The sequence below is a fragment of the Camarhynchus parvulus genome, chromosome 3 (genome assembly GCF_901933205.1).
Source record: "Camarhynchus parvulus chromosome 3, STF_HiC, whole genome shotgun sequence".
NCBI lineage: Eukaryota > Metazoa > Chordata > Aves > Passeriformes > Thraupidae > Camarhynchus > Camarhynchus parvulus.
The window spans coordinates 53,936,640-53,995,072 of record NC_044573.1 but is presented as its reverse complement, the minus strand read 5'-3'; the positions used below and the strand labels follow the sequence as shown (position 1 = coordinate 53,995,072).

Genomic DNA, 58,433 nt, shown 5'->3' with positions numbered 1-58,433 from the left:
ACCATGACAGTGTATTCAAAGTATTGTGGAGTACTGTACTATGGCAGGATATCTGGAAATGTACAGGGTACTCATTAGGGAAGTCAGCCTAGATACAGTTTTTGACTGGATAGATACATGTAACTTCAACATGAAAAGATGAGCCAAGTTTTTGCATAATAGCAGAATTCTAGGTTAGCCAGAAGGATATCAGCTGTGATTTATTCCTACATCTGTGGGACTTTTTTTTACCCCTAAACTGTAGAGTGCCCTCTATATTCACTATACACAAAAAGAGATTAAGCATAATGGCCCCCATTCATTTCTTAAGCACAGAAAACACAACACTGAAAATGAGCAGAACTTCCATTTTAAAAGTCTTGTTTGGACAACACCTTTAGAACAGTTCAGCCTTTTTGAGGCTGGACTATACTAGACCACAGAACCCACAGCATGGCAGTTTCAGCCCTTTTCTTGGAGGCAGGACCAAACTGTGTCAGGGTTCAGCTGCACAGCAGCAGCTCATGTCTAGTACAGACTGCCATCTCGGGGAGTGGAGGAGAGTGGCAGAAGACAGACATGTCTGCTTTGATCAGAAAGGTCCAAACCAGCCTCTCCAGTCATTAGTGAGTCACAATCAAACACAATTAATTGAGAAGAGAATGAAACACCCTGTCTCTCTTTGTGGGGCTGTAACACAACTTCATCAGCTCCTTGCAGCAGAATGGTGACATCTTCACAGACAGAATTACAGTGTGTTTTTAATATCCTGTTATCACATGTGATGCCTGCCCCAGTCCTGAGTGCAAACCAGCATTTAACTCCCCTCCTTCCCCACCAATCATTAAATACAAATCCTTCTTTTCAGCAAGACCAAAGGAGTAGAGGCTCCTTTTGGCAATGTATCATCTACAAAAATAGCTAGTCTTATAATTAGAAGGTAATATAAAATCTTATTTTCTTTTCATTTGATTAAGCTGTGCCCAATACTTCAATACAGGAAGGTACAAACTCTATCTGTTTAAATGTAAAAATATATACAACTATATTTAACATTTAAATAACTTTAAACACAACTGTTTGCATACTAACAATCTTATGTACATTCCTTCTTAAACAATACCTCTTTAATATCCTCCTCTTTTGTTAAACAAGTTTTATTTTCCTCCCAAAATACCCAAGGCTACTTTAAAATTCTGGAGGGGTAAAAATTAGAGCTATATAGAAAATAGCAAGATGTCTTACAATTGTAGTGTATGATAGCACATATTTTTCATAAAAACAACACATCATTCAAAAACTGAACCACTGTAAAAGGTTCTCGTAAGTCCAACAGGACTGTCTTTAAAGGTTACTTTGGTTAACAGCAAGTCATTCTTAAACAATTAAGGAAAAAATATATATTCTTTCACCACCTCTACAGATGCATTTCCTTGGCTTGTTGTAGCAATCCATATACCTTTACAGATGAGCACTGCAGTTGTTCAGTGCTCCTTATTTGTACTGTGATTTCAAATAAAATAGATTATATATATATGGTTGGATTGATTTATAATTAAATTAGTCCAACTTCCTAAAATCTCTGAATAAGAGAACTCTCTTCCTAAGACTTCATAGGAACTCTGGGTATCAGAGAAAGAGTGGTAACATCACTAATTCTTCCTCACAAGGTTGATCTCATGCAGTACTTGAAACAACATCTCCAAGTTGCATGAAACTGCTGTTTCCCTGTTTATTTTCCCAGTCAGGAGAGTGACAACTTCTGTGAGCTCTTCATACTCTGACACCCTGCCAGTTGCATCAGCCTCTGAGCATTCAGACAACTAAAGTGCCACTGCACTTCACAGTAATGCAATGCTTTCCTCTGAGTCATTATGCATTTCCCAGGTCACTTGTGGCCTCTACCTCACTGAAATTTTACTCATTTCCACGGGAATAAACACCTTCAGGTTTTGGCCAGGAAGAGGAACTTGGTCTTTCTTCCCTCCTTGCACTATGAAACCCTCTGGTCCATCAAAAATGACAAACAAAAAGGCTAAAGTGTGAGATTCTCCAGGAAAAGAATACTGCATTAGTCACTGTGTGTCAGTTAAGCTGCAGAGCAGAGAAGTGTGACCGACGAGCAAAGGCACTTGGTGACAGCACTGGGGACAAGTCAGTGAGTCAACAGTTTCAGTCTGGTGAACCAATTGACCAGCAGCGAGGGCTCTGCAGAGGAGGATTTTGTGGATGATGTGACCGATGATTTTTTAGCACCTTCCTCTTGGAAAGGAATGGTTGCACTGTTGTGGAGGTCTGTATTCATGAAGCACCTGCTACCTCGAATATAATCCGTTCCCCTCACTAAGTGCTTGTCAGACACTGGCCTGGAGAGCGGGTGCTGCGTGCAGGGGCTTTCCTCAATGATGGGGGGTATCCTTTCATTGCTGAAGTACCTGCAGAGGACATCTTCACCTGTACAAACAGGAGGGGGAAAACCAATTATTGCTGACTTCAAAACCCTCCATTAACATTTTCTATTTTTATAAAAGTATTCTGGTTGCACTTCAAACACCTAGATCTGGGGTTTTGCTCATGAAACACCTGGACATAAGCAGCTATCAATAGAGTCACAGCTTTTTGCATCTTTAATGTTTTTTAAGTGACACAATAATGAAATAAATCCATACACAGAGGAGATACCATTTGACTGTTATATTCCAGATTCACACACACCTAAAATGATGATACAGACTACCTTCATGCAAATCATAAGTGATATGTAACAAATCTTCTTCTAACGTGTTGCTCAAAATGCTGAAGAGACCAGAGTTGAATCCATAAACTTCTCAGTATAATTCGAGAGTAACTTAAAAACTACTAATATTACTTTGGACTAGAGAAATTAATTTTGCAGGTGAAGATGTAAGCACATCCCTCCCTGGTTTTGACCAGTGATTCATGATGCTTTCTCTGTTTTAACTCTTCCCCAGACACCTGACCAAGGCAGCTGCTGCTAAAGAAATCCACTGGACTAGGCAGGCTTTGGTTCTGATTCAACATAGCTTAAATCCAAGCCTGCAGCACTTAGGTACATTTCAAGCATTAAAAAAGGCAACACAAAACCAAAGGCAAAACCAAACAAAAAACCAAACACACAAAAACCAGCCCTGCCACCTGGTGATCGCTCTGTTAGTATCCCTCCAGGTGGATCCTTCTTGTAATCAACTTCTACTTTTACATGAAAATAATAGAATCCAGCTTTGATTTCACCTTGAATTAGACATTTTCATAACTGATTCCAAGAATAAACTAGTCATCCTTATTTCCCACTCTAACAGGACTCAAATAGTTTTTCAAATGCAAAAGGTGGGAAGAGGACAGTGTGGGAAGTAAAAAAGTCATCCAACTGAACATAAAATGTTATGAGCTTCTGTCTCTCTCCCATTCAGTGATGCCTGCAGAATATGTTCCTTTCTAACAGCAGTAGCAGTAAAAAGCAGCTCCTAAAAGGCCCTACATTTTCCATTTTGTGAACAAGCTTGCTTCTTCAACAGCCTCCACAGTGAGCTAAACAAAAAGACTTAGCAAAAAGTAGTTTCATGATCAATATTAAATACAGTAGAAAGCGAAGGGGCTGTGTGCAAGAGCAGAATGTGCTATAAAATCACAAGTACAGACCTGCCCTAGTCATTCTAGCTAACTTTTAATGCTCATTACAACTCCGAGGCAGAAGATTTGAGTCCTGTCACTGAATAGCCTCAGAAATTTCACAGTTATCATCCAGCATTTCTGCCAAACCCAACAATGGTCACCTTGCACCAGTTCAGCAATACGCAAACCACAATCCTCCATTTCTAATTTAAACACTTTCATGTAGTTCACCCCAAGGAAATTTTGAAGGGGAAGAGAATGAGGGATAAATCCTAAAACCTTGCCTTTTCTCCCTGATCCTCGTGGCCTAGAGAAAGGTTCTGCAGCTCCTATCCAGCTTCCATCAGCAGGCATTGACAAAGGACGAGGTTTTCCTAGAGACAACAAGAAAGAAGGTTACAAGGAGTTACATAAAGCTGAGGAAAACCATTTTTAAATTTTTGCTTTTCCCAGTTAAACAAATGGAGAAATAAGCAATAAGGAGTTCAAATTGCAGAAAAAAATAATATCTGAAGATAATTGCACTGGTGACATATAAGAAATCAGTGTGCTGAGATTAAACAGCCGCCCTCTTGCTCATTTAGAGCAGGAGTGGACATAATGTTATAACCAAATCACATGTGGAAATGGTGTTCTGTAGCAGCAGACCCCAGCTGAATTACATTCATTACAGAAATAACAGCATTTAAGAGAAATTATTTCAGATATGGAATTTCAGATTGACAATTTCTACAAATGGCCTTAATATCAATCAAGTCCAACAAGCAGTTTTCTAAGACAAATTATTTCAGACTGATCAAAGCCCTTACCACAACAGCGATAACAAGAGAGGAATGAACTCACCGTAGGACTGTGTTTTTTCTCTCATCTTGGCTGGTAGGACATTTACTTCCATGGGATACCCAGGCAGCTGATCTGAATCAGCAATAGTGAACCTCCGCCTCCGGCTCTCCTGATCCAGAAAAGAATTGGGAGACTCGGCGCCCTTGGACCCGGGCAGGGGCTGACTGCGTTTGCTGCCTCCTCCATACATAAAGCTCCCCTTTTCATCTCTGAAAGGACATGTCACTGCAGTTAGTGCCTTGAAAGAGTTTAAAGCTACAGACATGACTAGGTTTGAAAGATGCTGTTAGCAGCAAGTCATGCTCGTGACAACTGGCATTGTGCTGCAAACAAGCTGGAAGAAACCCCCAAGAAAGTCAGGTGATAGAGGACTTCATTATATTTAACAAAGAGAAAAGAAAGCTACCCTCCTCATGCTAGATCACTCTTAATGAACCAGTAATTTAACACACTGAGAAATTTGGAGGTTCCATTCCTCCAAAATCCAAAATATTTTGATAAATGAGACCTTTCTGTCCTGAGGACATCAAAGCCCCTGATTTGCTGCCTGCTCAAATACATAGCTGTGACTCGGGAGCGCTACATAAATTTATCCATCTCTGTATGTGTAATGGTAACAGCTATTACCTTCATCTGAGGGTCTCTGCCTTTCAGTCATTATAGGACTCAAATATCCGTCACTGAATATTTACCACCTTCTCTCTCCCTCCTTGAGAGTTTCAGTAACAGATTCATAGTGTGTGTATGTGTGTGCATATATATACACATATATGATTTTGATTAAATTCTGCAAGTACTTTTGGAAGAGAAGCTACCCTTCAAGTTCAGATTTGCCTGGAGGTTTTTTCCCTTTCTACATGTTACAATCTTATTGGTTGAAGCAACCATTAGCCAAGTCAGGCATAAAAACACATAGCTGACTGCCTAAGCACACATAGACCCTAGTGTTCATAGCAGTCCTTGGACAGCACATCCCACTTGTCCAGCTCTCCAGCAAGAACAATGCTACAGCTCAGTGAATAGGAAGGAGCTATTTATGGAGATGCAGAGAATAAAAATTGCACTCAAGTGTTACACCAGAAATGTATGTATGTGGAGAGCTCTCCTACACCACCACCATGTGGAGACTGCGCCATGGGGAGGGAAACCAAACCTCCAGGCAAATCTCTGACTCCCAGTGTGGAGCAGAGGAGATCCGTGCCAGGAAGGGAAGAGAACAGGATGATGAGAGGGGGAGAAAAGCAACCATCAGACAAATGCACCACAATTTCAAGAGAAAAGTAAAACATGCAGAGGTCAAAATAAATGACCAAACAGAAGGCAAAAGAATTGTCCTTTCTCCTCTTCCTGCCTGCTACAGCTTCTCACATTTGCTTTCTTTAAAAGTCAAAGTCAAGATGCCTTTCCCTTTACACCCATCATCCAGGATGAATTTTAAATCTCATATTGTGATTTCTGTCCTTTTCAACAGGGATTCAGTTCTAAAGGCATTTGAAGCTCGATATAATTTTGTGTTTCTTTAGGAAAGATAAACAAATTGAGCACATTGACATAATTCACCAGTGTGCTTGAGATATTTAATGATTTGAAGAAACAACTCAGGCATTCATCTGCTAAATCTATATGCTTGTTATTGTGTCAAAAGATTTAAAGATTTGAGGGTTTTTTAATAAGAAGTGAGCATGTGTAACCATAAGAGCAAGGCAAGAGCAGGTCAAGGTGGGTCCAACTTCAGTAAAGACACCCTACCTAAGCAAGTCCTCCCCCCAGCCAGTCCTGCCTCAAAAGCTGCAGTAATACCACCTCTGTCTCTGTATCAGCCCTGACATGGCAGGAGGCAAGTGCCCTCCCACAAGGCCTGCAGCAAAAGGTCACAGTTTCTGTGCTGGGCTACCTACACGTAACCTAAAATGCCAGGGAAGGCCAGGAAGCATGCCTGCCTTTCACATCTTGCCTGGAAACGCTTTTTTCCATCACATTCCTAGATCACCTGGCAGGGTTCTGGCATGAGTCAACATGGACTTGAGAAGGAACAACAGTCAGCCTTACCATACACACCACTCTCCCTCCCACTGTGTATACAGGTCTGCATTTTTATAGCTTACACTACAGGATAAAAAAATAAGAGTTGATGTATTGACTCTCCCTTCCCTTCAGTGGGAACATATTTGTTTTAAACAACTTGCAAGTTTAAAAATTTAATGTGATAGGCATCATTTAACGTGACATTCTTTTCTATCCTAACTCCCACAACAGTTACTCAACTTGCTAAAAAAGAAAAAATCCAACAGTGAAAAATGTTAGGGACAAAAATTACTTCTTGCTGTGTGCAGTTGGATTTAAACAGTGTCAGAAACATAACTCCACAACAAAACCAGAGATGACATTGGTGTCATGTTCTGGGAACAACTCTGCTCTCTGTGGCACACAATCTTCCAGTAATAAAATCTGTTACAATCCTGGTAGTATACACATTTAAGCATAAGTTCAAGCAATCCAACTCATTTAGGCAGCTAGAAGAAAGTTTGAGATCTGCAGCTTCCTCAAACTAATCTGCACAGAGCTCTAACAGAAGGCCAGCTCAGAAACAAGTGCAGTGAAGGAGGTTTCTGTGAGTGGTGCAGGGTTGTTTGCATACCGAGGAGAATATGGAACAGCTGGTGGAGGGGGTATGTACAGATCCAAAATGGCTGGCTTCTCCTTCTTCAGTGAGGTATCAACGGTGCTTTCCGGTGACTGAGTTGAAGCTGGTGAGGGACTGGCCTGAAATGTTAAACAGCTATCAAACATCTGAACATTCATTTATCATTCACAAAAAGATAACTTAATAATCAATAGCACCATTTTCATCCCCTAGTGAACTATCTCTGTGATATATGGACACTTCAAAAACTCTTAGAGTTCACATTTTCCTCCACCCCCAGTCTTGGCTAGCTTTACTGGCCCTCCCACAGAAGTCCTATCATGGGTAACACATTGCTCAAGCATATTTTGCTCTTTCCAGTTCTATTTCTCATGTAAATTCCACAGACAAAAAAAGCAACTGAGACAAAACCCCCTCTTCTATATTTAGATGTGTTAGAATAAAGCAATTTGTTTAATACAGATATGATTAGCAAGTCTTGTGGAGCTGCATTTTACTACCTTTATTCCACACACTCCAATGCCTGAGGCACAGACAGGAATATAGTAAAGTTCACCATAGATTGGATCAATGGATATAAGGACCAGGGAAGTAAATTAAAAATACATTTGGCATTGCTCATCTTTCTGCCTCACTTCTATAAATTCTCAGCATCTTTCTAGGTTCCTGTCTGCCTATAGGAGAGAACAGGTTTCAAAGATCTTTCTCCAATCACTCCCTCCCCTAAGGAAACACTGCTGAGCACAGCCTATAAGCCAGCCCACCTCAGCTCTTCACACTGGTAGCACACGTCAGGCATGATGCCACAAAAGAGGACACATGCACTGGTGAAAGGATGAACAAGTATCTGCCCTCATGGAGACTTACGATAGCCACCAGCATTTCACAGGTTTAAATTACCCCCATGGCTCTAGGGAGACCTGTATCATAACAGGAAGAGGAAGGGGAACTCTCCCTGGTTTTATTAATTTCAGATAATTAGTTTGAATTCAGTTAGGTGGCTCACTCCTGCAAGCATTAAGCCCTAAGCTTCCTAATGCAACATGCCATTCCTCAACATGGTTATTTAAGAATTACTAACATCACTTTCTCTGTCTGCTCAGTACCCAATCTGTGAATTGCCCAACAACCAAATCTTATTTAAACAAGTAGTTGAAATATTTTTTTTTTAAAAAACACTCTTTCTCCCCCTTTACTAGACTAAAAAGAGGACAAATATACAGAATAGTCTTAAGCCATTTCAGCAAAAACATATTGCTGTGATAAATAGAGAAAGCATTTATTTATTTATTGCTCCATGTTGATGAATTCCATACATATCAGCAGTTTTGCCTCAGATAAGTTCTCCCAGTGGCACACAGACTGATTAAAGTATTCAGCACACCTAGTCCCTTTGTGTACCAAGAGGGCATTATCTGGTAGCAAGGAAGAAAAAAAAAAAAAAAAAAAAAATTTTCCCTTTTATCTAGGAACCATAGGAGGACAGCCATTTCACCTAACCTGCCTTGACATATACTCAAACATGAGTACTTTGAGGCATTTCTGGGATTTTTCTTTTTTCCAGTTGCAACCAAGGCATTCCCATCCTGAGATGAGAGTGGAGCTGGCAGGCTCTCACCTGCACCAAGGGTGGTTTCCAGCGCAGGTTCTTCAGAGGAGCAGGAGTGAAATGAAAAGAGCCGGTAGGACGTTTCTTAAGCAGCAGCCTAACTCCTGCAGGATTCTCTCGCAACTTTGCCACCAGATTTTTTAGTTGCCATCCAACCTGGAAGAGAATAAAGACATCTTTTATTCAGCATTTCTTTTCTGAAATCAAACAAACAAGAAAAACCCAAGTCTCCCAAGTTAGACAGCTTGTTTTGGCATGAACCTAGAAGAGAAAGGGATCCAAAAAAGCCATTTTAAGCATTTTAAAAAAAATGGAAAGCTCTTTTCTGCAAGGCTCTTCATTTTCTTTCCAAGTTCTCTACTTAAGCTGTAAACTAAACACTAAGATATCAAGCAGTGCTCTTTATACCTCAGTTCCAGTCCTAGAAGGAAGCATGGATATGCTCAAATTGACTAACACAGGGATTCAGAGTGAACTACTTTTGTCATGTTTCTTTCTCACACTGAAAGGCATTGCCTAATGTGCTAAGCAAAAATGCAATCATTACATCCAGGTTCCCAGATGCAAATGATTGGACAATCATTTGCAAATTATTGTGGGGACATTTTAAAGCTCTTTATCTGCATTTCAGTAGACTGTAATGAGACATTTTAAACAGGTCTTAAATGCAACATGAACTATTTTAATATTATGCATAAAGCACTTTAACATTAAATATTTAACTGTATATTTATCAAAATATTGCAAATTATAAAATTTATCTTGAAAATAAAATGTTTAAAAGCCTCAAACATCAGAATTGCCTCCTGATCCCATCCATGCAGACCCTGTGGTGCAGAGCAAGCATAAGGGAAGTTACTCACCACAGTTTGCCGATTAACCTGGATCACTTCATCACCAGCGTGAATCTTCTGGGAGCGATCAGCAGGGGACTACAAAGAGGAAGACAAGAGCCATGTGCTGCATCAGGTCTCCCTCTGTCCCATAACAGAGGGAGAAGTCAAAGGTTGCATCAGCAATGATCTTCACTATATGTAATTTTCAATTCTGCTGATGACTTGAGAAATGTAAATTAATGAATTGAATTATTTATTTTTATGCTGGGGGAACTAAATGGAAAGAGAGAAGGCATAGCCCCCATCTGTTAAAGACCAAATTGTATTTAAGTCATGGGACAGTCTCCACTCTCCTTTTCCCTCCAGTTTGTACTATAGTTTTAGACAGTAATGGAAGAGGCAAGCAAATCCTGAGGATTTCTGCCCTAACACAACAACCATCTTAAACAACTTTTAAACAAATGTGTATTTATGTCAAAAAATACTTTAAGACTTTGAATGTACAGAACAAAGGATCAAAACCCTTCCAATCCACAAGATAGATCCTTTGCACTTACCCTTTTTGTTTTCCAATGTAAATAAAAGCTTCTGACTTTAATGTGAAACTGCCTGCCTGAATTGCCCAAGTCAGCAGATAAAAATACTTGCACAGACAGGTATTTTTTTCAAATACCTATCTAATAATAATACACTTTAAAATACAATTTTCTTGGAATGAAACCTAAGCTCTGGGGAGCCGTTAGCAAGAAACAGATAAGTATGTCAATATTTACATTTATCAACAGCTGGTGAAATGCAACAGCCTTTGCTGCACTGCAGTTATTAAAAACACTCTCACTGCTGTAACACACCAACTCCTACCAGCCTTGACAACACCCAAGGCACACAGACATGCTACCTTGGTACATGCTGCACCCTGGTCACAGGAGAACAACTCCCATTCCCTCCACCCCATGAGTAACCACCAGGCAGCAGGCCAGCTCTTCCTAGTCACTCCAGAACTAAGCACTGGGATTAAGGACTCCCTTCCCTACCTTATCACACCTTTAGACCTCATGTAACTTTGTTATGAGAAAGAACTGTGACAATAAACAGTCCAACAAAGGAAGAAAACATGGGGAATTTGTGGGAGGCTTCAGCTATCATGAGTAACCCCATTTCTTCATTGTCTTCTTGCTTCCTCTGAGAGGAAATGCCTCTGTGGAAAGCTGCATATATAGGAGTTAACCAAGATCATGAAAAAATACTGGGCCAGAGTCAAGTTTGTGAAAAACAAAGCTCCTTTCAAGCTGTCCTTTGGGTGACCAACAGCTCATCTGAGGGAGGGTGGGGGACCCTTGCACAGAGAACTCCTGCAGCAAGTGACAGGTCACAGCACTGGCATCACGTGAGAGCAGAGGAAAAAGCAGAGTTTAGCTCTAGGCGAACATGACATGCAGAGTCTCACGTAGGATGGCATAACTCAGGGAACCTCTAGGCTGACTCATACCAAATGGACTTCCCCAGTTCTTCCATTGTTCAATTCAGGGATGCAATTCGGTTGCATTGCCATAAACCAGCTCCTGGGGATAGCTACTAAAATACCATCCCAAATCTAGCAAGAAAATTGAGCTAAGATCCAGCCTGGGCCATCTAAATGATACCACACCACCATAAAGCCATCAGTTGCTCGCAGATCTCCCAGCTGCTTGTCAAGTTCTGTTGCTCCAAAGGAAGGAGTTTCCCCCAAGGAAGGAGATTCCCCAAAAGAAGAACCAGTGTTGATAACAAAAACCAGACACTTAGGCCAACACTCAAAGCCACAGAAGGAACACAGACCCCAAAATAAGACCTACATGCAGAAGCAGCTTGTCAGCAGTCAACATTACATCTTCAGCATTTATCAGATGTTAAAATTGCTGCAGAAGTGGACATGGTCTCTGTGGCAGATCCTATATAGAGTTATGCCAGGACAATAGCATCAAACCTATAGAAGCTTGCACTCTGCAAGCACAGATTTCCACACCCTCCTGGCCTGGTCCCTGGACCTGGCAGGGGAACAATTAGAACCACTGGTTCTTTCCTATTCATCAAAAAAAAAAAAAAAGCATTGCTGCAAAAGCCAAGTTTCTCTGCTCTTTTTTTCTTTCAGTCACTGCTCCTGGACAGTAGTAGCCTGTTTGAAAACACCACAGCATCACCTGCCAGCCTCAGCTGCTGGCTAGAGGTCTACTCCTTCAAGGGCTGCCCAGAAGCCTTCAATAAACTCTCAGCTGCAAAGGACTCAGTGTACAAATAAAATAAGGAACCACCTGCATTAAAAATCTAGTTGCCTCTCTCTCTTGTGCCAACTGCTTCCTTCCAGCTGACCACTCTTAAAGTCTTACTTGTTCACAGTTGTTTTACTCTGCAAGGTAATTTTGTCATGGGACAGCTCATTGATTTAATTACTCATTACTGAATTTAGCACACTACCACCTAAATGCTCCCATTAGGGGAGATTGCCTTTGCCAGTGGAGAACAAATACACCCAAGACTTTGTTAAGCAAGATACCATAAGAGCTCAGAACAACAGATACAGTAACTTATTAAAGCAATTACTTTAATGCCAAGCATTTGAACTAATTTGTGTACTTGCAGAAACTGGTTTAATCAGACTAACAGTGAAACATGCAGGCACAAAATATTTACAAACTGTGGAAAAACAAACCATGGATCACGCAGTACTTAAAGCAGTAACGCCATGCAAGTCATGTCTAAAACAACAAAAGTAGTTAAGTCAAACTAACTCAAGCAAAGCTGCTGTCTGAGATAATCTACATTTGCTTCACTTACATTTTCTGTAGTTCCAGTAATTACATGCAATCCATCATAAGTTGATTTGATGTACATTCCCTAAAGAAAAAATGAAAAACAAGTTTAAAGGCAAAACAAACCACATAACTTATCTGATTAAAACACTATTGGCAACAGACTCAAAACATTATTAAAACCAGTTAACAATTTGTATATTCTCCCTAAAAAAGTGTGTAGTCTAACATTACAACACTCTAAACTTCTTCACAGATCACTTTTAGTGTCATTTATTACAATATTTATAATGACTTAAAACACCTAGTGTATGGAATAAGACTTAGAAACACTCTCTGGTTGGTAATACCAAACACTGCTGATTTTTCTGCCTTGTCAGACTTTGGCCTTGAACAGAATTTTATTTCTTTACTATCCAGCCTGCTTTAGAGAATTACAGGTTTTTCTCGGTGGCCACCAGTTCTCTCCAAACAGAGCGGACCCACACAGGTGGGCTACAAGTATTGCTGACATGTTCTTTTACAGCTTCTCTTGGTAAGTCAATACACAGACAGCCTCATAACAACAATGCTTACATAAACACCAAAGTTCCAGCAGAGTATTTGTGGCTCTGTATGCTAATGCTGAGTGTGAACACAAGGACAAACTGGATGAAGTGGGTGTTGACTATAAGAGCACTAAATTAAAAATCATGAACAGGCTATTAACTAATAATTACGTAGATTTCCCACAAGAGGTGACCAGCACATTGATTTCATCATTTATGAACAAATACATTACTACTTTTCCTTTCTACATCTGTTGTTAGAAACTCTCAGAAGTACAGAACTGGATGTTACTCAGAGGCTGAAAGCAGCTTAGATGCCTGAAGTTATCACACTTGCTTTAAAAATAGGTGGAAAATTATATGATCTTTTTGACCCTTCCTCTTCAGCCAATTCTCTGCCTGTTTTCCTGTCAGTATCCAACTGGGTGCACCCACCTCCTTCTTTCTTATTTAGGCCAAGCTAGACTGACTCTGCTTCGATGGAGCTTATGTATTAACAAAGAGGTTCCCATAATTTCAAAAATGCATGACTGATTCAGTCAAATCCACTAGTCTAGGTAAAACTATATAGCACAGTAAGACTGTGCAGCTTTCTCTAAAAATGCTCATCTCTCCTGCCTTCAGGGCTAGGAGTGAATACAAATGCATGTAACAATTTAAATTCCCTCCAACTCATTCTAACACATCTGTTCCCTAGACAGAAAATCCATCAAGATTTCAAATTAAGTTTCTCATAACCAGCACTCAGCTAAGCAGAATCCATTGAACGAATAAGAGTCAGTAATAAGACATGGCCACCAAAGAGTTAAAAAAATTCTCATTTTCCTGCTAACAGCAAACCTCCAAAATTCTCCCATTCATCTCCATCTTGCTATAAAAAATATAAAAAAGCATCTTTCAAAACACAAACATCATTTCTCATTGTCTTCTCCCTCCCCCAGCTCCCCTGGAAAAAAAGTGGTTATGGTAACCTGAAAAAATAAAACTACTAGCTTCATAAGCATTTGTAAATTCTCCAATATCCTGGTTAACACACAAACCTTCAACAATTTAGAATCAGAAATTATATTTGGGATCAAGCCTATTAATGTGCATATCTGTCCCTAGCAGCCACTTCAGCACACCACCTGACAACTGACCTTTAGGGTTCACTCTTGTGCCTCTTTCTTTTCCCCACAGGTTACTATTAGATTTGAAATACTTTATTATAAATGCACACTTGCATTGGCTCACAGGGCTAGCTATTAAATACTGGGAACATCAGGACACTCCAGCCTTGTTTCTTACCAGGCCTTCCCCAGGTTTAATGTTGGTTAAATGGACCTCCTCCAGACAGGCACACTGGCTCATCAGTGGGTCTGTAGTGGACCGGATGGCTTTGTCACAAATGCCATTTAAAGTCTTGGCCTGCAATGAGAACACACAAAAACCAGGAAAATTCTCTCTTGGCTTCTTCCTCTTTTAGTTTCAAAAGATATAAAGGAAATTAGTTCTAAAATCACTGAAACAGAAGATTCATTTGTACAGATCTATTCTACAGCATGATTACATCCTTATTGTAAAACAGAAACAACCTGTTTCCATTAGTGCCACTTTACCATCACTAACAGATGCTGACACAGCCTCTGTCTGAAAAAATAAACACAAAAAGATGCCAAAAAATTGGGTTTGGGGTTTGTTTGCTCTAACCAAAACAGCACTCATTAAAAATTGAAACATTTTGGTGATTCCTTGTTGGAACAATTGACATTTTTATGTTGTTCTGTATTTCTGCTATAAGAATACAACTAGCCATGTGTCACAAAAAGTGATGCGCTGACCATTGACATATCTGCACAAAACCTGACAGTATAAGGTAGGACCACCCAGCACTCAAGTGCTTCTGCAGTACTTCTCTCCATTGTGCCTCTGAACTGACCTCTTCTGGAATGCTTACACAGGCAAGGTTCATATTTCCTTTTGACCAAAACATAACTGATCCTAAGCCAACATTATAAAAAAAGGCCAATTCTGACCTTGGCGTGTGTATCAGTAAAGTTGGAGGCAGAATGGCTTTGCCTTGAAGAATACGTAACTATCAGAATGTCTAATTAAACACGAAAAAAGAAGAAAAAACAGTCAAAAAATCCGTGTCCTCTCTACACTCACAAATTTCATTATGTCCCACTGTGTTTTCTGCTTTGATATCAACTGAAGCAAAGCTGACACTCCAAGTAGGTTACAAAATCTTAAAGGAGAGGGGAGAGAAGATTAGTACACAGTACAGTAGTTAGCTATAAACAGTTTGGGAACCTGCAAGGTAAGTCACCTTTCACAAGGGGCTTGAATCCTTCAGTCAAAGTAGACACGTGTAACTAGAGAATAGGGGGGAGCTATGTCATAGGAAGACATTGGTTTGGATTACAATGGTCCCTGGAAACAATAGCTCCAACGTTTTCTGTTTCGTTTTACGTCAGATTTCTAGAGCAGCAATAAAATAAATCAAAACAATGTTTAAGTGTGAATGCGAGGAACTGCTCAAACAAGGGAATTCCAAACAACAATACCTACTTCCAGTGTGGGTGTGCACAAATGGAAAAAGAAAGATGTAGAGAACTCCCTTTTACATGGTCTCGTTATTTATGAACAAAATTATTTTTAGTTATTGTGCTACTAAATTCCTAAGCATCTATGAGCTACCGGAAGGCCTTATCAAAGAGCACAGCCTGGTTCATGTCAAAAGCAGGAAGCGATGATTAACTGTTACAAAATATAAAAAGCATTCCATTACACTCTGCATTTGGTCACAAGGCTGCTTCAAACAGCCCCAGAAACTCAAGATCAAGTACAGAGCCAGAGCTTCATTTCTGTGGCAGGGCAGTTCCTTTATATGAAGAAGCATAATAAGGCAGAGCTTCTGCTTATTAAGGTGCTAAATGCACTTCACAGGCATAATTGGTTTATTTAACCTGTGATCATTTTACAGGACTAGTCCTCCCTTGAAAATTTGAGGTTAAATTCTCTTGGAAATATAGCTATGTAATGAAACTTTAAGGAATACTTGACTACATGCTATCACTACACACCAACCATCTGCTGAAATTTCAGTGATTTCCTCTACAGGAAAGAACATTGACAAAACAAGTCATAGTAATATTTACTCACATGATATGCTTGTGCATTTGGGACTGAAAAGCTGTTGTCAATACAGTCAGCATAGAATCAACTGAAATGAATGTGAATGCAGACATCTGAGTTTCAACAGAAACATAAACTTACCACAGTCTGGACTTTATCTTCCATGTCAGCCACAGTGCAATCCTAAAAATAAAACAAGAACAAAACCCCTACATTAACCAATAAACATGGAAACAAATCATCTCTGAAAACTCTACAAAACTTCCATTTTAGCCTCAAATAGAAATAGAGTTATTCATGCTGCAGGGATTAGTCAGATTAGTTTCACCCAGTAGGGCTCAAAAGGACTATTAAGCAACTATTTTCTGGCCCTGGCAGAAAGTAATAATAAACCTTGAAAACTAAGAGAATGTGGGATTCAATTACAGCAGCTGACTTTTCTAGAAAAGCAGAATCTTGCACAATTAAATCAGATTCTCAGAAGGCCAGGCAGAGGTGCTTGCCTTACACTGATAAACCCCAACTCAGGTACTCCTCTGCCCCAGGCATCAAAATTGATCTAAAGCATACTGTTAAAAATAGAAGGGAAAGTGATTTTCTAAAAAATATCCTATCAGTGACATTCCTGAAGGGCAGAGGACTGCACACAAGGCATTATTTACACAGTCCAGGTATAAAAGTATTTGGCCTGAAACAAGTCCATGTAAAAATCTGCAGAAGTCATCACTGTTTTCTGCAAGAAGTGCTGAACTGGAGAATGATATTATTCTCAGATTAAAAAGTTAAAACAGCAAGTAAATAATAGATCAAGATTTACAATATCTACAAGGAGAAAACCCCCAAGCATTTTAATAAGCTGAAGGAAGAGTCATGTTGGAGAAGTTTGTGGAGGACTTTCCCCTGCTTTTCTCTGCTAAATACATCTGCACAAAACAATAGCAAATGCCATCTATCATCACACAGCCAAAATGCTCAATATTGCAAAGTCCTTCTGCTCCCACTTATTTCTGTTCATACTGTTTATTATTTCAGCCCTAAAGTTTGACATGGAACTTTAAGTGGAGTAAAATCCTGTCCTTGAATCTATATAGCTTTCATCAAAGGTAACAGGAATCTTCTTGCATTCCTGCCATGCTTTATTATGATATGCTTTTATGCATCATTTATGACTATGCAGAGCAGCATTGGTTCTGTGAGAGCCACTGGCCTCTTCACCATTAGAACGGACCACCTGTTTCTGTAGTCTATGTCTTAATAAGAAATACTTCTGAAGACTAAAAATCGTCCCAAAGATTTTTCCACTGGATCTCTTTTCCACATCAGGAGACTCCTTCAGACTATTCCAGCATATGTGCCCTGTCCCAGGACAAAACCATGTTGGTTGGTTCTTCCCCCATTAATGCTTTTCTCATATGCACCAAGCCCATCTTTTATTATAGCTCATATCAAACTGGCAGAGAAGTAGTCTGACATTTTTTAAAAGGCCAGCGTTGCTGTTCACAACTTGCATTCCCCCTGCCATCAAAGGCTGACCTAACAGAAAGATTACACACTCTTTTTAGCAGCTTTATTCATACATTCAGCAATCTCCTATCTCAGTTCCTGTAGCACTCTTGGGTGAACACCATCTGCTGCTAGAAACACGAACTGTTCCACTGCACAATCTGCACATCTGTAGCTGTAAATCACCGAGTTTGTGCAATTGCACACAGAGTGCCCCAGCAAGAAGGGCACTGAGCAGCAGGCATGCACACCTTGGGGTACCCAGACACCATCCTTTCACAATGACAACTGACATCCTTGGCTGGCATCACAGCTTGGCAACTCAGGATGTTTCTGTCCTTCAACATCATCCCTTTCAGCATGGGGAGGGAATCACCCATGTCACAGGGCATGGTCCTCCAGAGTTCAAATATTATATGGGCACAGAATAATGGTTATGAGCAAGTTTGGCAGTCACTGAAGTGTGCACACAGTACTTCACAGCTACAGCAGTGCCATGCTATCAGAACAGGCTCAAAAACAGGCAGCATTATTCAGAGAGCAAAATTTTATGTCAGCCGCCAAGATTACCATGGCTGCTACATGTCCTTTTAGCTATTATTTATACAGGCTGCCATCATACAGCTGGTAAATTACAGTTTTGAAAAATATTCTGGTCTTGCAGTAGTGGCAGAAGCAGTCTGGCTAGTAGGATCTGTATCATAAAGGTGTCAGCTCCTTCCATTACACGCAGCATTTCCCATTTGATGGCTAAAACTTCCTGCACGGGACAAGATCTATGAAGTCTGCAAACATAGGTACAAAAACCAATGGAGCCATATTTTTGTTTAGAGTTAGCACTGATAAATGTTTTTCAACATGCTGCTTGGAATGTGAAAATCTTCAAATGCAGATCAACTAACCCTCTTTCCAGTAAAGCTCAAGAAAATAAGAGTAGCCTTTAAGCTGCAGTCACTTAAGACACAGTCAGCAATACCAAAATTGATAATTAAATTGAAAGGCAGGGGAAACAACAAAAAAAACCCCACAACTCAGAAACACAGAAAACTGAAACAGACCTTCATGGACTTCCAAAGTTAAAAGTAAGCTCTCATTCCCAGAACTGCCTTTCATTAGCACTCAGCACAAAGCAATCACATTACTTCCCCAACATCTCCTTTCCTTCCCTTTTGGAAAGCAGAGAGGAAAAGAAATCAGCTGACCTTTTGAACAGTAGTAGTGAGGTCCAAGCAGAGCTGAATGATTCTGTTCTTCATTGATGAAAAGTCAGCAATACCTGTAAATGGAGTCCTACAACAAGAGAAAATTCCCTTTAGACTGGAGGGATCAGCCTTCTCCCATTCTACCTTACTAGTGAGGAAGAGCATATGAGAGTAAATGCTGCAACTCTGACGTCGATACAGGTGTGAGGATAGTTTTACAATGTAAATATTCCTGACTGCATAGTCCTGGCTCCACTCTTGCACCAAAACTGGGAATTTTTAACCTTGTCCTTGGGTTTACCAGTGAGAGAACCTTCAACTTTCTGACTGGACAGGGACAAAATGATTCTCTAAAAGAAGAAAAATAGATTTTCGCATTTTACACACAGAGGTGCAGTGAGACTTAGAGAAGAATCATTACAGGTAGGGCACCTTTAGGACATGAAGAGTCCTACCTCTGACCTTCCAGACAGTTTCAAAGCCTAGAAGAGAGGTTGAGAAATAACCATAGCAGGTCTGGAAATGGGCAAGCCAGCAGTTTTGTTCACTGTGAGTTACAGAAAAAAATTTAGGGTGAGCTGCCAGCCACAGAGTGAGAGGAGAGGACCAGGTGAGAGACACAAAGTGTTAACATCGCTGCCTGGACACAGATCAAGTCTTTACTTGACAGCAGGATAAAGGATAAAAGTGCACCTTGCTGCCAGTCCCTGTGCAGTTATTCTCCTAACTCTCCTTCTCAGGCAAGCTAGCTAGGGCTTTGAGAATTTATGTTCATCTCAACATGGACTGCACCCCTGCTGCAGCTGTGACAAAATAACTCTCTCTTTCCAGGCAAAAAAAAAAAAAAATTAAATAAGACCAAAAAAAAGAGAAAATGAAACAGCAGAAGGATAATCTCTCCCACGGCTCAGTTTTCAAATCACATAGCTAAGGCCATGATTTCAGCAGAACATTAAAAAAATCTTTCAGGAAGGGATCTGCCAATGACAAGTAATTTAGAAGCTGGGAAAACCATGTGTATGAGAAACTGACCTAAAAGGGAACACCCATACTTTTATAAATACCAGTTTAAGTGCAACGTTAACAGTTTCATTGCTTTTAGCAGGGGTGGAAGTGCAAGAATAGACACCCTAGGTTAAATTTATCCACTAGAGGTCTTCTAGCAACACCAAAAAAGGGGTTAGTAACATCAAGGTCTTTACACCCAAGCATCTAGGAAAGGCCCTACAAAGAGAAGCAATTCTTTAGAGCAGCAAATTAAAATATAACCATTTCATTCTTACCTGTCCAACCACGCAAGCAAGGCTTTAGCAGCACCAATAAGCTCCACGACGGAAGTAAGGAATTCATTGGGGGGCTTGCGAGAGGTATTTCCATCATAATTGGAACTTTTCCTACGGCTGCTGATGTAGTTCTGCAGATTGTTGGATGACCCTCGTAGCTTGAGAACCAGGTTCTTCATATTGTCTGTTTCAAGGCCATAGTTCTGCAAGGAACATTATGAGCCTTGATAAATAGCCCTGTTGAGTTCTCCTATTTATTATAAAACAAGTTAAAAGCTCACACGGGATGAAAAGTCTTGATGATTTGTACAACTTTCTCATGGTTTTTTGGCAAAAATGCCTTGAAAGGTTTGTTCTGCACTATAGCCAGTAAAGAATACTTTTGTGAGTGCCAAACCTCAGCTTCTGTCATTAATGAGATTTAAGGACACTTTTTAATCAGAATCAAGTCCCAGTGTCCTAATAGGTATAATTTACTTGTTAAATGTGTTGTTTTTCTTTGTGTTAAAGAAGAGCAAGCATTTTGTTTTTCTCAAATCATTTTCTATCCTGTGGTAAATAAACACTGAAGTAACATTTCATTCACAACTAAAGATAAGTTAAATCTGGTAAGAGATTAAAACATCAACAGGAAGCAAATGCAGTTTTGCAATCAAAAACTTAAATAAATATTTGAATCACCACTTTTCAGTAACTGTGCTCCTTGACTACAACAGTGCAATTATTTGCAAGTTTGAGGACAGTGTTAACATCATACATGGCAATTAAACCCATTTTTAGACATCAAATTTTTCATTCATTTACAAAACAAAGATCTGAGAGCCTTGCCTACAACTTCAACTTTATAGATTCAAATTCCTACTTTTCTTGAGAAAAGAAAAACAAAACCAAAAGAATGCCAAACAACAAAAAAAACCACTCCCACCAGAACAAAACAAACACACAAAAATACAAGAGAGTCCTGCCTTTCACTTTTTCTTTTGCTGTTGCAGATTCTTGCAACTAAACTCCCAACTTCCATAGCTCACTCAGATATACTCTCTACTCCTACTTTCCTACTCAAAAACCTAAACCAACGAAGGCAAATTTTAATTCCATTTAATTCCTAGTTTCTAGAGTTCCTAATACCTCCACTCAGGATCACCATCCCAGCTGAAGGGGAGCTTCAGAGTCTCAGACCAACCTCCTGCTCAGAACACACTCAGCTGTAAGCTCAGACCAGCTTATTCAGGATTTTATCTTGTCAGGTCTTGAAAACCTCCAAGGACAGAACGCACAGCCTCTCTGGGCAGCCCAATCCACCTGCTCTGACTGCCCTCAGAGGAAGAAAATGTTTCCTTATATCCAGCCTGAACCTCTTGTTTCAACATCTGCCTTCCACAGCCCAACTCTGTCATCCTGACAACTGCTCCCCACCATGGTGGGTGCTGGGGATCCAGCTCCAGAACCAGCCGAGGTTGTTGGGCCTCCCTGGAGCCATCTCTTTCCCAGGCTGAAGAAGTCCCAGTCCCTCAGCCTCTCCTCAAGGGCAAGTACTCCAGCCCTGACCAAGCTGAGACCCCTTCACTGAGCTTGCTCTGGTTTCCCTGTACCTTTGCTGTACTTAGGGGCAGGGGGCAAATTTAGACTGAGGAGTGACAGCTAAAAGGTGATGAACACTTCCCTCCCTCTCCCATTAATGCAGACCAGGATACTGCTAGGGCACAGTGCTGGCTTGTAGCTCCATTCCCTCCAGAGTGAAACATCTGTAAAGCAGGCTGGAACATTTCAGATTAAGTAATTTACAAAATGTAAGAATCTTTGACCCAAAGAAACAGATGTCTCCAGTGTATGGAGAGGTGTCAGCTACACAGCTACCTTTAATATCCTACTACCTGCTATGGATAACATCCCAGTGGGTTTAAGTTACACAAGTGCCTCCCTCCTCCACCTCAGGGCTCTTGGCAAGGAAATACCCTTAATGTGCAGCCAGGAGTAGAGGTTGAAAGGATATGTCCAATTTTAAAAAATGCCACTGTTGCAACAGCAAAGGATATCCTTAAATTTTCCAGGATTACAGAAAGGGAAAGATCTGGGTTACTAAACAACTTTAAAGTACTTGCACACTGTGATGTGTGAACTTATCACCTTTTAATTTTAACAAAAGCAACAAAAAAAACCACCAAAAAACCCAGCACCCCAAGAGCATTATTTTGATGCATTTCTTGCAGTTAGTTTTATCCTCCTCTTAGAAGATTGAATATTAGTCTATTGTTGAGGGAATACTTTTTCACAAACAGGTCTGGATGTAGGGCAAGTTCCTATGATGACAAGAAAGTAGCCACATATCAGAAACCCTGCCCTTAAAGAGGGGAACTAGAGGATGCTGATCCCCTGCTTTCATAAAGGGACAGAAAACAGAAAATACTTTTTCTGTGCAGAGGAACAACCTAATCACCCTGATCAGAACTTGAGAGTTTTCATGTGATTAAGTATCTCCAGATCTTTCTTTCTGTCATTCAGATGCAGAAACTCAGCCAACCCCCTGTGCGTACTTGAGATTAGAGGTGGCACCAGCATTTAAGAGGACGTGTTGTTGATACACCAGGTAAGATTTTGGGCTTGGCCTTAAAACATTCACATACCCCTTATCACACCTTTCATCTTATTTATACCACGGGTGAGTATGGTGTGACTCTTACAGTTCAGGTAGTTTTTAAATAATTCTGTCAAGTGGTTCTCAGTTTTGAGGGTGACTTCAGCAACACAGGTGCAGCCTCTAGAGATGCACGGGCTCCAGCTCATAACTGCAACATGTGTCCCCAAAAGACTCTCAAGAGCCCATCACAGCCAAGCTCCAAGTCACTGCTCTAAGTTCCCTCCCACAGCTTCCCCCAAAGGCTCTACAGAGTGCACCTCCACTGCTAAACCAGCAGTTTGTGCTTCAGGAAAGGTCCTGACCAAGCACCACACCTACCCAGCACAACACAGGGTATGCAGCTCTTGAGTACCAAGACACCAAATTGGACAACTGTGGATCAACCCTAGTGGATTAACTACCCCTGAAATAGGAGTCATCCTTTGCTCCACCAGTCTTCTCACTGTCTGCTCTAATACACAGAAAGCATTTTACCCCTTCACCAGGTACAGCAATGCCTTTATGCAAGCTGAAACTCTCTTGACCAGCTATCACACCACCAAATATTCTTTCTCCTTCACTTGCAATGTCCAGTGTGTTGGGAGGGTTGGCTTGGGGATCCTAAGCACTACAAAGAAATCTAATCCCTCGGTTTAGCTCCCTGAAGTAGCTCACTTCAGGATCAGGTGAGTGCAAGCACAAAGGATCACTAATCAGAGGACAGGAGGGGGTGGAGACAGTAGCTGACTTGGATTAATTTAACTTGTCATAGAACTGTAGCCCCAGTGCACGACAGATAGGTATGCTGATATTGTGGCAGCACACCAAACAACCTTCACAGTGACACACAGTTGAAGTGCAAAGCTTAGTAGGGTTTTCTTGAAATATTTCCACAGGATTAAGGCTACAAGAGTTAATAAATTATTACTTGAGTAACCAAAAGTTTTTAGATGTTGCTCATGAATCAAAAAAAAAGGCTGCATGTTACTATTGCTCCCGATTTTAAACATCAAAGTTGTTTTGACCTAAACACAGGCTGAAGCCAGCGGTCAAGAGCACCTGATGTCAAACGTTCCCAGGCTATTACTCATTAACCTGGGGAGCCACATGCAGGGCTGGAGGAGAGGCAGCACCCACATGTGCAGGAGAGAGCACATGAACTCACTCCTTCAAAACTCCATCACATTTAATGAGAAAAAGTAATCTGACCAAATAAGGGCTCAAGGTCAGGCAGCCAACAAACAAAAAAAAAAAAAAAAAAAACAAAACAAAAAACCAAATGTGGCTAAGTGAAGTCAAAAGAGCAGAGCATTTGTGTCAGAGCTGAATTGGGCTGATGAAGAGCTCTGCTACTGCCCAGGGACAGCATCCTCTTCCCTTTCATAGCCATGGTCACACGCTGCAATGTGATGAGTTGGACAGGCTGGCTGACTGAACTGAAAACCTGCTCTGGGAAAAAAAAATGAATAAAACCAGTTCAAATGCTTGCTCAGATGCTAACCCAACTCACTGCAGGCTATATAAAGAATTACCGTCACCCATTCTTGCTCTTTTCCTTCTAACAAAAATGCATTCTAAAGAATCCTCTGGAGTAGTAAATTTCCTAATAAACAACAAAAAAAATTTGAAGCCTCTAAAAAAACTAAAATCTTATGTGGCAGTGCATAGATATCCTTTGACAATGATTAGGACTCAAAGGATAAGTGTTCACGAAGGCTTTTTTTTTTCATGTTATGATGTTATATTTTGTTAGGCCGCAAACATGCTGGTAGAACATTACCACCAGTAAAATTCTGAAAAGCACAAATATGTTCTTTTTTTTGTTTATGGATTTTTTCAGGGTTTGGGGTGTTTTTAAAATTGTATATAACTAGTATCTCTTTGTTCTAATCTCAAGAAAAATCCACTGCATTTTGTGTCCAAACTCTCCCATCATACAGTGTAGGCAAAGATTCAGAAATCAAATCCAAAGAACACATTAAAAGTGAAAATATTTGCATAGTTTCTTGCTTACATTGTTTTATATTCATTAAGCCCTCAAAAGCTTGTTTTCTGTCCCTGCTTTTGTGGTTTGAAAAGCAAAGTTATGTATGTTTGTTCCCCCCTCCCCCAAATACTTCAATCAGCAAAGAAACATGATCTTTCTTCCATCCCTTTTCCTCCTCCCCCCACCAAGCACTACTGTCAACAAAAAGTTGAAATACTCAAGTCGATGATTTTTTCCCCTCTTCAGGGGAATTCAGGTCCTTTGATATATCCTCTAAATTCCTCCAATAAGTCTCCAACACCTGTTTAGAAAACTCTATTAGACCAACTCAACAGCAACAGAAATTTGTATTCCAGTCTACACTCCCCTGCTGACTCTTCAAGATGCTTCACATGCAGCCACTGCCATGAGGACATGAGGGAACACTGCTTCATCACCAAAGCAGTAGAGAAAGATGCAATTATTTCCTTTTCACACCAGAAACTTCCAGACATATTTTAAACTCAGTGGTGCCAAATACTACTCAACCCCGAGAAAAACGAAATTAAGAAAATCAGGTGCATTTGGTGTATATTTTAAGGCAAGGATTATGTTCACACGCTATTTATTGACTGGTCTACAGAGGCTGGAACAAAGGCCTCTATGGTGAATGCTTGAAAAGAGATACTGCAGGAGAAAGAGGTTCCAAAGAGAGCTTCCTCATTGTCTGTAGAGCCACATGTGTTCTTGTGGTGCGAGGGAACCAAAGCATTGATCTGAAGCAAACTTAGCTAGGAAACTGCCATGGCAAAATAGATAAAAGGGGAAATTCTTCTTGGGAACTCCGGGACTGGAAAACCACCAAAATCCCCTCTCAGCCTTTCTCCACCAAAAATGACAACCTTGTGAAGAGTGACATCAGGCTGGCTCAGCCAATGCTACATTGCCACAGTGTGAGCTGACAGCTTAGTGGGGGTGGCAGTGGGGTCAAAAAACAGGGAACAAAAAAGAAAAAAGTATTAAAAAAGGAAAAAAAAATAGTTCCTTTGCTCACAAGGCTCCAAAAGTTGGGAAAGTGTCAGCATATGTCCAAAACATCCACTAAACAATACACATTCCCGCTTTCAAAGAACTAACGCAGGTGGAATCAGGAAACCTCTCACTTGCACAAAAAGAAGAAACAACAACAAAAAAATTAGTTGTCATTAGCATTTAGTATCCCTTGGAAACAAAATCAGTGGTGATTCTATGCAGCTCCAAAATCCCAAGGGAACAGGCATCAAGAAGGTGGCAAAGGGCATACTGAAAACACAGGAATTCTTCCTTCACCTCTTAAAAAGGGAACAAGTACATTTCAGCTGTAATATGCAATATCTGTCTAATGCATTAACTTGAGCTGCATTTCACAAAGGATTTCCAGAAATGGGTCTGAGGTCAAAACTTTTGTCTACAAAGGAAATTAGAAGGAAATTGTAAGAGATGAAACACAGCTTTAGGTTTTGGCAGCTGTCCAGCTTTGTTCACTTTATTCTATCATTTTTAAGAGAATAAAAAAGTGCCTTTGGGGACTACCACATAGATGACTTCAGTCAGGACCATATATAGCCCATACTACATTTACTAACTCACCAGACCCCCACACTTGCCCAACAAGTTCCTTCCCACACCACAAACTGCTTTTCAGTCCAGCTACATTCTTCTATTAGGTTTTCAAGTTAATGTTAACATTTTTTGGTAGATCAAATACCTAAAGGAAATAAAATGTCTTTCAAGTATAAGAGTAACATTTTTGAGAAACATTTTAGATCGTTTGAAGAGATTTCATTAAATATGTTTCTTCCAGTACAATTTGCTCCAGGTTGTGGAGTAGGAACACTCCCTGTAGCACCTCTCTGCCTCAAATAAAGCACGTATCACAGAGACAATAAACACTCTCCATTTCAAGAAGCATATGCAGGCTGCTCCAAACCTTGCCTAATGCAGGGAAGACAGGCCAGTACTGGCCAAGGAATCATCAGGCAGGCTTTCCCACCCTCCTCCCTGATGTAATTATATATACCCCTGCTGCTCATTACACTGCACTACATCAAACAGGCCTTCAAGGCTGTGACCAGAATATGGCTTTTAAATAAAGCCTGCACTAGTAAAACAATCCAAAATATATTTATGCTTTTCAGAGCATGTTTTGTTTTCAAAGTATCTGCAGTTATGTATCAGGAGTAGGACAAAAGAACAGCTTAAGTTCTGAATCCAATGAAGAATTCAGCTAAACTGTAACTGAGGTGCCGAAATATCCCTCATCTCAAGAATTTTATTAACTTCACAGATCTGCTACAGAATTACTCTAAACCCATTTCAACTGATGTGAGAAACTTCTAGCACCTGTCATTTCAACAGTGTGTTTTCTGTCTTCTAAGACAAACTGTTCTCTAATAGGAGCCACAAGATCTAACAACGTCACTCAGACAACTTCTTCTTTCAAAGTGCAAACAAATGAAGTTGCCTCTTATCAGGAAAAAGTTAGAGAACTATTTAATACTAAACTTGGAAGAATTAAACAAATTCTTACTTTTTTCTTTTATTGTGATGTGTAACAGAAAGCAACAAAGGTATTCTGGTTTTATCAATCTTGCTTTGGTTATTCACCCAAAAAAGCCCTTTAAGAAATTCTTCGCATATCTGTTCACATGTAACTAACCAGTGCACACAGGAGATCCACAGCCTCTAGAACCAGTTCCTGGTGTCCAATCCGTGAGATACCCAAGTCTTCAAGGTCCTGGTGAGAAATCTGTAACAGCTGTTCACCATTTATCTTCTCCCGTTCAAATTTATGGACATACTGCTGCAGGCAATCATCCAGGCCTACCAAAACACAAAAGGGAGACAAGGGGACATTAGAAACAAACAAACAAACCCCCCCCAAAAAAATATTGAAAAAGGCAGAAATTTAAAGTTCATATAATATACAATGCAAAATTATGAATGAAACTTGCAGTGACTGAGGTTGTGCCACAGGGGCACAGAAATAGAGCACATAAGTTACGGGGATCTTTGGGTCACCTAAGTCAAGGCACAACTGGCCTGCTCCTTGTGGATCAAGCTCAGCCAGTAAAAATGTGCCTTTCTTGTCTGCACAGGCAAAGTGACCAAGGGACATACACATCAGGGCAACCCAAACCCTGAGGGGCATCCATGGCAACAACAAAAAAATAACAACCGTCCAAAAAAACAAAAAAATCCAGGATAAGGCAAGAACAAAGGTCTTGCCCAATGCCTGTTAAACAAGCAAAGACACAAAAGCATAAAATGATGAAAAGGAAAATGACCAAAAAAAAACCCACAAAGGCAAAGCAATCAAAAGAATTGGCTCAAGTCTCATTATTACCTTGATTTATAAGAGCCTGCAGCTTCCTGAAGCAGCCATTGCTTCCCCTTTCTGAGGATCAACAACACACACCGGTAAGAAATCTAATTCATTTTTCTATCTAGAAGTATTTTTAAAACAGTTTAGACTATTTTGTCCCAGCAATATCCCCAAAATCCTCACTTTAAACAGTGATTCTATGATCCTGTTCTCTACAGTAGGTTTTCCCAAGTGATTACAGAAAGTGTTTCTGGTTTTCATCTTATTTTACTCTAAGCTTTATGTGTTAATCCCATTTCCTTGGGTATTTTCCTTATTTCCTCTGTTGTTAAGAGCCTGTGAACAACAATCTGGGGGAGAATTTGGATGGATGTGTTATTTTTAAAATGTTTCAGTGCTCTTGTAACTCTGTTCCCCTTCAATATTTTGGCTGCAGCAAAAGGAACAGACCCAATTAGGTCTGTTTCACAGGAATACACCACATTCATTGAAAACAGTTGACATGAGCAAAAATTCAAATAACACATTTGACGTCTTCTTTGTATTGTCCAATACAGCTGCATTGTTTCACCATTCCTTTTTAAAAAAAGGTTGAACCTTTATTTGAATAGAGGATGTTTATGCACAAGTCCAGTTCAAAAGGAAACCATTGAGATGCACAGGATATCGAACGCAGCAGATGAGAAACACGAACAGCATCCTGAAGTACAGAGAAACGAGAGCCAAAACACCAGCACTCAGCTCCACTCGTAGAGCTGCAGCAGCAGCCTGGAAAACAAGCACTCCCAGCACACTCTACCACCAAGAAAACACTTGACTCAAAACACAGAGGGGGTTTGAGGAGTCACATGAAACAACTTCACGCCCAAACAGCGGCAGGAGCAGGCACAGCCTCCCCACAGTGCCTGCTCACAGCAGATGTGCAGAGGATGGGCTCCCAAAGGCACAGCCTGACTGAACACACACCACTCACCCTTCCAAGTCAATGAGGACAGACACCCCTTCACACGACTACGGCAAGCTTAATCACTAGAGTAAATCAACATCTGGCTGAACAAGCTCGACTCCTCCCTGTGCAGAGCGACCAGCACACACAGCTTGATTTTTAAGTGTAATTATGAATGGAAAAACCCGCATGTGAGTCTAGCAGAGTCTCCCAGGGCTACAGTTGTTCAGGGTGCACTCTTGTTTCTTCCCATATGTCTCGGCAAAGCTGCACAAATTTTGAAAATTGAGCCCACTGCTCTCTTTCCCACAGGCACCAAATTCCTCCTTAGGCTATACAAACTCTTTTCCCATGAAAAATAATAAAATAAAATAACTGGCCTTCATTGTTTAACAATTTATTTTTTCAAACAAATTCACAACCATGGCTGACATACAGTGCACATATTTGGCATTCCCAATTTTTATTGCTGCCTCACAGACCACTGTTTCCCATCATTTGCTCTTGTAAGCCCATAGTTTCCATTACAAGCTACACAAACACCTAAAATAAAACACTTCATTCAGCATGCAGTCAAGGCTCTATTTTTAAAGCTTTTTATGCAGTTTGGATTTTGCCTACTATCCTTTCTAGAACTTCATTTTATGCTAAAACATGAAGATTCAAATGTATATATCATCCCCAAAAAATACAACTATGGGTCTTCATTTGCCTGTGCTTTTTTAAACTCATGCTTGCCCATTCTTGAAGGTCTACTAAAAAAATGAAGGGCTACTTTAAAATTTTATTTGTAATCAAGAGCCCTTAAAAACAGTACTTTTATAACCACACTGTAGGACTATATAAAATAAGATACTACAAAATTGCAAGAATGTTGACTCAAAATAGCCAACACAGCGGCACAACTGCTCAGCTAGACTCGTATTTAAGATTAAATGACAAAACTATGCAAAGCAGGAAGTGAAGACAAACTATCTACCAGAACATGAGTTCGTGGGTCTAAGATGAGCTTACCAGCATTAGGAAAATTGCTATTGTTTTTACTAAGAAACCTAGGGGGAAATTTTAAACATTTTAATTGAAATTGCAACCACATTTTACAGCCTATGGTTTAATTTTCCATGATATGAATGAAATGTCTAATCACATGGGAATCAAACACATCATGTGCAAACCACACTTCCAAGAGGGAAGAGAGAAGGGAGGAAGGACTCATAACCCAATTCAATAAATTTTAATAATATTTAAGCAAAGTTTTAAAATCAGCATTCACATGTCACCAGTAGTCTAAATGAACTGCTTATTTTTCCCTTCTTCCACGCATCTATATTCTTTCCATGTATTTTTTCCATTAACTTCAGAGCCTTATGGAGACTTTGTATTGTCAGTTGCAATGTCTGGATATTGCTAAAGAACTTAGATGAATTAAAAACAATAAAAAGAAAGTAGAGATTACTTAGATAAATTCTTACACTACTTAGAAAGACACTTTCTTACATGCCAGGTCACTTTCAACAGTGCAATATTAGCAGGTTCAAGCAAGAAAGTAGTTTTCTGTATTTCTGAAAAAATACAATTAAGACTGACATTGAAAAAAAGTATCTATATTTATGTCCTTTATCCACTGAAGAGCCTTTCTCAAAACTAACCTATTAATTTTCAACTCAAAATGTGTTTAAAAAGCATTTGTCTCAATCACGTGTGAAAACTTCACATTATTGCACATACAACAAAATCATGCATAAAAGAACGTCCTTTCTATTTATGTAATTGTTAGAGAATGAGGAAAGGTATAAATAAAATAAAAATAGCAATTGCAGAATATTATTCAAGTTTTAGAACACTAGTAGCAGAGATTATTTGGGGGAGGAAGAGTGAAAGAAACAGACTAATTTAGTTAGGCTTTCACAACTCACATAGCACTTTCTGATGAACAGCAGAGTAATTTGAACAAAACTCCCTCCAAAATTTTGGCAGGTGTAGAGATGTGCAATAGATCCTAAGAACTGTCTAGACTTTTCTGTCTAAAATAACCACCAAGAAAAGCACCCCTGAAGACATTCAATACCTTGCATTCATGCAAAAACATTGGGACAGAGCTTACACTTAAGGATTTGCACCGATACCAATCTCAGTCTGTTTCCACAATTAAGAAAGTTATTTTTTATAAGAATTGAGGGGAAGAAAGAGACAACTTGGAGGGAGTTAAGGGTGAGGCTTGGGTCCAAGCCATTACTATCGGGTTTTCTATTCAGACAGAATTAACATTTCTATAGTTGAGAGATATCAGCCATCGAGCAGTGGCATACCTGACTGCCCAAAAACTAGAGAGGTGTGTTTTGTGAGCAGAGTGGTTAAGCAGTTTCACGCTTTTTGCTCAACTTCTGCGTTGGACACTATCAAACAATTTACCTACTATAAAGCAGGTATAGCGGGCACAGCTGACTCACCACCTCTTTTTTCCTCCCTCACTCTTTTCTTGTGATACCACAGTCAACTGTCCCACACAGCAGCGCAGAGGGGGCAGAGAGCAAGCAAGAGGAGATGGAAAGGGCAAGGGACTGAGGAAGGCACGGGGAGGGGAAGCTGGAATGTGACAGGGATTAATTTCCTTACATTCAAGAACAGATTGTCAGGACAGCTCATAAAATGCCAAAAGTTGACAGCAGGAAACGGGAGGAGCTCAAGCCACTTGAACAGAGCAAGAACTCTCAAGCACAAAACTTTTTCCTTCACCGAGCAGGAATATGGGGATCACTGCTCACATCCTCAAGGACACAAAGCGTTATAATGAACATGTTCTCTCCTCTGTTGGGCAACTCACAAGCAGGCAGCACCTGGTATCTCAGCACAGAACCAAGGTTCAACTACAGCCCTCATCCCATTACGGGGCTCCCTGGGACTTTGGATAGCCTGTTAGGATAGGACTGCCAAAGTCATCTTTGCCTCATCACCTTAAAACTGACCCTCCCACCTGAAAAAGTCACTCATATTCTGGTCTCCTCTTCAGGGTCTATATAGTTGACACTTTTCATATCTAAAGATTCCCTGCACACATCAACTTCATCCCTCCCAAGCCTTGAAAGATAATCAGTTGCATGAGAATCTTTGGCATATCCCATGGTACATGCCATTATACTGTCATTTACATTCCACATCATTTTATAACAGTTACTGTGATAGCTTCCTCTATCAGAGATCATTTTCTCTATTTCCAGGACTGGAAGAAATTAATCAACGATAAAGCAAGAGGGAATCAAGACAGCAAATGTACACTAGAAAGAGAAAATAACTACTTCATAAGCAGATGAACCAGCACCTGACAAGACAAATGAAAATAAGGAAAAAGGGTCTGCAAGGCAGCTGAAAGCTGAAGCAGCTCAGTAGGACAGATACAGGGTGAAAAGAAATAAGAAAAGTTCAAGGAGAAGAAAACAAATACATGGTTTTCTTTAATATAGAACACAGTGGGAAGGTTTTACACAGTAACATCACAGATGCCATTCTCCTCCTGCAGTATCACAAACAGAACCGGCGATAACTTTAACAGAGGAATTCAAGGTTCTTTTAAAGAAGGATAAAAATTTAAATCTAGAGCAGTCAGTAGAAACTTATTCCACTAACAATTTGATCCTAGGTAAGAACTGACTTCCTAGGATCCACATGCCTGATTGTTAGCTATCATCAATGCTTTCATGTTAATCTTTCCAAAAGTTTCCAAAACAAAAGTTTAGTTTATCAACTACTGTAAATCACTTTTAGGGGCCAGAAATGACCTCGAAGGTCTTAGCTTTCCAAGAAAATGCTTTCAAGAGATCTTTGTATTATTATCTAGTACAAATGTGAAAAAATTTCCTCATTCCACTTTTTACTCTCGTGTAATTTTAAAATTAGTCATAACACTGCCACCATCTGAAGTATCAATCACTTATAAAACAAAACAACACATAATCAAAGAGCAAGAGCTTCTATTAGCACCATGGAAAAACGTCTCCTGCCTAACCAGATTGTTTATTAAGTAAGCTCTCCTCATGCAGTCAATTGTAAGCCACTCTTCTATGGTTTTGTCTGAGCACCTGCATCCTGAAGAGGCAGACACAACATGCTGCTTCACCAGGCACTGGGTGCAGCTTTGCTGAGCACAGGCATTGCCAAGAGCAGCCAGAACTGTACAGAAGTTTCTTGCCAGTCTCCCCCACCACAAAGGAATGGTACCAGACAAATTGCTGGGCTCTGCCTGCCAGTCGGGATGCAAAGGGCAGCTCTCTCATTAAGGTCACAGCAGGACAGAGGGAAATGGTGAAGCCTCCAGCCTCGATAATGAGTGCTTTACTGTCCCCTCTGTAATCCCCCCTGACTGACAGTTGCACAGAAAGGCTTTTGCAACATGTTTCTATTTTCAGTATTTTCAACTAATATATTTAGCCTGGAAAAACAAGCTCCATACTCATGCATTCATGTTACCTCAAAATAAATCCATTCATTCCATTCAAATCCACCCATAAATCCCTTAGCTTTTTATTCATTTTTTTTTTTTTGCACAAAACTGAAAGCTTTGCCTTGTAATAAAAGAACTCGTGGGTAAATTTGGGTTGTAAGTTATCCTGACCAGAAGGGAAACAGACACTATGTTTAACCTTTAGTTGCTCAGTATAGATACAATCTCAGACTGACAGCCCTTGTGTTATGCTACACTTTTTATCAGTGCTGCCTACAAAGCCACTGATTGCAACCATTCTGGCAGCGCCTATTGCCTTGGTCCAGACAGTAAATCTGAGGACAACTCTAAGCTTTGGCACTTGAGAATCATAAAGTATCTTCAGAAAAAGTCAAATTAGCTTGCTGAAACCTTCCAATACTCCAGAAGTTTTATAAGGCCAGACTTCTCTCTACAAAAGCCAGAAAAATTAACTCAAATTTTCCTCAAAAAATATTTTCAGGAAACTAAGCAGACAAGTTGTACAGAAGAAAATACTTTGGGGAGAAGGACATGATAAAGGCCTGTAAAGCCAGAAGTGGCCAGAAAGAACACAGATTGCTCATCATCTCTTCCAACACAGAATCAGAGTGAAGCAAGCATGTAACAGGTCCAAACAAGTCATGAAGGAGTGATTCTTCACACAGCAGTATGCAATAAATGCTCAACATCCATACACAGATTCAGGGAAAGGTGAAGAGGTTAATGAAAAAAAGTGCCACAGAAGCCAAGTCTTACCCTGACAGATTCAAACAGAGATGGTTTAAGGCTTGAGGAACGGGAAATGCAAGAGGAAATACAGTGTGTCATCTTTCCTCTTGTATTGCTTAATTTACTCCTTTTTGGCAAACATGCTGGACAGGACACTTCGCTAGGCAGCACAGAACACAGGACTATCACAGCTGTGCCATACACAGCACCAAAACATAGACGGCAGCTTCCCTTTTAATTACTTTTAGAACTATAGAATTGTTTGGGTTGGAAGGGACCTTAAAGATCATCTATTTCCACATCATCCTCTCCACAGCCCGCCAGTATGGGCAGAGACATCTTCCACTGGAGCAGATGGCTCTAAGTCCCATCCAACCTGGCACTGAACATTTCCAGGGATGGGGCACCCACAACTTCTCTGGGCATCTTGTTCCAGTGCCTCACCATTCTCAAAGCAAGGGTGAGCTCCTATTCTAAGACTTGAGAAAACTGTCTCTCTTCACTTGTGAAAGCTACTCTTGGTTTTAACATTTTCTGTAAGAGTGACACAACATTTTCCCAAAAAGGCAAAACTCTGTATAGGGTAATTGGAGTTGGGCAGGTAGAAGTGTGATATCGATTTAAGCCAAAGATAGAACCAAAGCTTTTATAGACTGGTTTAAAAAAACACAGCCAAAAATTTACCCTAGTAATACTAAGAAATAGATCACAGTGAATCACATAGCTGCTCTCATGGGTTTAGTAATCTAGATTGAGATATTAACATCAAATAGAAAATTGCTAGAGTGAATTAATTTATAAATTGCAGCTTTGATTGACAATGAGTGAATTTGCATCAGAACTCCAGAAAGAGATTTGACATGGAGAAATGGTAGTGTACAATAAGCAGTGATAAAGGCAACTCTGTAATAGCTAAGAAGTTAATGGTATTTAATTCCAAAATTTCAACTAAAATTCAAAGTAGAGTTGACTTTTCTTTCTTTTTAATAGCTCCTTTTCAGATAATTCATGAAAAAAAAATTGGGGTGGAGAAAGCAAAACTTATTTCTAACATTTTCCATAGGGGGGTTCTTATTATGACATAGCTTTGAGACTTCAAATTAAAGGCAAAATTGAAATGCAATGTTACAGAAAAGTGAGTAGTGATAGCATGTCATGTATCTAAAAAAAAAGGAAGAGGGAAAATACAAGTGGAATACAGCATAACATCATAAAGGTTTAACCAGAAAAGGCAGGTATCAGTATATACATGCAGTCATGCTTTTCACTAGCAGAACTGGCCTGGATATCTGTGCAGAGCTCTGGGGCCCTAGGCTACAACCCCGTGGGGCTTTGGTGCCACCACACTCACTGGTATCACCCACTTCCCTAAGAGACTGACTCATCTGTGAATACTCAGCCATTAAATATAATTTTGCTTCCAGGGGTGAAATTTTCACTCTCCTGGGAGAGAGAGGGAAAAGATGAGACACCCCCTTGCTGAGGAGTTACCACTCAGCCCCAGGCAGTCAGACTCCATGGTGCTACCCCAAATACTCATCCTGGGAAAAAATGGGTTTCCAAGAAAGAACAGGAACCACAAACAAGGGCTGATACTCAAACAACCAGCAGCATGACATCTTGCTGCCAGCATTTCAGATATAACTTTTTGCTAATTCCACACACAACCAGAAAAAGGACTCCTGACCAGAGAAAGATGAAGGGTGAAAAAAGAAGAGAACAGATGCAAACTATTTTTTCCTGCTGACCTTGGTGTATGCTCTGTATGCATCAGGGATTAAGGTGCATATGATGCAGCAGCTTCACACAGAGCAACACTCATTGGTTTTCCTTTTAAGAATCAACTGCATCACTCACTGACCAGCTACGTGTTGCAAAATCAATCTTTCCATGCTTTAACAGATTTTGTTTGGCACGTTACATGAATGAGGTGGAAGCAGAGCATATCCACATGTTCTGTACAGACAGACCTGGCACTCTTAGTTTCAACAGAGCATGCAATAAAAGCCAACACTCAGCAAATGCATGCAAACACATCATTAAAACAGAAGAATACACCTGCTTTAGGCAGACAAGCCCAAATAGCTTCCTAGCTAATGCCACAGGATGTCTTCTGGGACACTTCTGACAACATCCTCCCCCACCTCACAGTAAAAACAATATCCTACTTGCGGCAAGGTGCAACCTGTATTCATCTGCTGGGTGCAGCACAAGCAAGGCAATATGAACCAAATACAATGGCAGTATGCTGTAGCTGTAATGAGGCTCTTTTATTTGTTGCTCTGCTGTCACTTAAGGACCACCATAAACTCCAAACTGAAACAAGGAAACATCTTTTTCCCCCAGTACACACGCAGAAGTGCGCCTATTTGTCTGTTGGTTGCATTTCAAACAGTGATACTTACATGGGTTTAGGATGGCCCCCAACTGACACACAAGCACTTCATCCAGCAGGACCCAGATCTTGTTATTCCTTCTCACCCTAATTCTTTACCATTACATCTAGCAACCAACTTACACCCCTCCAAAAAAATTATTTTAAACCCACAGAGATTGGCACAGCATACTGTAGTACACTACTGCAATGGCAGAAAAAATTGCACATTCTAAGAAAAAATAAGGGGGTTTTAAACAAAAAAAAAAGATGGTTCTTGAACTAATTCATGTAAACTTTTGATAGCCATCATGCCCAGTGAAACAAACCTTGTTTGTCACAACCTAATAAAATGGTTTTGCTGGTGAAGACATGACTGACAGTGTCAGCAAATACAGAGCTTTCAGCACAGTAGAAGGATAATCACTTAGTGTGACTTTGCAATTGCATACATTATGTGAGGCGAGAAAGACAACCAAATACCTGTACTGAGAGAGATGAAACAGGACTTAAAATACTGCCAGCTTCTTCCTACACCCTAAAGAATTTTCTTCTTAAGTGGTTTGCAACTAATATGATGACTAAACAAAAGATGTTGCTTAAACAGGGCATCACCAGAAGTGAGTTACTTTATTACACCAGCATCCAGCAGCTTCATCAATTTCACTCACACACTCAGTGTAGAACTGTTCCACATACATCAGAATATATTAATATGTCCTATGGGCTGCTACTGACACAACATATCATCCTCATGTACTGTGCCAAAACTCTGACAATGAAACTTTCACCACAGTTTCAATGCGGGGAATCTGTTCCACCCTGGGTTTGAAAACCACACTCCTCTTGGACACCCACAAGTTGTTTCCCAACAACTCAAAGAAACACTAAGTCTTCCTCCAGCAGAAAAAAAAGCAAGTGGTAAAATCAAAAGCAAAAAGTGGAGAAAACCAGATGATTCTGGTATTCATTTTTCTCGGCCCACTAAGGCTTTTTATCCACACTAAGTACACTTTAGGACATGCTGGTCAAGGCATTTTAAATTGTACTCAGACAGGAGTACAATTGCAACTTCCATAGTCCCAGTAATCTGTTCACCAAAAACCCATTTTGCTTCATTGATGCAAATAAAACTTTGCCCAGGCACAGGAGAGTTTTGGCAAGAATGAAAGCACAGTGGTGTCTGGCCACTGAAAGCTGCAGTTGAGAAAAACCTACAAACAAGGCCTTTGTCCCTCCCTCCACACAGTGCTTGACTTTATAGGGAATCACTCCCCTTCCCCATGTGTTCCCTCCTGTACAGGGCACACAGGATGATTGCTGCAGAAACAAAGCACCCATGGGCACACCACAGCCCCATTTGTCCCCTTCTGCAGCTAGGTGGCAACAGGAACAGGGGTGGGAGAACAATTGCCATGTCAGCTTCAGGCTGGTCAGCACCCTGACTCACTCTCTTAGTGAGGGGGGCTCATGCAGGAGGACAAACACGGCCTCAAAAGATTCACTAGATCCCAGACAGCTCAAAGAGATGTACAGGTGGTTACTGCCAACTCACTTTTACCAAAACCTCAGGTAAAGCTCCTCCACACCACCAGAGAGACTTAGCCCAGCCATGTAACATCAACATCTTGCAAGCAGAAGGCAAGCCATGAGGATGCCTGTGCCTCAACTATGCAATAGGACTCCAAGAGCTCAGCAGCAGCAGCAGCCAGTATAATGGGCTGCAAATTGGAAAAACACACAGGAGGACACAACAGTCTGCCTTCTCTGCTGTGGAGTTACTGCAAAACACAAGGGCAGAAAGATGCAGGGGGTGGGGGACAGACAGCAGAAAACAGCGCAACTACAACCAGGAGAGCTCCTCTGTCTGAAACCTGACTTGTGCTTGGTGAGACCCCCCACACACTCCTCACCAGACTGGCTGCAGACCCCACTCAGAGACGTCTATTTCCTCACACCCATTAACAGCTCCAAAGAGAAGCCCAAAAGAAATCTCACTGCTGCTACTAACAGATGCAGCTGTTTTCACTAAATCAATGCAACCGCAGAGGAAATACATTTCCCAGAATTTTCCAGCTCACACAACTATGCTGAATTTGTTGTGTGGTTTCTTTTTAATACCACTATCCTAACACACACATCTTACAGGAGAATTTTTATTCAAAACAAGTCTTTAAAACACCACCATTTTGCTTACAGAAGTATAATAGGACTGAACATAAAATAGTTCCAACGTTAGATACGGAGTCACAAGAATTCACAAGATTGCAAGAACCAAATTCTTTTTTTGTTTAAGGGAAACAATTTAATTTTCTTTTATTGTACAAGTGGAATACATATTGCAGCTTAATCTATAGCAGGAATAGGAAATTGTTTCAATCTCCAGAGGCAAAAACTCTAGAAGCTGTGGAAATTATGGAACTTGGACTCAGTCTGTAGTTCATGATGTATGGCTGAAGACCACCTCTTTAGTCTTATTCTTTCCATTGTCCAGTCTCACTCCTCTCCTCCAATGCCCCTGGTCCTCTTCTTTCTCACCCTGAATGACAGAACAAGTTGGAAGGCACCATGGTGGGGTATCCTGATCCAACATCCCTGCACTGTACTACCTGCACCATGCCAGAAAACCTGCCAGGTCCACAGCAAAAGGGAGGAAAACTACAGGTGATGGGGGGGTCTCACCATGCGCTCTGGCTGTACCTGAGCATATTCTGGGAGGAATGCCAGGGCACCAGAGAAACGCTGCAAATAGCAGGCGGGGCCAACATTCCCCATCCCTGGCACACTAGTGTACCACCTGGCAGCAAATGACACCATGCAAGGCACAGGTTTAGGCATAGCCTTGGGGAATTATGGGTGCCGTACAGGGGGGAACCAGCGCAGGACTGCACTGGGCATCATGGATTTAAGGAATATAAGACTCTTAAATGATTGATAGGACATTGGGCAAAAGACAGTGTGAAGAGGGTCCCGCGGAGAGTCAGCCAAGTAATGACAACCACACCAATATGGCTACATGTCATTGCACTTCATTTAGCAATCTTGTCATATTTACGCTTCTATGCACTGTTTCACATGACTGCTGCCTAACACTCATTGGTTAAGTGGCTGCAATCACACCTACACGTTACTTGTTGATTGGTTGTCACACTGTAAGCACTTTGGCTAGGGTGTGCTAATTTAGCAGTTTTCGTATCTTGCTTGGCATCCGGCTTTGTCCTTGCACAGTGTTCATTATTCCTTGTTCTATCTGTTCGGGGATGGTGCATGGTCTTCAAAGTAACCCTGTAATCTGCAGGCCAGGGTTGTCCAGTCCCTGCGGGAGTACAACACGCCCTTGTTCTGCCAAGAATTCCTCTACAACAGTGAATGCTACAAAAGAGACAACAGTGAGGAGCCCAATGTGGTACAGGATGTAGGGTTGCAAAAAAAGACTTGGAAAAAAAAATTTATCTCCTTACAAAAGGGTATGTCCTTCGGCAGGTTTCACTCCAACCATCACATATCCTTAATCCAGTTTTCCAAGCAGCAGACATTGAAGTTAAACTTACAAAAAGGCATCTTCCTATCATTGTACTTTTCCGGTTTACCTGGAAATAACTTCATTATTACTATAAAGTAATTATCAAATTCAAACAATTTTCACAAGAGCAGACATAGGAACACTCGTGGACAACCTAATGAGCCTCTTCCCTAATAGACTCTTGGAATTTCAATTGTAATGTTAACGCATTCACAGTAACATGAAGCTTACACCAGCACCATCACAAGATGAAACTTCAAGGTGTCAAAAATTCAAAGGTGTCTGAAAGGGGAAGTGTTTCTGGTTCACAGAGAGGTAACTCCAGTAGAACAGCCACCTGTATTTCCACCTATATTATCTTTCACCTACTGACACTACAAAGCAGTGCTTCTTCAGTTCATTATTTTCATACATTTAATTATTCTCTTTGTCTACAAGGCATCACTGAATCAAGTTTTCCTCATACTGAGATTTATCTGTGCCACTACACAGTTGGGCGGGGTTTTTTGTGTTTGATCTGTATGTTTTATGTCAGTTTTTTGTTTGGTTTTTCTTATTTTAAGAACAATGCTACACTTAGAGCTTTTTTTAGCAAAATATCATTTTCTCTGTAGGTTAACTTTTTTTATTAGGGATGGCTTTCATACCAAACTAATTAATCACGTTTTTTAAAAAAAAGAACATAATTCCCATGCTTGTGTCAGTCAACACAAAGTCAATAGCTGAAAGAACATGAACTGGTAGATAACAGAAACCCTTACAAGAGGCACAAACTGGCAGATACCTCCTAAAACCCTCAAGCCATTCACGGGGAAAATGTGCTACCCTAGAGGCTGATGCACCTTGCAAGCACCATATTTCTCCTGCATCCTAAAAACAACTATTCTCTATTTCAGTTATGCCAAACTTCACATCAGCCCCTTTACTGCTGTATAGTAACCAAAGGGAATGATTTGCTAAATTGAATTTTAAATAAGGCTGAATGGATCGGATAACATTTGTGAAAGTGGTACATAACCACTTAACAGCCTCTCTTCCAAGAGATTATTAAATGGACAATCTCCCCTTAAAGCTTTGAGTTCTGTATTTGCAAAACAGATGCAAGAAGGGATGAAAATCCCATAAATGGTTTGCATTTGCAATGCCTGACACAATTCAGTCACTTGGGAGTACCTTACAGGTGTGCATGCATTTATGTGGAAGATGGCATGCAATCTTTCACAATAAGGCCTGATGCTGAACCTGTAACATTACTTGAAACACCAAAAATAACCTATTGTCTCCCTGCTGCAATAAACAGGCAGAAAACAGGCTAGAAACATACAGATGCAAATGCTGTCCTAAAAACAATGGTTGTGATAATTTTTACACCTGTTTTTTCAACGCAATGTACTTCCCTCCCTAATTTCTATTACTAGGGTCACCTAGACATTTTCTTATTTTTCTTCTACTTACTGCTCCACTTACATTTCAAATAGCATTAAGTTTAAAGAAGCACATCAAGCATCCTCTTAGTGCACAGATTTTTTGCCAAATCAGTACCAAGAACATAAGTAATGAGAAGCAGTAAACACAAGGTTTCATGTGAAACTGAGTGTTTTGCATAGCTCTGTGACTAACATTACACTTCAAGAATGGGGTAGAAAGAAGAATTAGGTTATATTTCATGAGCATTTTAAAATACTCAATGCTTTTCTGGTCCCTGAAATACTGATTTAGAAGAAGCCAGGATATTTATTCCTAATATTTACGTTGTTTTTATAAAATGTCATCTAATGGGTATAAGGGCTGTTTGAAACTGGAAGGTGCAAAAATTTAGAAGCAGATGTTTGCCCAGTAATAAAAAGATATTACATCCAATCTAGAAATATCAGACATTTTATTTAAATGCACTTATTTGTTTTGACCAATTCCAAGTTGTCTTAGCAGCCTCTCTCCTGGATGCATACTATATCTCTTGTATCACAGAGCCTTATTTTCAAGCTACTTGAGGAGATCAAATAACCGCTTCAAGCCCTCAGATTGGACTTCTGCAGTCAATCTGCCACATGGTCACTGCTGAGTAGCAATCTCCAGTCAGTGACTGACTTTTCAAACTTCCAAATCATAAGAAATTGTTCACTGGGCCCAAAGTACTTGCAAACATAAATTCAGAAGTAATACTTTGGTGCAGTACTTTGCAAGGGAAGACAGAACCTGCAACCAGATTGAACCTCTTTAACCCGAGAGTGCCCCTATTTGTCAACTTTATGGAAATGGACTTTTAAGATGGTGATTTATGGAAGCTTGTTTGATCACTCTTTATTCTTCTCTTACAGGCACTGTAGTGACCTTATTTACACCCGAGTTAATCATTAGGTCCTTACAGGAGGTGGGGAATGGTGGGGGAAGGGAAGAGAAGGGGGGGCAGAGGCAGAAAGGGGAGGGTTTATTTTCTGAATTAAAGGCATTAGTGATATTTAGAAGATGTTGAACAGCAAAGAAAGTGTCTCACACATTAATCTCTGTTTATGCAGACTTGGCTTCGCATTCCCAAACCGAGACCTCTATGGAAAGTGACACCTTCCCCACATTCCCTCAACTAAAACTACCAGGAAACACACCAGCTCCAGCAGTACCGTCTGCACCAGTAATAGAGACCCATAAGCAGAAAATTGTGAACAACTTATTTGCAAGCTATCACCACAGAAGCCACCAAGCACTCCTGTCTTCTTCTTAGCATTAGCTGGAAAAGAATAAGGGCTCTCCATACAAGAGATAAAACAATTAAATTTTTAAAAAATGCTTTCTTTTGTCACATCTATAAGCATCTTCTTTACAATGGGGAAAAAAAAAGTCCAAATACCTCTGAAAATTATTGTAAAACAGCCAGGAGACAAGTAAGTTATGTCAAGTAAGTGACAAGTTACCCAAGTAAGACCAACACAACAGAATATCATCTAGGAAAGATCACATTAACAGGAAAATACAAGGAATAAAGGGAAGTACAGCCAAAAGAGTAATGTTGATCAGATATAACTACTGAAAGTTTTCATTGTAGATATTCACCCCAAAGTGGCCATTTAACAGACCTTTAGACAGCCATGCTGCTCCAACTGCAGCAAGCACAAAAAAATTTCTTTGCATTATTTTCCTCTTAATGTTTATTTCAAATCAACAGAAGTAGCAGTATCTCAAAAGCAAGCAATCCACAGGAGAACATTACAAGCATATAACAAACAGGGCAACATAGAAGTCTTCTAATCCCAAAGTTAATCTCTCCAGATATCCCACTCATGTGAAATATGAAAGACATTTATTTTAGCCCAATGTTTTCAACCGTAAGAGATATAAAACTGTCATCAACCTCTTGGTCTGCAGACACTAAACTTCAGCTGCTGTTACCCATCTCATGCACACACACTAATCCTGCTGAAAAGATGCTGGAATGGGAGCCACAGAAGCCAAAAGCATGTATTTACTTGCAAGCCAGAGCTAAGAGCAGCTCCTCAGTCCCTGGTCCTAGATGGTAAACTGCTCAGGCCTGGAGAGCTTATGGATAGAGGGGACAGGCCAGACCCCCCAGCCACCTCCATGCCAAAATGCCCAGCCAGGGAAGCCTTTAGAGATAACTGCACAGCAAAACTTCCTGGCAAAGCAAAAGTCAACTTGAAAAACAGACAACCCATCCCACCTGGAGGCAAAAATCAACCTTCAGTCCATTCTATCTGGAGCTGGGCTTCCATCAGCCCATACATACATCTCATCCCCAAGCCTCTGCCCATCTGGTTTACTGTTGTAAAGAACTTCACAATAGCATAGAGAATTACACTTCCAAAGGAATAAAATGAAAGCAAGTAGGAGCACAGAATTCAATCACATGCAATATTCATATTAATCACAACATTTACACTATAATTGCAGGTAACACAAAAGCACTGCCCCCTTCAAAGCATGTCTCCTAAGGTGACTGCTTCCATGCCTTGTCAGCTGTATTAGGTTATGACCCTTCCATGAAGAAAATAAGCCAACATCTTTGCAGCAAGAATAAATTTTATACTCATTATTGGTCTTTGCTGGCCCTAAAAATAAATACTATCCTTCAACAGGTCAAGCACAAAGTTAGTTCATTTTCCAAAAGCAGCAACACTACACTCCACATTAGTTGTGTGTCTAGCACATGAACCTTGCGTTCCTGATAACTTTATGCGCTTAATACAAGCAACAACCCCTCCCGCCCTACAGCCACCACACAATTAAAACCTTGCCTTTTCAAAGTTACAAGGTTTTTGCGGCTGAAGAAGCAGTTCATTAGTCACAAAAGCTCCTTTTCTTGAACTCAGGCAATTAACACTCTGTTGCCTGTTCCCACAGTGGAAACAAAAAGAAACATTGCAAAACTGCCTGCCTCTTATCTCCCAAGAAGAAATGGGGTGATCCCTTTAATCTGGTTAGGCCGCCTTCTCGCAGCATCATGTGGAACTGTTTTGGCTGACTGCAGCAAGGTCCATTACTCACATCTGCCTCTCCTTTGTGTGTGCACCCTTGCAAACACTGTGATTACTGTTCCACCCATGAGCAAGTCAGGGAGCAGCCTGCTGCAAGGCAACAGCTGATGCACTTGCCAGATAGCCAAGCTTTCGGATGACAACCTCCTGCTCGGTTTAGGAAACACGGATGCCTAGCACCTTACAGTCTGACAGCCACCAGGGAGGAATAAGTACAAGCACATGAGAATCACCAGCCATCAGCATCTGCTGATGAATGACAAGCTGAATGACATTTACAAGATGAGTGACACGACATTAACAGAAAGAAGCTGATGGTGCATACACTTTTCCATCATGGACAGATCCCCAGGAGTCACTACTGGATTCTCCTAGGAGATGCTGCCATTACTTGGATGCATAAATTACTTCATTTTAAAAAGCTCTGCAACATTTCCATTAGGAATTCCATCTTCTTAAAAGTTAGTCCTTGCATCATTTTACCCAGCCCTCAGAGTACCTTCCATGAACCACGCCATACTGTCTTGAGGCACCAAACACAACGGGCATTTTAAAGCACGTCACAACTGGGTCAAAAAACAAGGTGTATCAACTGAGCAGTCGAACACCAAACCTTTGAGCTTCTCCATAATTTCATAATCACTTTAAACATCTAAAGCAATTGCTTAAAACAATTAGCTGCCTGACCCATTTTCATTATTTCCTATCTTTCAGCCCTAGCTATGATGCTACTCCCTAAAACAGCAGAGACCTGAGAGTTCAAGTGCAATGCCCCAACCATAACAATGCCAAAGGTGTCTTAAGATCATCAGTTGCAAAGCTGAGGACTCTCTCTGAATCATAGGCAAGTCTAAAATATCATTAAACTGATCAGGAGACCTACCACCCTCCCAGACAAAAAGCAGAACAGGAGAGGGCAGGGAAGAGTCCTTCAAGTACCTCAGCCAGTCCATCTGACATCCTCATTTTTCATGATGATGAAGAGGCAAGAGTGTGAGCAGATATTCTACCCTCCTAGTGGGGTGGTGTCAAGATATTTCTGACCCTCTGCTGAAGCTCCAGACAAGTGTCTCTGATACTTTTAAGCCACAGGTGCTTGCATTGGTATTAAGCACCATCAGGTTTTTGTCGGGAAGTCAGGCAGTTTGATTGATGGCTATTTGCCTCTTTCTCACAGCTAAATTGGGTTTGGGCTCTTTTTTTTTTCTTTTATTTTTAAATCTCTTATGGAGTAAAAATTTTTTGGTGCAACTTCCAGACAGTGCAAAATTCCTAGGTGTAAGAAGCATCTCAAGGGAAGACCCATGCATGTCTAACTAACAAAGCTGCTAGGGGGATAAGGGGCAGAATGAAAATAGTTTACATCTTACCTGAAAATTAGTTTTCAGAAGTTAGCACATTTTTGAGAACACCCAATGACAGGGTAGAATAATAATGAGCAAAATATAATTCAGTAAAGCCACCAAAGATAATTAAGTTCCCAACTATCATTTCAAGACTCTCTTAACCCTTGGAAAATTGAGGATGATATTGCACAGTAAAATTTATATGCATTATGCTCATTTATACATGTGTTAGAAACCACACAGTCCATTCAGTATTCTGCAGCAACCATGTCAATTTGAGCAAACCTGCACGCGTGCATACAACCTGACCATCCTGGAAATTATCATTTCCATGAAAGGCAGATCAGCAAAAGTCTCCAGACATGCCTAGCACATGACTGACTCTACTGAGAGCTAGAATTCCTCTCCAAATACATCACCTTGAGAAGGCAGCAATAATCTTACTACAATAAAAAATGGCACATATTGCTGCTACTGGTGCCATGGCAACATCCAATGGGGTTACCTAATTGTCTTGTCTGAAGAGATGATTTTATACACCAAAGACGCTAACTAGCTTGGAACTTACACACCATGCTGTGGTCTAAAAAGATGTGTTATGAGGAGATAAAACCAAAACCAGCAAGATATAAAAATGTTATTGGCAGGTTTGATTTCCAAGTCCTTGTTTCAACCACATATAGATTTATTTGTCCAATGTTATTGTAGGAAATAGAATAAAAAACGTATAACACCAGGGACACCGTGCTAACAATATGTTAATTTTAAATTAAGACAAGAGCTGCATAAGACAACAAAAGAACACTTCATCAGCTCCCCGAGGCTTTGTTTCTCAAGGCTCCACTTCAGTCATCCTCTCTTGGTGTTTTAAAATCTGAATAAAAGTACAATTGGCCAGAGTCCTAGCAGTCAGCATCACTCTGGTACACCTAGTCCCAAAGCCTAGGTGTACCCTAGTCCCAAATATTAAACTAGCATGAAACTGTCATAAGAGTAACCATAAAAATAGATCCCCTCACCCCTCAGAGTACCCACTGACAGAGAGTACCTGCTATGGAAGGACAGCACCCACCTCAGTCCATTTGAACGCTCCAGCCTTGGCACTGTTGCATCAAACCCACACTTACCCTCACAATTAAGCAACGAAACTCATCCTCAGCCAAACACCAATATTACATGTTCCTCCAAGATTACCTTTAAATTATAATCATAACTGAGGGCAAAATATGTTCTTACTTTTTTTTTTTTAGTGCAGTGATGCCTAATATGTTATGAGGAAACAAAACCAAAACCAGCAAGATATAGAAATGTCATTGGCAGGTTTGATTTCCAAGTCCTTGTTTCAACCACATATAGATTTATTTATCCAATGTTGTTGTCTGAAATAGTGTGTAGTAGGTATAGCTAAGAGAAAAGATGAACTATTTTGAAATACAAGGAAACAACTACAATGCTTTTATGTTGACACAGAGATTATATTTCACAAGAGGTATAACATTACACCCTCTAGTAAAAACAAAGTCCAAATACCACAAGACATACAACAAATTTGGATGAAAAAGACTACAAAGATACAGAATTTATAGCATATCTATCTTTTGTCTACTCTTTCTTCCAAAGTTTCCATTACAGCTACCCTTAGGAATGTCAACAATTATTAAGTGTAACTTTTGCCATAATACTTTTATAATTCTGTTTGGTGAAATTGACAGAATACAAACAGAATCCAACACCTTGCACAGGATGCAGTGAAGCAGTGACTAGAACAAGACAGAGGGGGAGGAAAAAAAGGTTTCACACCAGAGTAGGTATCTGTATTTCACTAGGTTCCCACTTTTCCTCTGCAATACTCTCTGGGCACATCTCCATCCACTACACACGTTTTTCAGGCCACATTCCTCAGGCATGTCTGAACTTGTTCTTAGAGCCCTCTACATAGGGCAAGTCCTACTGGGGGGGTGAGGAGGGGGAAGAGGAGGGGAAATAAGTCTTCATCCCTTTTTGACCCCTTCTCCCTCCAGACCTGCATGGCCAAGCACACACAGTCAGCAGTGCAGTGCTAAGAGACCTGCTCAGGTACAGCCTTCTGCCTGCTGCCAAACTTTGAGTCCTTCTCTTCTGGCTTGAAAAGCACATGTACCAGAGAAGGCCTCTTTTATTTAATGATAAAATGGGCTTATTGCAGAGCTTTTAATAAAGCATTCACCCAGCCAACTTCATTTCACTAAAACAAGACTATGAGATAAATAAACACAATGATAAAAGGATGGCAACCTAAGCAACATTCATTTTGCACACCCAAGACAGAGACATCAGGATGATTAGCCCAGAAGCATGTACCAACACTTGCTTAGCAGAAGCCTTAGCCCTTGATGAGCACCAATTAAGTTCTTTCCTTTGATCAAGGAGCAAGATAAGATCACATTTATGCCACAAAGCTTTGATTGCAACAAAACACCATAGGCTTTGCTTACCTACATTTAACTACTAGTCTAAGAAACAGTCCAAAAATATATTTTGTCATTACAGTGACAAAGAACATTCTTCATTCAAAAGGTTGTATAGAGAAGCACATATTAGAAACTACTTTAACACAGAGTATTATAACAGAATTCAGCCAGGTGCTGAGCACAAGACTGTAGACCAGAATTACAGAAGTCAGTGATCTGATTTCACCAAATCAAACACAGATGCTTGGTTTTGTCCAGCATGTGTGATGCTTGATGAAAATTAGCTAAATTTCATAATACCATAAATATCTATTTTAATAGGTAATGAGTGTTTAAAGCCAGCAAAACAGATCAGGCTGATTAAGTGCACCTCCTGCAGATCCTACAAGCTGTGAAATGTCATTGCTTGTACTCTGAAAAGATGGAGGCAGGCATATGGAAACCCACAGGCAATTTCCTCATGCAAAGGAAGCGTGGCCCAGGGACCTGAATGATAGACTCAGACTCCAAAGTTATCCCACTCCGGTAATGAGAGTCCAAATAACACAAGGACTCTATACCAGGTCTAACATCAGCCAGAGACCCACAGTCAAACAGCATTTTTATTTGAATCTCCTTTATTTTACAACAGCCATGTGTACAAACACACTAAAATCTTGAGCTACCCCATCACCACAGGCAGCTGGGGCCCGAAGAACTCCCATAAATGTGTGAGAGGTTGCTATAGAGACCCCAGCTCAATTAACTCCTGTCCACCCTTCCATTCATCTCCTCAAATGTGCCTTGCCATGCCAGTACCTCACTACAGCCTCCTTTTGACAGGACTTATTTGGGGTGTGTGGAGACAGAGCAAGGAGAAACACTGCAGATACACCATTGCTCTAGGAAGGCAAGGCTTGAATGTGTGATACCGTTAGCCAAAGACAAGGTGCAAATTCAGAACAATATCATCACTTCTATGGAAAATACACCATAGAAATCAACATCTTTCATTTAACTTGCAGAGGCACTGTTTAGATTTATTAATATGCCTTCTGTGTGAAGCATCAGTGAAAATCCTGTCCTAAGATGATGGAGCAAACCAAACAATGAGCAGTCTTGCCACCTCTTCTGCAATTCCCTAATCCTGATCAGTCATCATCTGTTAGACATGCCTGGAAGGAGCTCCATGTCTTAAACCAGGCAATTCAGAAATTCTGATTTAAGAGACAAAAAAGAAGAAACAAACACCACGCAAAAGCCCCCACATACTTCTGAGTACTTGATAATAAGCTGTATTCACACATCACTCATAACTGCAATTCATCCTGTACACATGCTGAGTAACAGCTTTTTGTTGGGGTCTTTTACTACAGAAAATAAATCATCATGGCAAATTTCAACATACATTTTTATCCAGTGCCCTGTACTTTGTCTTCCTGTAGCTCTTGCAATGTGCTAATGAGTGCAAAAACAAGGAGAGGCATGATTCTCGTTTAAGAAGTTTTGCATGCTGAAAACACAGGGTACCGGGCAAGAAGTGCAAGGAAGGAACACATAACAAGAGTTCTGAAAACCTGGAGCCCAAGCAATATTTCATCAAAAATGAGGCTTTTCCTATAGAAGTGTCCAACAACAGATATAAATTACTTCCTGACACTCAAGTTTTAAAGAAAGAAGGGGAAAAGCAGCCTGCACAGTGGCCAATCCCTGCACCTTTAACTAGGCAGTTTCACATTCCATGAAGTTATAATCAACTTCCACTAATGCTTATTGTGATTTTTAGCTCTTAAAATATTGCTTTTCCAGACATTATGCTGACAGCATTCAACTTTTAGACTTTCTTTGGTTACAGTAGTTTGAACAGTAATTTAATGGCAAATAAGCAGAGCTGACTGTGAATACAAAAAGATCAAGGGGAAAAAAATATCACAACCCACAAGCAGTTCAAGAAAGTGCAACACAGAAAAACCCATGAAAATGTGATCTAAACACAAGAACACAGAGACCAACTTTGATTTCATACATATTCACTCATTTTAGCAACAATGCATGAATAACTTTAAGATTGCAGTAGTACAAACTCGTTGTGCTAGTTTTTACTTTGTTTCAGCCCACAAATAAATATAAATAGATGTATTTAGTATATTCCACCTTTTGCTAGTAAAATATTATGGGCAAGCTTGGATGTGCAAAGAGTGGTTATGCAATACCATTCTCTGATCTAATTAACAAATACTCATACAGAATATTTTTAGGTAACCAAGAAAAGGTTAGAACAGAGGAAAGAGCTTGTTCTGTATCCCAGGCATGGGCAGCTCTCCCTGCTATTTCTCACTGAAAGCCAAATACTCCTGTCTTACAAAATAACCAGAGTTTCTTAGTGATAGAGTTTCCCAAATAACTTGAACACAACAACATTCACTTGAGAATGCCAAAAAAAGAAAAGCTAAAAAATAACTCCACTGCTAGACATCACCCAAAACTTGTTCTAAAATCCAGCTCTGGTTTGCAGCTCCCAGCACACACAGTTAACATGACTGACCTTGTTGAAATCTCCCTGGGTAAGCAAGATAGCTCTAAAAAAAGAACACCCAGCCCTCACTACTAATTGCTAACTATTAATAAATAAGCATATTTCTTCCTCTTCTCCCAGACATACCTATAAATGTAGCTGCCCAACAGCTTTACCAGGAATGGAAATCTGAGTATTTCATGACATATGCAGGAATAAGTAATGTCCATGAACTCCTGAGAAAGGGAATAACTGAACCTGGAGTGCAATAATGAGCCCAAAGCAGATGTGTGATCCCCAGTCAGCCAAGTTTACAGCTCCAGTGACAAAGGCCAGACTGTAATGGAGCCTCACAACAACAGAGGCTCCTAACCACAAGCATGTCAAACTTGTCTTTACCGTGTAAAATTTTGCTTGAAGTCACAACTCATAAAAGCATGTGAAGCCTAGGGAAAGGGGGAAGAGACAGATCAGGCTACAGCAAACAAAGAGGAGGCACAGTGATGTCCCTAAGACAACAGTGACATTTCTCACACAGGAGCTCTATGACAAACGCTGCTTTCCTCCTCACATCTTTTGAGGAATGACCTCGGCTGAGGGGTTTCCAGTAGCTAGGGACTTCTGAGATCAGAAAAAGTTTCACCATACCATCAATTGTCATTATGCCAGTAAAATTAAGTCACTTTTATAAAGTGTACTGCAAATGTGCTGCAACTTCTGTGGCCACTCACCTGCCCTGCAAGAAGCTGGGTAACTCTAGGAATACCTCTTGAGGAACTCTCAAGAAATTCAGGCACACGAGAGAGTGCTGTGATATACAGGTGAGGACTTTGAGCCCTCAGGCATCTTACACTGCACAAAAGCAAGATCACAGGTCAACTACAACACTATCCAGATGTTAGTCTGTACCACAACAAGGATCAACTCAAAACAACCCAGAGAAACAAACCCCAAACACATCTTCTCAGCAGAGTTAGGAAACAGTGCAGACAATTTTGTTCAAAGAGCACAAACTCCACGCCAGCCCAGGCACAAGTAAATCAACACAGCATCCTAGGAAAATGCATACCTTTTCATGGCTGAATATGGCCCCTAAATTCTATCTTAATTCATTGTGCTGTAAGAGAAACCCTTAACTACACCATCACTTCTTTCAGACAGAAATCGAGGTGGTGCTCATAGAAAAAAAATCAGATTGTTTTCAAACATTGATGCTGTAGCTAAAAAGCTATCACATCCTTGCTTGAAAAATGCTTCACGTACACAGAAAATTGTTGGCAATAAAAGCACAAGTCTTCCTGTGCAGTTTCAGTTTAACTAGACCAGCTCTTATTAGCTGCATAGCCTGCTATTGCCAGTACAGCACCCTGTGCCAGAAAAAACACCCTTGTTCACAAAAAATAGCAGCATTCTAGTCTGAATTAGCAAGAGAAGACAAGCAACTGTGTTTTGTATCAGCTGTTGTTGGTAACAATGAACAGAGCTCTTTTCATTTAAAACCTGACTACAAATATCTAAAAATATTTATGTTTAGCTTACTACTTCTTGATAGGTTCCATTTTAAATGCTAGATAAATGCTTCTTACAGTATTTTCCAAGGACTGAACATCTCAAAATCTCAGAGCTACTTAAAAGCAACTAAAAAAAAAAAAAAAGTAAGCTGACCAGGATCAAATAAGCTGTCCAGCAGTGGTCATACAGCCTACTTTGGGATTTTGCTTTTTACAGGTTTGTTTCATGGAAAAGGGTAAGTTTCCATGATTCCTTTTGGTCTGGAAAAGTTATAAAAAAAAATTTTATTTATCAAAGTTTGATGGGGGGGCGGGGGGAGCAAGAAGGGGCTCAGTTTCACATTAAACATTAATATGGACTGAGTCAGACCTCTTATTTCCACCATTCTCTACATTTTGCCAAAGTATTTTTTATCATTGTATGATAAGTAAGAATCATTATCTGCAAAACCCATCTCCCCACTGAGAGCTGCCATCTCCCAGCAGTTTTTTACATCATGCTCCTAAAATACATCTCCACGGCACCACAGCACTGACTACTGGCAGCAGATATCGCCAGCCAAATAATTTTGCCCAGAGTTCAACCAGATCGTGGCATCACTTCTCACACAAGACATGTGCAAGGCAACAAAGAGCTTAAGCACCCCTCCAAACACTTGTTCATAAAACTAAACTCGAGAATTAAATGAAATATTCATAAGGCAAAATTAAATTGGTCTTGGTCAAACATGAAACCCAGTGGTTGTGAACTATACAGTAAATAACTACTTCAGGTTGAAAATAAACTATGAGACAGTGTGCTAACAAGGCTGTTAGCTAGCTATTAAAGCCTCTATTTTCATGTTCAGAGATGAAAGTATAACCATAAAGAAAAATTTTCCACATGTCATTTCTTTATTACAGTCTTGTCATGCAGGGAGTGACATAAAATGACTCTGTGTACTAAACAAGTCCAACGCTTACCTAGAAACTGAAAAACAACAGCACAAACAAAAGTCACCAGGAATCTTTAATTTATTCCTTTACATTTCAAAGTACACGTGTTTGCATTAGTCAGAAGATCCACCTCCTAACTACAGCCAGCCCTCAAATTATTCTGCATAACACTAATTGAGGGTCCAGCTGAAGAGTTACCTGTTCAAGGAACCTGCAAGTAAAATAAATTATGCAAGAAAGGAAGCCAAGCATGCTTAAGAATAATAAAGGCTTTTAAAATGATTAGCAGGTTTACTCTTTAATCTGGCAAGGCAACAAACTTTCAGCACCCAAGAGAAAAAACACAATGAGGGAAAAGCTTTATATAAATATCCCACATGCCAAAGCAAAAGGCTTATTTCATTGGAACAATGCACTCCTGTTAAAAGCAATTCCAAGCATAAAAAAAAGACAGATCTTTCTGGGGAAGTTATTTATATGTTAACGCATAACTTCACAGCACGTTTGTGTGGAATCCTCTCCTCACAAAGGCTGCTTAGACAGTCCCTCACTGGCACCGGCCCCTTCAGGCACATGTTCACGCTCAGCAGGGCTGGGAGTATCCATCTCTGGCTGTCTGAAAACATGATTCTGCTTTCCAAGCTTGTGGGGCCGCGCTGCTGCCAAGCGCTGACCGCAGGCCCGCGGTGCGAGCGGCGCGCTGGTCCCGAGCGAGGCACGGGCGGGCAGAAATGGCTGCTGCGAGTGAGAGAGACACAGCGCCGCTCCCAGCGCGGGCAAACCTTCACCCATCACAACATTCCCAACTTCTCAGCAAATTAAACTCCAGCTAAGCCTGCGAAAATACTTTATGTAACCAAAGAGGATCACACTAAAACCTAATGCGGCAAGAAAAAAAAAAAAAAAAAAGAGAGAGACGCTCGCTCCAGAAGCCATAAATCCCTCACCTAACTCATAGCTCCATTTCCCTTTTGATTCATTCCCTGTAGAGCGGGAACTGCGACACCCCGGTCGGCATTCGGAAAGCGCTCGCAGGGTCCAAGCGCAGTATGACAGCACGAGGTTGAACCTGCCCTCGGAGGAAGCCCCGGTAACACCCAGCGCTGCCGAAATGCCCGGGCAGGAGCGGGGCGCCCGCAGCCATCCCGCCCCCCGGAGCCCCCCGGGGCTGGGCGCGGGGGTGGGCGGGCTGCGCACCGCGGCCCCGCCGAGGCTTTCGCTGCTATGTCAGCACTGCCAACAAACGTCGAGGCAACCGAGGAGGACGGTTTTGCTAGCGGGAGAGGGAGAGACACAAGCACGCACCCGAGAGATGAGGGGTGGGAGGGATGGACGGACAGACTGGCGGACTAAGGGGCCGCTATTCAGCTCTCCGAGCGGCAGCCCAGCGCTTCTGTCCCATCACCGCCGAACAGGATAAAGAGTTCCTGCTTAGTTGAACTAGTTTAAAAACTTCTTGCTTAACTTACAAACCTGAAGTTTTTTCGAACTGTCAACAGCTTTCGCTTGAGAAGCTGAAAGTTAACTTTCGCAGGACTTTTCCAACCTGAACTACTCTGATTCCACGATCCTCCTACCTGCCTGAAGGAACGCGGTAACCCCCCGCTCCATGCAAGCCGGCTGGCCAGGACGAACACAGGGAGAAGGGGACCGAGCCGTGGGTAGAGACCCCACTGCAGATACAACATTTGCAGATATATATATACACATGCACCTGGAGTTAGCCAGTCTCGCTGCAAAACTTTCTCTTTCCCAGCGTCAGAAAAAGAAAAAAACAAAACAACACCGAAAATCCCGCAAGGCGAAGCAGGCGCCAGCAGGCGCGGAGGAGCGCCGGCGGGAGGGCGCGGGAAGCCGCCAGCTCCCGAGCACCACGCCGGGCAGTCCCGGGGTCGGCCGGGGCCGGTCCTGGCTGAGGCCGCGCTCCCCCGCCGCCCACGCCGCCGCCCCGCCGGAGAGGAGCCGCGGCGGCAGCGGGGCACCCCCGGCGCGCTGCCCGAAAGTTCCACCGGCGCCCAGATGGCAGGGCCGGCTCCCTCTTACCTTTAGTCCAGTCCACCACTTGCTTCGGGCTCCACTTGGTCACCGGCTCCATGGCGGGTCCGAGCCCTCCGGCACCAGCCCCCGCTCAGACCGCAGCTCCTCCGGCCGCGGACTCGCCCCCTCTCACTCTCCCATCCCGGCAGCGCCACTCCGGGCCGCCCCCTCGCCGGCCCGGCTCCTCCCGCCGGCCGCGGCCGGGCCCGCCCCGCTGCCGCTCCGCCCCCAGGTGCCGCGTCCCGCCCGGGCCTCGTGCTTGGGAGAGTGCCGAGAAAAAACTTCCAGGGGTTCCCGCTCCGACAGGTCCGGAGAGACGGCGATTCGGCAGTCGCCCGGCATCCTTCCCCGGGAGCGGCAGGCGGGCCACGGGGTGGAGCGGCGGCCAGGCGCTGCGCCCTGCTTCGGTGGTGGCTCAGAGTGAGTCACAGCCTTGGGGCAGTTTTAGCAGCAGAGTGCCTTGAACCACGCTTGTCCCCGAATTGGCATTTGGGGTTTTTGTTTCTTAATCCCTCGCCTAAAAGCGTCCTGGGGTGTGGAGGCTGTTTCGCCAGAAGAGTTTACTTTTATTTTGCTGACTTCTCTTGGGGGCTGCATTAAGCCATCAGCTACACCTTAGATTCGCATTCCTCGTGGGAAATTTGTTCCTTGTGTCCTGGCCACCTCCCGAAGCCCATGGAAGTCCTTACTGAATGTCAATCACTTCTCAGAAGTTAAAGGGCTGACCTCCAGAACTGTGTGCCCAGCATACCGGCTTCTGCCGTTTCCTAGCACTGAGAACATAAATCGGCCTTGCAAACACCTTTCCGTGCCGCAAGGAAACATGAAGAAAACAGGAGTTTTTATTGTGTCTATCACAATACTATCTGGTTCAGCAGCGCATTGCAGCCTGAAGCCGTTTTGTAGCATGCACAAATATCCCACTGCTCCTCTTCCTCAATGAGGAAGAAACAGCGTAAACTCTGCTGTGACAATAAGACTGTGAAATTTTAACTTGGCAATATTACAGAGTGGGCAAGCAGCTGGGATTTGAGACTGTCCAGTATCCCACTGTTTTCATCGTCTCCTATCTCGACCCATCTGTTGTCCCCAGTCATGCAGTTGAAATGTAAGCTCTTTGGGACAGGGGCTGTCAGTCCCGTGCAGGGCTGTGCAGCACCCAGCTGTGCAGTGCCCAGCTTTCCCACCACACCACAAACAGCTGCCTTCTGGCACACACTGCTGCAGACCCCTATTGGAATCAGGGGGAGTTTTAATTCTAGTTCTAGTTTGAGGAACCAGTAGTTAAAAAGAAAGGGGGTCGGCATGTATATCTAAAAAGTATAATTTGTTCAATTTTTTTGGTGATTGAAGGTTTATTTTTAGTTCTTTATTATAAGGTGAACCCCTTTTAGCTGATTTCTGTATTTGCTTTCTAGTTTCTGAAATAAAACTGCTGTCAGTTAACCTCTCTTCCTATCTGAAAGATTAAAATGCAGTTCCTCACAGCTTTAATATTGGTGCAACAACCAAAAGTTTCCAAATTCCCTATTGAATCATGCTGCCATTCATGCTTTAAAAAAGGTAAAACAGCAGCTCTCCTCCCTCGCAGAGGCCTGAGTAAACAGATGGACCCTGCTAATGGTTTCACATGGGTTAATGTAACAGCACTTGTTTTAACTACACAGATGCTTCCCTAGGTTGCAGGCAGGATAGCAAATGTCTCTCACCCTTGGTGTTTGGAACACTCATCTGCTGTCATCCTTCTCTGTCACAGGTCTTGGGCCAGTCCCTCTGCCTGATTTGGGTCAGAGGAGCACCATATTTTGTGAGGAAAGCACGCAGAGATGGTCACTTGCTAGCAGATTGCCAATCCAACAAATCCAGTAGTATTTTTGTTCATCTTCAAAGTGACAAATCTATTAATTTATTTTTTTAAGCAGGACAACATTGCAGTGACTTTCTGCTCTTTTACTACATAATGTCCCCCAACACCAACGGCTTTACAGCCTCCTCTGGACAAATGAAATGGGGCTGACAGGGGAAGGCAGCGTGTCTCCTGTTTCTCAAAAGGATCCTAGCCACATTGCTGACCTGTGCTACTCTTTGCAAATCCACATTGCAGCTGCCTTTGAGTTGATCTTTCTCATGATTACATCACCATAATCTGATCTTTATTTGAGATGAGATTACCTAGTAGTCCACTGGCATGATGCAATTAGAAGTTCTGTCTATAGAATAAGGTGGGTTTTGTTTAAAAAGAATACTCATTGAATACTCATACCCAAAAGAAATAATAATTTTTAAAAAACCAAGCAACTCTGTCACTTTTCTAGCAATGCCATATTAAAAAATGACACTTCTCCTTTGAATGCCTTCAGATGCTCTGTAGGTTAGTTTATGAGTTTTTAGCCAGTATTAACTATTAGGAAAGATGTCCATTCCTCTTCTCTGCTTGCAGCCTTGCATGGAATTCATTGCTCTGCCAAGGACCCGGCTGCCAGCTCTCCAGAAATGCACGGGTTTTCTTTTATTACCATTTTCCTGTGGTAAAAGTAAATTGATTTGAGAAGATGATTCAGACCAATTGTTTGCTGATTCCCTGTTTTGTTTTCTTCCTTTATATTTCCTCTTGCACGCCAGGTTTTCAAAGAGCTCTCTGGCCAGTTTGCCTGACAACACAGAGCTTATGGACCATGATCTTGGTTTCGCAGTCCTAGGCACAGCAATATGCACCCTCCCATCACCCCAGAGGAAAGACAAAAGAGCCTTTTTCTAAACCTACAGCCACATCCTGTCAAAATTACAGAAGAAGCTACACAGTGTTTGTCATCTTCAGCTTTCTTTTGTGGCAGCTGATCAGCAAGATGAGGGCAGATGACTCTCTATAACAGAAAGTTTGTGGGCATAAGTTATTCTTTCAAGAAAAAAAAGATTATTTGGATAATTGAAAAAGCTTAGCATCATTTCATTAGCTATATTGGCGATACTCTAGCTTAACAGTGCATTTATAATTTTTTCTAAACACAGTCTGGTTGACCCTGCCTCTTAGGCCTTAATTTTTCATTCCAAATCTGTGACCTATCAGGTTACCTGCCTGGACCTGTTGTTTTTTGGGGTTTTTTTGACATATAGATGGTCATATGCTTGACAAAGTAACCAAAGTGGACAACAAGGATGACATTCAAGCTTTTTACTAGCACGGGGGTGAGAGGCAATAGATGAGATA

General features: G+C 41.1%; 1 protein-coding gene across 2 annotated transcripts; it reads right to left on the bottom strand.

The window, feature by feature from the left end:
* Positions 1-383: 383 nt before the first annotated feature.
* On the bottom strand, positions 384-55,380 carry CNKSR3 (CNKSR family member 3). Of its 2 annotated transcripts, none has more exons than XM_030945799.1 (13): positions 54,136-54,158; positions 27,268-27,431; positions 19,987-20,189; positions 18,704-18,791; positions 16,140-16,181; positions 14,169-14,288; positions 12,359-12,418; positions 9,572-9,640; positions 8,718-8,864; positions 7,094-7,218; positions 4,456-4,664; positions 3,897-3,986; positions 384-2,433 (listed from the first exon to the last, which is right to left on the bottom strand). In XM_030945799.1, exons 3-13 carry the CDS (start codon positions 20,163-20,165, stop codon positions 2,135-2,137), a joined length of 1,428 nt encoding a protein of 475 aa, XP_030801659.1. In that variant the 5' UTR covers positions 20,166-20,189; positions 27,268-27,431; positions 54,136-54,158; the 3' UTR covers positions 384-2,134. The 2 variants fall into 2 exon arrangements, with proteins under 2 accessions (XP_030801659.1, XP_030801658.1); XM_030945798.1 differs by lacking the exon at positions 54,136-54,158 and adding an exon at positions 55,232-55,380 and having other exon boundaries at positions 388-2,433.
* Positions 55,381-58,433: the final 3,053 nt, after the last annotated feature.

Bases quoted from the DNA above. Each gene is read 5' to 3' on its own strand.
- CNKSR3 (XM_030945798.1), bottom strand. From the start codon at position 55,283: ATGGAGCCGGTGACCAAGTGGAGCCCGAAGCAAGTGGTGGACTGGACT. The intron at 18,792-19,986 runs GTAAGAATGAAA...CTCTTGTTGTAG, and splicing joins TTGCTTGCGTGGTTGGACAG to GACTCCATTTACAGGTATTG. The intron at 7,219-8,717 runs GTGAGAGCCTGC...TTAACATTTCAG, and splicing joins GGAAACCACCCTTGGTGCAG to GCCAGTCCCTCACCAGCTTC.